The following is a 60948-nucleotide window of genomic DNA, read 5'->3' as shown; positions in this document are numbered from 1 at the left end:
GATTCATTTATCTAGGGGTCCTCTGTGAAAACCTAAACAACTGCAGTTTCAGCCTCCACCCAGAAATCTGCCAAAGCTAAATGACCTCCTTTGGGTGCCCTGACAAACAATAAATCCTGCTCAAGGCATAGCAAGGTTTACAACAAGGTCCAGAGTTTTAAGACAAAGAGAACTTTAGAGATGAGAGAAAGGGAAGAAGAAAGACTCAGGATAAACCTGCAAGATCCACAAATCAATTAAATAAATAATGTTTAAGTGATATTCCTAACCTCACTCTCCTTTTTTCTGAGTTGTCTTGGCATGGCACAAAATAAAGGCTTGCTCTCATTTCCAAGCAGATGCCTTACAGCTTGACTGTTGCTCCCCGCTCAAAACTTCCCCCATATTTACCATATGGCTTCACGTTATGGCCAGGCTGATGAACATATATGTATCACTGTCCACAAATGGGGGGATCCTGCTGCCTCTCCAGCTCATAGCCCCTTGCTTGTGCTCATGCCTGGTGCTGGCTCTGATGCCCCTTACCCCACAAAGTGAGCTGATTCAAAGCACCAAACTGGCAGGAAAATAACTCAGGAAAACTGAAAGAGAATACTGAATGTTTTTTTTCCTGGTTTAACTCCCTGAATCTGCTCGCCATGCTATAAAACGAAGGTCAGAGCTGGCACCAGGAAGGAGAATGGCAAGGCTGGGGATAGAAAGGAAAGCCGGCCTGCTGCTTTTGGTAATAACTAGCCAGTAAGTTGGGCTGGCTTAGCATTAAGATGAAACAGCTCTTAAACATGGTGGTACTTTTATATTAATTTATTGGCTTATCCCCACATAGGCCAGACTTTGAGGGAGCACAACTACTCTACCTGTGACTAACCTAACCCTTCTGTGGAGCACATGTAAGTTAGCTTTGCTTCCATCCTACAAACCCTCCAATACCTTTCCAACTTTTCCCTGAGGTACCTGGAAAGAACAGACTTTCTGCAGCGATCACTGGAAAAGGGTCAGTAAAGTGAATCAGCTTACTGCAGTAAACCAGCTCCTGAAGAGCAGTGTTCGGTGTACTCACGGCCGAGAGCGTGGATCCAGCGCAGTCGCTCAGACACTGCTCCTGCAGCGTGGGCGCTCTCTGCTGAGCTAACCTAGCCTGAGTCAGATTTCCTCTGCTGAAGACCGTTTGCAGTACTGGTGCAGGAAGGGTGAGAGGAAGCAGTCTGCAGAGCGTACCAGGCGTGTGCTCAGAGGCCCTGGTAGCTGACTGCAGCCCTTTCCCACGGCTGCGTGTGACTGAGGTGCCAGCTGTGACACCCAGCGTGTACCTCAAAGCTTGTGACATTTTTCCAACCATACCAGTTGGCTGAATATGTTAGGTCTCCCTTCAAGCCTTGCCTCTTATATTCTCATGCCACAATGGCTTAGGCCTTGCTGCTGCATTATATTCTCTGTAGCGCATTCCCTTGCTGAACAGTGGTCTACATAAGACTATTGCTGTGTTGCGTCTAACCAAAGGGAGAGTTTGGGACTGCTGCCTTAAGACAACAATTCTCCTTGTAGCGAGTCCTCTGCATAAACTCCAGCCAGATTATACAGCATGAAGAGTATCTCATCCAAGACGAGGAACTAGGGACTGCCTGCTGCAAAACCGAAACAAAATGCTCTGCTGAACACAGAGACCTTAAGTTGGCGGCAATGCCTGAGCAGAACCGTGTCGTCTCACAGCAAACCGGCCCTGAGCCCCGCAGCCTTGCACCACAGTCCCAGCCCTGTGGCCTGCTCCCGTAACCCACCCGCCTCATGCTGCCAAAAGGAGCAAGAGAAATTCAGATTCCTCAGATTTTTGGGTGCCCAGTTTAAAATCCTGAGTGTCTAATTTTCAAAAGGGCAGAGGACTTCAGCTCAGACTGATGTCGACTGTGCCTGCTTTCGGCGCGCAGGTAAACTGAGGCAGGGGATCGCAGGAAGGAAGCCATTTGCAGGACAACAAAAGGCTTCATGGCTTCTCCAAAACGCTGGATCCAAATCACGTATTCTTGAGTGCCACCTACTGGTATTTTTTCCTATTGAACGTTTACACCCGACTCGATTGTGACTTTTCGGTGTTTTCTCGGGAAATCTCCGTGCTGCGTAACCCGAGCGGGGTCTCGTTCCCAGCACCTCCCAGCCGCGGCGGGGCAGGAGACGTGGCTAACACTGCTCGCGCGAGGTGAGGCTAATCAAGGATATTTTCCCTAAAAAAAGTATATTCGAGGAAGGCCATTTTCCGCACAGGCGCTGCCCCCAGGCCGGCGGGGAGGGGGCCAGGAACGGCTCTGCCTCCCGCCGCGGCCGGGCCGCGCCGCAGCGCCGCCGGGCGCGGGAAGGGGCCGCCCCGCTCGCCCACCGCTGACGGACGGGAGGGCGGAGCGCGGCGGGCCGCAACATGGCGGCCGCCGCCATGGCGCTGGGTGGCGCGCGGACCTGCAGCCGCCTGGCGCGGGCAGCCGCTGCGCGCGGCGGGCTCCTCCTGCGGCCGCGGCTCGGCGGCGGCGGCGGCGGCGGCAGGGCGGCGGCGGCGGCGGCCGGGAGCCGGCCGGCGCCCGGAGGGGAAGTGCAGTACTGCGCCGAGCTGCTGCGGTGAGTGCGGCGGGGGCGCGGCCCGGCCGCCATCCCGCCCGCTGCGGGAGGCAGAGCCGGCGGGCGCCTCCCACCGGGCCCGGGGCGGTCGTTTTCCCCTCGCAGTACTGGGCGCGCAGGTCCGTTTCCTTGCAGGAGGACGGCGCCGCTTTCGGCCGTTTCGCATGTTTTCCCCTTCTTAATAAAAGGCTGCTGGATTTCCTCCCGCCCGGCTGCTGGGTGTTCCTCATCCCCGCGTCCTGGGAGCTCCCGAGGGCAAAAATAATCCATACATCCACCAAGTGAAGTTACAGGTGGTAATGGGTAGGGTTGCTTTTGGAAAAACCTCCCCTGGTTTATTAAAAAAAAAAAAAAAAAGTAGTGGAAACTGTTAGATAAATGTTTTAACTCCAAGGGTAATTTAACCTGTACAAACAGCAATTTTTTTCTTTTTTTTTGCTTCTTTCACAGCTGCATTCCTCCCGAAATACTGCATGCTTCAGTTTGCTGTCTCTCCTTTTGGAGAGAAAGTTTTTTGAAATGACCATTTAAAAATACTAGGGATTATCAGGCCTTCTTGGCTAGTGGGAAGTAGCCAGGTTTTCCAAGTATCTCTTGGAAAAATAAACAGAAGCAGAGGAAATGCAGCAGTTGGGCAGACAGCTTCAGTAGCTTGTGTGATCTGAACGCAGGATGCAGAGGAGGTCTTCATGTTTCCAAGAGAGTCCGTTTTTGGTCAAAGCTGCAGTGCCCAGGAGGAGCAGGAGCACGGCTCGGGCACCTCCAGGCCCAGGGACGTCCCCTGGCCCCTTCGGGAGCTGTGAGCACCGCGCAGCGCCTGCTGGTTGGTGTCTCTAGTCCATGCGAGTTACGCAGCACAAAGGAAAGGTGAAACAGGTTCTTCGGAAAGACAGTTAGTTTCATCGTGGATACGGTTGTCCCAGGTTGGCGAAAGCAGGGAGAAGGCTTCAGAGCGTGTACAGAAAGAGCAGAGCGCGATAATCTTATTTCTGCAAGCTAACACTTGTGAAAGATAGAAAGGTATTTGTGATAAGAAGTAATGGCTGAAGAGTGAAAACTAATAGGAAAAATGTGAAAATCTTAAATTTACTGTGAAGCGCCAAGCAGCAGACCTCCTCAGATGCACAACTAGTATGCATTTTAGTTTCCAAAACTTCAGATTGTGGCTGTAATTTTCCTGGTTGTTCTGCCTGGCATTCAGCTGTTACTTAGGAGATCAGAGACCATTTGTGCAATTAATATACACAGTTAAAATGGTTTCAGTAACAAATAACTGAAAATGATAGCAGGCTTGCCAGGTACAAAAGCTAAGATGGTTGGGTTTAAACAATTTTTTGTTACTTTTGTTAAAACAGATTTTATAGAAAAAGACTAGTTAGAAAACATACACAAGCATTCAAAATAATAAATGAAGAATGCTTTTGGCATGTTCTTTATCATTTAGTTGGAGCTATGTGGTAGCTCATATATTGCATGAAAAATCATAAAATGTTTAAAAACTCTAAGATGAAGGAGTTAGTATTCAAACAGAAACAAATCACTTCAGGCTGTGCAAGCTTCAGCAGCTCTCCAGCCCTGAATATGGGTATACCACAAAACATAACAAGAACAGAACTGATGTGGGCTTTAATGATGTAGATTTTTGCAACTTCTTGCAGTACACAAGATGTCCTTCCTCTCTCTCTCTTTTTTTTTTTCCTGTTAAATGACTTTCTTAAAGGTAGTTTTAAGCTGTTTCATTAAAAATATATTTCCCTTGTGGTTATGATTTTTATCCTTTTTATACCTTTTATGATGAGAGCAGACTCTGCAAGATGAGCTCATGAATTGAGGATATTATGGGGATTTATAATATGGAAGAATATGGAAGAAATTCCCCTTAAGATTCTTTTAATTTTTCATTATATTGGAAATCCAGTAATTGTTATAACCACATTTTCTTACTTCTGTGGGTAAAGAAAGAGAGGGAGACCACTGAAATATTCGATATCAGACTTAAGTTCTCTTCCCTCCTTTCTTCATTCCCTACCTTAATACATGAAGAGAGTTGGGGCGGAACGTGATCTACGGCAATAAGAATTTTATTTTATAGACTGTGGGTTAACTGAAGGTTCCAGAAAATTAATTTGCTTTTCTACTATTGTGCCCAAGGGGGCACTGTCAGCATAAAATTCATGTTTTTTTATGATTTTTTTTTTAGGTTCCTTTTTGCTACACCTAATCTGTAAGCTTAGGGCAACTGAAAAAATTAATAGAGGGAAGAAAAATCTATTGTGCAGTTAGTTTGCTTCAGTTGTGTGATTTGTTTCCTTTCTGTAGGTAGTTGTGTGTTTTTTTGTTGTATGAACAGTCAAAGTGAGTAACTAGAACCAGGAATGCATGACTGTAAACCTGGGAGCTCTGCCCATGATGGGCAATACTGAATATTATTACACTCCACCTGGAGAAAAAATACTAGGTTTTGCATTGCTAGTACTTTTCTAAAAGTGTCTTAATTGAGGGAGATTTAACGCATCTGCTTTTTGTTATTAATGTGCCTTTCAAAGCCTACTAAAATCCACAAACATCTTTTGCTGTATATGCTTGTGGATTTGCATCAGACTCTAAAAGAGGTTTCACAACAGCTGTGAAAACTCAAAGCTTTTGCTAGTTATCAGCTGCTATGTTTTGTAGGGGTAAGAACCCCTTAAATTTGAATTCCTTTAGGTTCGATGCTAAAAATAGCAACTAACAGTAACCCTTGGTTTGTTTTTGCTATTTTAAGCTTATGTTCAGAAGAAATAGGAGCACATGTAAGAATGGCAAATCTTGTGAAAATGAATAAACGTGGAATTGCTAGTTTTCTTTAATAAAGAATCAGGTTACAGGCCTATCAGAAAATCCACAAAAATGCTGTTCAAAACAAGCAACTTAGCTTTTCATAGATGACCAAGTGTTTTTAATAGAGTTATGTAGGATTTTGCAGTTTATAATCATTCTGTTGTGATTGTTTTTAACTTAATGGCACACCCCAGTGGCCGAACAAAGGTATATCACTCTAGATTGGTGGCAGGTTACCTGCAGCAAAACTGCCGCACTGAAGCGCATTTATGCTTTGGATATAGTTGCCAATACAAAAAAACTTACTGGTTAAGCAGGAGGTCTTCTGCCAAGCTCAGAAGCACAATCTCTTAAAGCAATGTGGTTTTATGTTTAGAAAAGAAGTCTGGAAGTCAGGCAGTCTGGATTCTATTTGCAGTGCTGCCACAGACTTGTTCCATGCCTTTAGCCAAATAACTTGAGATCTGAATTTGAGAGGTGCATATTTTCCCTCTAATGCTCTGAGAGTTCACACTGCATCCCCCACTCTCTAGGAGTTTGCCTTATTTTAAAATAGGCTTAAAAGCTACTATTTTTGTGAAGTTAAAGTTGAGCTGTAACTTACTGCTATTATATCAGGAGTTAAGTGCTAAGCAACAGCATGCCCAGTTTACATTGAGCTGTACATAGAATATGTTTTTTGTTTGTCCTTTTATAGAAAGCGTGACTATGAAGGATTTCTGTGTTCTCTGCTCTTGCCTGCAGAATCCCGAACTTCTGCTTTTGCTTTGAGAGCTTTCAATGTGGAACTGGCTCAGGCAGGTATTAAAATACATTTCCAGAGTTTGCAAATATAAAATAACAATTTCAGGATTATTAATTATTGTAGTAGGTGGGCTTTTGCTGAGATTAACATTTCATAGTAAAAAGGGCAATGAATAAGTAATCCACTACAAACCTCTGCTTTTGAATGGCCCTTGGGATGTAGCCAGCCTCCTACAGTTTACTTTGTTTATGCATATAGTTTTTCTCCTTTATGTTGTGCATTTCAAAAGTAAATGATAAAAAAGAGGCTGTAGTCCTTGACACTGTTATGTGATTGCATCTGTGTCCTGGCTTCAAATGCAAGGGCCGAATCTGAAAAGGGAAGCTAAATCCTATCTGTAGAAGGTCAATCAAAAAGTTAGGTGATATAATCAGTCCCAGGTCTTTGCTGGCAGAAGCTAAGTAATAGAAAAGCTGCCGGGAGGGAAGTCTGTAATTAGAGATGTGAGAGGGGAGTGGCAGCAGTCTCTTCCCTTTGCTAGGTGGGCAGAGACTGCCACTGTAACCGCAAAAATTGGTAACATTCGCCAGAAAAGAGAATCTGAGAGATGTGCTGACCTGGCAAAACTTCTAAGCAGCTCCTGTTGGCTCCCTCCAGCAACCCTCAGTGCTCTCTCCCTCACCACTGTTACCATGACTTCTTATCCTTCTGGAAGGAAAGATGAGGTGAGAGTCACCCAGGCCTTAATTTCCATGGCTTTCAAATAGCGGTTCTGATGAAGATTTCCACACGCCCCGCACTCCTCTTCCCTCCCCATAGCGTATGAATACTTTATGAAGAATAAATGTAAATTCAGAACTGAGGACTTTCTCTATTGAGTTTGGTTATCCTGTGTCTGTCTTTTCAATGTAGATAGACTGAGTGTCTTAAGGAGACTGTAATTTCACTCCAGATATGTCCTTTTCAGATTAAAGACTCCATAACTCAGAAGGGTACAGGTCTGATGCGAGTGCAGTTCTGGAGGAATGCTGTGGAAGATATATACTGTGATAAGCCGCCACATCAGCCTGTTGCTATAGAACTGTGGAAGGTAAAATATGCTTTTGTTGTCCTAAAATTCACCTGGCTAAAATATAGCTATGAAAAAAAAATCATTATTTTGCGTATGCTGTGTTGCATTGTTGACTACATTATTTGGTATAAAACAGATGATGTAAAGGGTGGTGTGTGTGATATTTTTAAGTAACCTAAAAGCAAAAAGCAAAGCTGGAGAAGGAGGATATTTAGGGAGGACCTGCTTGGAGGGTAAGACTTCTGTGAACAAAGTGCTTGTTTTTTTTGTTCTCCTCAGGTGAAGGAAAGACTAAGTTCTGGCAAGCTGTAAGTTGATAGCAAGTGAAATATGCAATTAAATTTTCCTGAGCCTGCTCTAGTCCTGTCTAAGAAGATTAAGCACTGCAAGAAGGATAGGACACTAAGCACGGGGGTCAATCTAGCAAATAGTGTGAGGAAAAGCCCAAGACTTTCATACCTGATTACAGTAGATAGTAGGGGGAATCTTAATAGAGTCTTTCTGCTTGCTGGAGAGTTACTTGGTGACTTTTATATATTACATGTTTTGCACAGAGTATAGATCCTCTTGTGTGTATTGAGTAACAAGGAAGGTACTTGTGACCTTCAGTTTATTTTTTACCAAGATGTCTGTCTGAGTTCAGGCGGGCACTAGAATGTCACAGGTAAAATACGCCTACAGACCTGCACCTCTGCTGGATATGGCTGAGGCTCTCTTGTAAAATTTTTTGTTTCTAGCTAGAGCTCCCATTGACCAGTTCAAGGGATGACTGGAGGTCTGAAGGTGGTATAAATAGATTTCCCCTTGGTGCTGATATAGAATCATGGAATAATATAGGTTGGAAGGGACCTCAGGACCTCCTCTAGTCCAGCTCCTCACTCAGAGCAGGACTAACTTCAGGTCATATCCAGTTGAATTTTGAGTATCTTCAGGGATGGAAATTCCATATGTTGCTAACTTGGCATCTTTGGGTCACAGGCCACAAGTCTTAGAACCTTCAAAAAGAGCACCTACCTTAAGGCCTCAATTCTGTAAGACCAGAATTTGTGTTTAAGCTAAGGATTTCTGAGCTCCTGGACAAGAAAAACTGCAATCTGCCTAGAGCTAAACAGCTGAATACTGTTAACTTAGATCCCATAGGTAGTTCGGTTTATGGACCTGCTGAAAAACAGGCAGTCAAATGTGGAGTCTTCATCTGAGTATTCATCTGCATTGCCCCTGTTAAAATCCCAGAAAAAGGAGGACACCCACTGAAACAGTGGAATAGAACAACGCAGTTCTTGTGGGTTTAGAATATTTAATTTGTTGCCATCTTGGCTTCATATGTACTGTCTGTTGCACCTCTGAGACGAGAATTCTGAATTCTTTCCAAATCCCCTTTGAATGATCTTTGGCACTACTGAAAGTGTGGCCTCTCCCTGACTCTTCCTCCTTCAAATGTGAAATGAAGTACAAGTGAGCATTTGTTCCTGTCTGTCAACACTCATATTTAAATTAAGATTTAAATTGAAAAAAATACCTTTTAACTAAGAGAAAACTTAGGCAAAGCCAAGAAGTAAAATAAAGACCTGTATCTATTAGTCACTTACAGGAGGACTAGAGCTATTCATAGGTGTATCCAACTCAGATAAAGTGTGGCCTTAGCCTCAAGGAAGTGGCCAAGTGCAATTAAAGCTGAATTTAGGGTAAATGTTTTCACACACATGTTAGAATGCAGTATTGGTAGTTTTGCATGTCAGTCTGTCTGTGCCTTTGCTTTTTATATTCTTTTTTCTGTCTCTCTTCCAGCATATGGCAAACTGCCCAGGAACAAGACAGTCTTCTTCCCAAATGTGTTAGTCTCCTTTCCAAGGAGGAAGTTGCTTTAGTGTAGCTTTACTTATTTTTGTTTCCAAAGATATCTTTTCATGCAGTTGTCTGACTGAGTAACTTAGATACAAGTTAGTTTTGGATGTGATTATATATATTCTTTCCACCACTTTTTATTTCATGCTGCTTGTCTGTTTATGTGTGCGGGGCAGAAATATTTACTAGCAGATGAGAAACTTGTAACAAACATCATTCAGATATAAATCACTCAATATTCAGATATAAATTACATGCCCTTCCAACAGATAAGATTGCCAGTCATACTCCTTTGTTTCAAAACAGAGAAGTGATTTTTGGAGTGGAAGAAAGAATTGGTCTATCTGTGTGGTAAGATTTGACCTTACATATGATTGGTCTGATGGAAGACCAATATGAGACAATCCAAAAAGAACTGGTTGTGAAATAAGCTATTGAGAAATAATTCAAAAAATTTCTGGGAGTTCTGATAGCTCGGAACGCTGCAGGGCACTAAAGTGAACAAACAACAGTCTGTCCTGGTGACCTGTGCCCTCAAGATGTGATTTTGTTTCTACATGTCAGCAGATACCCCAAGAATGACCTGTTTGAGGAGTGTAGCTTCACAGATGATCAATAATATCATTGCAATCCTTAAAAAGAAGGATTTGGAAAGAGACGTCTGAATTCATAAATACTGCAGAGCTGTTAATTGAGTTAGGATGCCTTCTGCACAGCATATTGTATGTATACTCTGTTCTCACTGTTGAGTTTGTATGAAAAACAGTTTCAGTTTTCCAGAAGAAATACTGATTTGTCAAGCTAAATATGTTCCAAATACTTTATATATCCCAGAATACTCAAATGTGGATTTCTAGAGTTTTCTGCACTAGTTCATGTGTAAAGTATGTAAATAGCTTGTTATTTTATTATTTCTAGAATTATTAATAGCTCAACTCTCAGTGACGTTAATATGAATTTAAGTGGCAGCTGTACAATACCTGTTCTTACTTACCTGTCCATTTTCAACATGTGAAAAGTGAGGCCTAAACCTCTATTCATTTCCATGGAAGAAGTCAAACTTCAAAATTTTTCAAAAATGACCTCTGTGTTTGAACAAAGGTAGACCAAAATAAATATACAAAATCTGTACTTTAGCAGAGCTCAGTTTAGTGCTTAATTTTTCACCTTCTGTGGGAATTTTTCAAGGACTATGTTTATAAAACAATGCTTAAGATGAGCAAGTGGGAAGCAAAACTGACATCTGTATCTCTAACATTAGACTTTGCCTTTTCACACACTAAGTAGTTACTCGAGCAGAATTTGTTGAATCAACAAGAAGAGCTGTTCTTGCAAAACTTGAAAAAATATTTCCAAATATAATGGATATAAAGAAGTAGAAAGTGAGTTATAAAAGTTAAGACTTTCAGAAGTCTGCTCCATAAATTTTGTTTATAAATATTCAAATGTGCAATTGTAGCCTTGCTGATAGTCTGGTCTGCAAAATTCAAGATGGCTTTGAGAGGGGTGTGTGTGTGTGTAAGAGGATTGAAGATAAGTTGATTGAATGAAGTGGTGCAAGAAGGAAGTCAAATATGAGATGAGTCAAAAAAATAGATGAATATGAGATACTATAGGATACTTTTTTTTTTTGACAAAATCATACATTATATTGGTTTTTAGAATGCTGTTTTTACAGTGTGTATTGCTACAATTTACAGTTATCCTCTTGAAAGTTTACAAGGGGAATCTTTCTTTTTGTTGCTTGGCTCTGGAGGAAACTGTTCTCTTTGGAAAGCAAACATAGTGATTTGTAAATGTTTTGTGGGAAAGTATGACTCCATGATAGAATAAATTGCTTTGAAAATATTTTTGAAGAAATGTGTTTGTTTAAATGGCTTGATGTTCAAGATTTCATTTTTTGTCTGCAACAACTTGTAATAAATATCAAAAAAATTTGAATTGGAAGAAGATTCTCTTTTTCCACTGACATGCCACTTTGATTTAACCCAGTGAATACAATCCTTGTAAGAAAAGAATTATCTAAAATATATTTAAGCCTTCAGAATGCAGTACTGCCATCATTTTCGAAGCAGTAACATGGGTGTTTAATTTTCAGGCTGTCAAGAGACATAATCTAACTAAAATGTGGATCATGAAGATTATCGATGAAAGAGTAAGTACTGGCCATTCAAAATATGGTTTAATTTTTTGTCATATTTGATTTTTTCCCCTTAATTTTATGTGTTTGTGCATAGAACTGAAGGTTAAGTAATTCATCTTTTTCAGTCAGTAGTATTTCTCTTTAAGAATGGTACTGTTATATTTCCTTTCAATGCTTCATTGATGTCCTAATGCATGATTTGTGCTCCTTTTGGCCAAAATAGCAAGTAGAATGCTTTTGTTTATTTTTGCTTTAAAAAGGATGTAGTTTGTCAGTCTGCATCTTCTTTGTTCCCTGATCTAGTAACCAATGTATCTGTGTGCATGTTTTGTCTTGCTGGCCTTTATTCTTGGTGTGAAATGGTTACCTCTGGAGGAGGTAGACTTAGACATCTTTCTGTGTGTATGTGGGGGAAGTTTCATCCTGTGAGATTACATAGAAGGTCTCCATATGCAACTACTTTTCAGTTAATAATTTTGGAAAAATGCATTTTATTAGAAATAGGAATTAAGGTGTGCAACTCATACATACTCTCCTACATAAAAAAAAATACAAAACTCATAGTCTCTTTTTCTGCCATTCCAATCCTGTTCCATTCATTTATATCATTTTATTCTTCCTCATATTTTTCTATTATCATGTCAATTTTGCACCTAAATATCCTTCTGTTGTGATGAGTTGTGGATATAAAATCTCAAAAATGAAATGCCCTGTCTGAACCTTTCTGCCACACTTTGCTGCTGCTCCCTATTGGGCTGTGAAGTTCTTTCTAAGCAGTGCTGTGAACCAGAGCATTGAAATGATGTGAGTTTTAAAATATCTACACTCTTTTGGGGAAAAATGGGAGGAAGAATTTTGCTTCTACAGTTATGCTGCTACGAACTGTGACGCAAGGGCAAGAATGAGCAACCAAGGGGCAGGAACTTCTTAAGCTAGCTTTTCTGCTGCAGCTAGCATCTCATGAAGTTACGTCTTGAGAAAATCGATGGTCAATTACTTGTGTGTCATTGCTATGAAAGACCGTTCAGAGTTTTTTAATCTTAAGACTGATATATTTTAACTGCAAAACCCATTAGGACAGGAAGAATGATGGAAGGTTTTACGTTTTTGGAGATACTTGCCTGCAACTTCAAAATCCATATGTGTATTTGATAAATAGATTTTAGTGCATATTTTGAAAATGTATTCTTGATTATCTAAGTTTCTCCCTGCTTCAGTTGCTAACCAAGTGTTAGAATTGGCAACCCAGTAGTGTAAGAATACCATACAATGTTTTGTTTTGGCTGTATCTTTTTTTTCTGGAGAATTCTGATTATTGCAAAAAGTTGAAATTGATCCAGTAACTGAACTTGGTTGCAGTTGCATGTAGTTGTTTGGTTATGCTAGACATGCTAACTAAGCTTTAATGACTGTTTCTATCTGTGTGTATATTCTCTTTCTATCTTATCTTAATTTTGTTTTATATTAATGATGGTTTAGGCTGATCTGATTATAATAATAAATTTGCACAAATAACAATTATACTTACCTTTTACTAGCAGTTTTTACTGCAGTTCTGTGTTCAAATTGCAGGAGAAAAATTTGGATGATAGAGCATACAGTAACATCCAGGAACTTGAAACATATGCTGAGAACACTCAGAGTGCTCTCTTGTACCTCACCTTGGAGATGCTTGGTAGGTGATTTTCCTTTTTAGATTTTGCTGATGACTTGTTAGTAGTCGTATGATGTTTATTAATGTGAGGGTTTAAAAAAAAACCCTTTTCCACTGAAGTTTAATTTCAGTAGAAGTTGTCTTGGGTAATGTTCAAATACCTTCTGAACATTCGACCAGAAATCTGGAATCTTACTGCAGCTGTGCTAGAAGTACATACTTTGGAAAGTTCATCATTTCCTAGTACTCTGTTCTTTGTCTCTTAATGCTCCGTCTTCTCTTTTCTTGCTCCTATTACACTATATGGTAAATTCAGCTCTTCAGAGTCTCTTCTGAGTGCTCCACTCAGCAGGACACAAAGTACTGTAGCTACTCTGCAGCTATTGTTTTATATTGCAGTGATACTTGTTATCTTGCAACAGCTGGTTTCTCAACCTATGAACTTACCCTTGGTGATGTTGCAAATTTGAATCTGAAACCTCTCCCCTTCCTAAAAGTAGGTTAACTATCAACAGTTCAGTAGTAAGAAAAAAGGCAACAAAGATATGATCTTTGTGGTTTAGAGTTAGTATGCCTGTTGTGTCTGATATAACAGTCATAGATTTGGAAAGAACTGTTCATTTACAGTGAAGAAAAGGGTAACTCTCTTAGGTGTGTGTTGCATCATGGATGTATTCCCTGTGTTAGTTCAGGTGTAGAAGAAGAATGGGAATTATTAAGTAGCATACTAGTAGTATTTAGTTGTGGTATTATTTTCTTCTTGCACAATTCTCAGAGTAGTCTTGTGGAGGCTGGTGTTGAGGGTAAACAATAACAAAAAAACATTGTGAAGAAAGATACATGCTGAGCACATTCTTTTTAGGAAGAAATGAGGAAGGGAACCTGTTATAACATCTGATGTTTGCTTTCCCAGTAGGAATTTGGTAAAATTTTTCAAGAGCCTTTCTGAATGTCTGGTCGTAGAAATGTAGAACTGTAAGAAATAACTACTTGTCTTCCATTCTGAGAAATATCTTCAGTTTTGAGAAAGATCAGTTATGCTTGGGTCATTCCTGATGCAAATCAGATCACTCTTTCTTGAAAATCTGTTATGTGGACTCCAGACTTTCTATGCAGTCTGCTGTCATGTTTATCTTCTCTTAAATATACAAGTTTAATTAAACGTCTAAGCAAAAGTCTCCTTCACTGCATATTAAACATATAACTTCTGTGTTTTCTTCCACAAATACTGAGAAATTAATTGAACACAGCCAGCCTCTTGATGTTCCCCACAGTAGTCTTCTCTAGACTAGACGGATTTAATTTCATCACAGGTCATGTTTGCTAAACCTCTTGTGCTTTTTAGCTTTTTTACACACAAGCTGGAGACAGATTAGCAGTATCTTTCCTAAAAATAGCAGTGCAGCTTCATTCTTATTGATTTCAGGTACTTCTGTAACTTGTCAAGCTTATTTTGACTTCTAACCTTGCCTTCCAAATTGCTGGCACTTTCTCCCAGCTCCTTTCATTTAATAATATTAATATTGTGCTCTCTGATTCATTGTGTAAGTAGTTATCCAGAATCTGGTATTACTCAATATTTTTATTAATCTTTGCAGAACCTTACTTTTGGAATATCTTCCAGAGTGAGTGCGAGTCATTGCTAACTCTTATTCCTTAGGCTTTTTTTCATATTTCTTTTTATGTCTAAAGTATATAGATGTGTATGCTTCCCAGACAATATCTGTAAGTTAAATCTTCTCTTTCATCCGAGCCATAGCCTGCTCTCTGCTGCTGTTGCCAAAATAAGTGCATGTCGTCTGCCTCTACCCACCCTTCCCAAAAGTTTCTGAGACCCGTGCAAGGCTTGGGCCAATCTGTGTAGTGAATCTGGTGTGCTCACTTTCAGGTGTCGATTAGGCTGACGGGTCTGTAATTTCTATGTCCTCATGTCTTCCTGTGTAAAAGGCTGCTGTTAGAGACTTCAGTGAGTTGAAGGGTTCTCCCTTAAACTTTAATTTTATCCGAAGTCAGTCATGTGACAAAACATTATGGCTTTCTGATCAGCCTAAGATAATCGTAGATGGTCATGCCATGAAGAGGCATGTTGCTGCTCTGCCCCACGCGCCTTCATCTTGTTTCAGTTGTAATAGTTGTGGGGCTGTGCAGTGATCAGAGTTAGTTTTCCATTGTGCTGGTGATCTGATCCAGTTTGCCATACTGCTATCTCATTGCCAGTGACAACACAAGGGAGGTGGTAGAAATATGGGAGAAGAGTAGGACTGTTCTGTTTGGCTTCAGTGCACTGCTAAATCAGCTGCAGCTGATCATGAAACCATGCTGTAAGCATTATTGCTTGTCAGGAATCTCACACTTGAATGACTTTTCTAGCAGGAAAAACAGTTCTTGGAATACTGTTATCCTGGGACAAGACATGCCAATGAAAATGAATTTGTACAGTGATGTATTGTGTCTGAATAGGTGCTGCTTCACTGATTGTAAGTACGCCCTTTGCAGAAACTGGAACTAGCTAAAAGTCAAGGCAATTTATGAACATATGCCCTTGTAGAGGTATAGTCTTCGCTGATGCATATCACAGTTGTATTTAACAAAAGCTAAGAATTATATGAAACCATGACAGAACAGCCTGAGAACATGTATTTCTAAACCTATTACTTCTGAAATTTTAGGTGTGAGGGACATCCACGCAGACCATGCAGCCAGTCACATTGGGAAAGCGCAAGGCATAGTCACCTGCTTAAGAGCAACTCCATATCACATTACAAGACGAAAGGTCTTTCTTCCCATGGATATTTGTATGTTGGTAAGAGAAAAGTTGTCTGGATTTGAACAGTATGGTGTTTCTAACTTCTTCTCAGCACTAGATATGAGATCATACTTTATTAGCCCAGAGACAACACTTTTTACTTACTCATATAACTGTTTCTGCTGTTCCCCAGTGATATTGCCATTGTCGCAGTTTTAATGTTTTATATCTCTTGGGAGACGAGATGCGTGACCTTTGTAAAGCTTTAGGGGTTTTCCATTTTTCCTTTTTGTTCTTTGTTTTTACATTAAATCTAGCAGTATTTTATCTTTCAGGAATGTTTCCATTAGTGTGTAGATATACACATAGGGAATAGGGGCTTTCTTTTTCCTTTTTGCCATAAGAAAGCACCACAAGAAATTTTACTTATGAATAAGCTTCTTGGGTTTTTCTTCACTACCTTTCCATAATGTTCTGGCCTCTTCTTTTACATTCGATAGCTGTAAGCATATGTTCACACACTGCTGTAGGAGATGCAATTCTAAATATACTGTATCCTCTTCTACACTGGTCACTGTCAAAAAAAAATACTGTTCTTTGCAAGCCTGGTGGAATTGGGTAGTGCACACCAATCCCGTGGTAATGTCTTACTTCATAAGCTAGCCTGGCTCCTTCGTTAACTGTTGTTGACTTTATTCTGCTGAATCTCACTGCCTGGATTATACTTTTAAAAATCAGGCATCTGTGTAAACTGATCTAAATTGCCAAAATTTTAAAATCTGACTCAGTTAATCCAACTGACTGCAAAGTCTTCCGAGAACCAGTGTGTGCAAGGATAGTCACTACAAACCATTCTTTTGAATTTCCTTCCAACTGACCGACTTAAACAAGGGGGCAAAAACCGCTTGGGCTATTTCAGTCTTGTCAGCAGTTTGCTTGCCAGGGCAAGCATTTGAGTTTTCTTATCTTTTGTAAAGCCAGAATGGAAAGTTGATAGTTGTTGAGGGTTTTTCTTTTTGTTTTGTTTTTCCTTCTGGTGTCTAGCATGGAGTTTCACAAGAGGATTTCATAAGATGCAAGCAAGAGAAAAATGTGAGAGATGTAATTTACGATATTGCCAGCCAGGCACATATTCATCTAGAACATGTGAGATTCCTTCTTCTTTCTTTTCTTTTCTTTTTAAATAAAAGAAATTGATGTTAATCTTTATCGAGAATTGTGATGCTGTGTTGTTAGAAGACTTGTAGCTTCACACTTTATTTCAAATATTTTACCTTTAATTACTTTGAGAGAGTTTAAAATACAAAAAAAGCCACAGAACCTTTAAATATTTTACAGCTACTTCTCTGTGAATATTATATTTATCTGTAGGTATAGGAGACAGTTTACCCATAGCCAGATCCAGTTGCATATGTACAAATACTGCATATGAGCCTTATTATCGAGAGAGAAACTTGGAGCAGACTTGTATGATTGCAAGAATATGCCAGCATGAAATCAAAACCGCAGAGAGTACCTCTGCATGTGGTACTTCACAGCACAGTTGAGTGGCTGCCAAGGAAGCAGAGGATTTTGCCTTTAACTGACAGAAGCATGCGTGGGAAGGGGGATTCCTTCCCCAGCACAACCAACCATGCTCAAAGCTATATTGGGAAAGGGGTTTTTTTTTTGGTTTTTTATTTCTTTTCTGGCACATAGCCAAGTGAATTAGGAAAAACTTTACTTGGAACAGATGATAATTAATCTGGAAGACCTGCATAGTTCTATTCTTTTTCCTTTATGCTGTTATTTTAGCTTTATTTTGCATTGCTTGTTGGTACGTAGTACAGAAGCAGAAGTATATTTCTTCAGCAGTGCTATACCTATCTTCACTTGGAAAATAAAACACACAAAAAGCACTGTAAACAGATGTTGCTGTCAGTATGTCCACAAGTACATGTACACATACTTTAAGTATTGCACCCAATGTTTTTAATAAAAGTAGTTGGAAAAGATACCAGTTCTAAGTAAAGTAATGACAAAATTATCTCTGCATATATGCCATTAATATCTGTATGTATCTGTATCTCAATTACAGTATTATGCATGATCACATAGTATTTTCTGCAGTATAGCTAGATAAGCCCACCTTCATTTTTCTGAAGGTAAAATGAAAACTCCCTGTTTTATTCAGCCAGTGGTTGATTGATTAATATTTTTATTCTTTGCAGAAAATATGTAGCCTCAAGCTTTATTTTTATTTCGAACTACTTATAATTTGCATTAAGTGCATTCCTTTGGTGTTTATGGTGTTTCACCTGATGTCTCTCAGTTTTGTTGTCACATGTCCAAGGAGGAAAATGTTTATCCCCTTTTAGAGCTAGGGAACAGAAACAAAGAGAATGCAAGGTCAAAATTGACCACTCTCTTTCATGTTCAAGCTGAAACCTCTTGTCTTTTGTTTTTTTTCCTTTCTTTTTTTGTCCCCACCCCTCTTCCTGCAATCACAGTGTACAAAACTATTGATTTTTGGTTGCAGTTGTGGTTTAAAAAAATGCCAAGTGCCTGGCCTGAAATGTCTCACATCAGGGGTGGTAGACACAGAAAATGAGTAATCTGTATTTATTGTCTTGCTGTTTAAAATTGCATTGCTTATGTTGCATGCAAAATTTTGGACAGAAGCAGAGAGAGAATTCAGTTCTTCAGGGCTTTTCAGATAATTTGGTCGTGAGACCATGCTTAGCCTTACAGTCCCCTGACTTCCTAAAAGCCAGCCAGCTTCTGAAGAGAAAAGGCAGAATCCTCCTTCGCTCTTTTCCTTCTTACTGCATTCCTAGAGCCCTGCCCATGCTATGTGCTGGGAGGGTGCTATGGAAAATATTAAATGGGTTCAAGTAATTGGACACTATACAGAAAAGCATAAACACAAGGAAACCAGATTATGGTGGCATTAGCATTTTATTCAGCTTGAATGTTGAACTTGGCACTTTTTTTAATGGGTGCTTCTTGGGCTGCCATATCATCTTCTTTTAAAAACAAGAAAAAAAACCCCACTACTCTGAAGAACCATGCTGGCTTCCAACCTCCATCATTACCAGTGAAGAATACTGGGTAGTGGAGGATCCCTGCAGGGGTTCAGGCCACTTGAGCTGGCAGTAACTGGCAATAACAGCAGGGTATTAGCTTCCTTAATAATCAGATGGTCTTTTTAATGCAAGGATACAGATAATTCTCTTTTTTCTGTAATGGATGAAATAGTCATTTTATGGGCAACAAAAGGCTTTGGATATTTCAAGCTTTTAGATGAATGTAATGGGCCTGTGCTGTTGGCTGCATCTGTTACTCTGTCTGAAATCTCCATATTGTTTTGCCTGAGGGCCTGTCCAGCCATTCAACCTCTGTCTAGGTTGGAATTATAGAGTAGGGTTAGCATTAAACCTGCAGAGAGGTTTTAACAGTCTCAGAATTTAACACAAACTACGCATGTTTCAGAGGATGAGGATAACAGCCCTCAGCCCTACTTCATAGTCGGAAGAAACCTAAGTCCGAGGGATATCATTTGAAGCATCTTGTACTAATATGGCACTTAATCTTGGAAGAAAAGTTTCTGAGGTGTGGTCAGCTCTTCCTGCTACTCTGGCTTGTGACCAGCAGAGGGCAAAGTAAGCTAATGAAGATTGCAGTTTTCTTTAGGAATTTTGTATTTTATTAGAATAAAAATATATAACAAAAAGTGCTGTGTCAGTCCTGCAGTGATCCCTTTGAAAGCCTTCCAACCCATTTACTTGTTTTCCTCTTTCTCTGGCTTCCCCTCCTTCTTTAAAAAGATGGTCTTTTAATTTTTTTTTTGCATCTATCTCAATTGTGCTATATTATTCAATTTACTAGGTAAAACAACATGCTTTCTAAATAACATTCATGCAAACCAATTCTGAGTTAAGAAGGTCAAGCAAGATTATTTCCTGTCTTACGTCTCACAGCTAATACTAGTAAGCCAGAGCAGAAGAGAATTTTCCTTTTGTGTATACTTTATTTCATCTCAAAGTTTTAAAATAACCTGCGCTCTGAAAAGATTTAGTATTCCCCCCCCCCCCCCCCCCCCCCCCGGTAAAGTTTCAGCCTGATTTCCTCGGTTGTCTGGAAAGATCCATAGAAAAGAAACAAACTCATGCATACTCATCAGTATTCTTAAAGGCTTTGTTTTCTGTGTTGGGGGTTCCCCGTTTCCCCTTCCCCGTTTCCCCTTCCCCCTGTTTATTAATAAGCATTACAAGAAGCTTTGCTTCAGTTCTCTATTAGATGCAGCTGAATTGTACCTGCATTTAAAGATTTATTTCAGCTGTGGTTTAAACTGTTTATGTGTAGATTTTGAGGATCTGTGGCACTGACACCCTTTCAGAGTTCCATAAATGTAAATGGAAGATGACTGAACTTTTGAGACTCAAATTGGAACAAAAAGATCAGTTCAGGGAAATGCATTTCTGGTATTCCATTATTTCTGTCTCTTGGGTGCAAAGAATTATTTGGTGTTTAAAAAATAAAATCGTTTTTATTAGATCAGATGCAACTTGGAACTCTGCAGAGATAAGAGATGCCAATTTCCATTATTTTATTATTATGTAAGCTGTAAGGTTGCTAAAAGATATAAGAATTTTAGCAGGCCTCTCCCAGTATTACACAGTTTCTGTATAATTATTGTTCCATACAGTGAGGGATGGTGCTGGCCTGTATATAATGAAAAATTATAGTTTCAGTATGTCAAAGTTTAGAGAGAAAAAAGACTGAAACTTGTCATGTATTTTGTTGGCTCTAATCATTTTTTTAATTTTTATATATATATATATATATATATATATATATATAAAAAAAATTGGAAGTGCTAAATTGTCCTAATAGGTATATATTTTTCTCTCCCACCTCACCCCATTTACTTCCAGGCTAGATCTTTAAGTAAGAAAGTTCCTGTGAAGGCGTATCCTGCTTTTTTCTGTACGGTGAGTGTGGTATCTTGCAGTCTGTAAGTGACAAACTCATTTCTGTGCTAACATGTTTGTGAAGAGCAGAGTATCAAATTCAGCAATGTTAAGTAGGGCTTGATGTGTCTAGTTTGTTGGGAGGATGTAATACCTAAAACTTCTGAAAATCATAGTGCTGTTCAGGAGATGTGTATTGGACTGTAGAATCTCAAGAGTTTCTGATTAACACTTTTAATCCTTCTTCTTTAACTATACAACTTCTCCAAAGATGTCTGAGTATTCACAGATCATCTTTCTAGTTGCAGGGGCCCAAAAGCTTGTCTATTTTATCATTTGTCGGTTGGTTTAGTAAAAGATAATGCTTCTTTTCACAAACCTTGCCTTTTCTATATCTTTAGAACATGAAGCCTACACTACTGCTTCTTGCAAGAGGCAAACTGTCAGACTATTTTGCAGTCCATAATTCAGTTTCATATATTACTTTTTGGCGTAATGTTCAATTATTTGTGCACACCATATGGACTAACCATTTTTTTCTTTTCCAGGTTGCTTTAGAGGATTATTTATGCAATATACGGAAAGTGGACTTCAATATATTTCATCCGAGCTTACAGAAGAAGAGTACATTATTACCATTGTATTTGTATATTAGATCTTGGAAAAAAACATATTAGAATATTCTTAATATGAGGTTCAAATTGCTGATTTTTTTTTATTTAATGTCTTAACTTGATAGAATTGTGAAGTATCTAACTTCATGCTTCTCCAAACTGCTGTCCATGGGAAACAGCAGATGTGCATGAACTGTAGCTGTCAGCTTGCTGACAGTAAAGTTTACTCTTGGTGTGTTAGGCTGATATCTCTGCTTCACATGTCTGCCAAGTCATATATCCTCTTCTGAGATTACTTTTCCTGTCTCTCCTGTAATAACAGCAATGTGATAGAAGTTTTCCTGGACAAGTTCTATACCAGTCGATACTTACTCTTGATGGTTTCCACTATCCTGACAAAAATGAACGCTTTGTACCCGCACAAAAGCAGTCACAGTCAATACCCTGCAAATCAGCTAAGCAGTTGTTTAGTGCAAGGTGCAAACTTCTTCCAAGTACTAATGATGTTTCATAGTTGAAAGAATGATTGCATATATTTGGATATAACAAAATTCTGTCAGGAAAAGCTTCAGAAGTCTTCATTATCTAGTGTTTATGTAATACTCCAAAATGGTGAAAGAGATCTGTGGTATAGAAATTATTTAACTGAGTGTTGAGATCAGGCTTTGAAGTGACTCTATGTGATGGGAGGATAGCTTTACAAACAAGGTCGGAGAGAGTCCTTCTATGAGTTTTTATCTCCAACACAGCTGCAACAAATTTCCGCTCTGCTCTTAGCTTGGCATCATCTTTCTTCTGCCCTGAGAGACATCTCATCTCTGTACTCTTGCCCACAACTGTCTTTGCAGTATGGGTTCAGCTGCACCTATGTTGATTTTTCTCCATGTCTCTCAGGATACCCTCCTGTATGGCTTCCCTGAATTTTTTTTCTTCAGTACTTTAAAAAAAATCTATTTCTGAATGTACCAGGTCACTTTAGTCTTCTGTCTCTGCAAAGACATGGCTATTTTTTGGTTGGAAATTACTGGGAGCTTTGTACTTGGCATCCCTTGGGATGAATGAGGTTTGAATGTGAAATATTTCTGATTGTGTTATTTGGTAAAAGAATGCTTCCTAACATCCAACTTGATTCCACTGCACAAATCCAGTAGTTTCCTCTGCCATCATCCTTTTTCTATTAAATAGCTTTTTCTTCCCAGACCTTTTTTAATCAGAGTTAATCTTCTCAGATGCTTGATTGTATGACAGCATCCTGTATTTTATTGTACAGTGCTACATGATGAATTTCCGAGAACAAGATTTGTGGCCTTTTTAATCACTGAATCTCTCAGGACTGAGGAAATCTTAGGAACCCAATATTAAATACTTAATTCAGTGAGTTAGCTTTACATGTTTGAAGTTGGTTTGGCAATACAGATCTTAGTTAATTCTTCAGTTTTCCAGTCACAAGTAAGGCATTTTTCTTTGTGTAGCTCAGGATCTTGGATTCTGTATTATTAGAGGTGTGATAATTGAGGTTGATAAGAAACTAGAAAAATGGGTGCATAATACTGCTGTGTAGGAGTGCACTGGATATTTTCTAGAAGTAAAATCTTGCAGGCTAGATCCATTTCTCAAGGCAGCTGCTATATCTCATCACTGGTGTTCTTGAAACTGGCAGAGAGGTCTGGAGGAAAGAAAATATTTCCTTCCTATACAGGCACCACAGCTCCTCCTGCCAAAGTAAGAGCAAAGGCTTAAGCTCTGTTGCTACTACCAGGCCAGCTGCACTTTCCCTCTGTTTATTTCATGTTCTGGAGAAGGCATTACAATGTCTCTTTCTGCAGTTGTCCCAGCCTTGCTCCTAGCATGCTGAGTCAGGACAATAGAGGCAGCCCTGGCTTTCCTTCTAAAAGGAATGACTCTTGTAAAGTCAACTTTTGGCAGGAGCTTAGTACAGTAAAATGGAGAAGGAAGAAAAGAAGGAAAACCATGCAGTATAACCAGGCCACGGAGTTGCTACAATGATACCTTGCTTCCAGCCCTGGCCACAAGGCCAAAGCTTTGCTGCGGTGTTGAAGTGGAGTAGATCTTGGCAAGGTGCTTACAAAGGAATCAATGGAAGGGCTGATCTTTTCTAAGGTAGAAAAGAAACCATGTGATGTTGTGAAGGGTTAGCAGGGTGAGAGGAACTTACCAGTGAATTAGTAAACAGGATATGGAATAAATAAATTCAGGTTATGACTTTGGCCACAAGAGAGTTTAGAGTGACCTCAGAAAGTAAAGCCGTACTTTGAATTGCAAATGACAGGAGGCTGTTTGAATAAGCAGTGTATGTGGCCTTTGTATCCTCCTTCCACGGTCATGCCTGATCCTGCCCTTAGGAAGCACTGTGAATGGGGCTAGAGAATATGTTTTGCTTAAATACCTTTCAAACAAGGTACGATCTTCGTTTGTCTGCTTTGCGTAGTGTTACCCCTTTTATGGTACTTAGTGCCATATAAAAAACTCAGTTCATCAGTTTTGATAACATAATCCCACATCCTATAAAAATTCATGCGATTTCTGGTTTTGTGTTGGATCTGACAGACTATTTTCTCATATTGGTGCTAACCTACAGGTCATTTTTATCAGAAGATCAACAAGCAAATCTGTTGCTAGCTGTGAATTGCACTTCTGAAAATCATTTCCATTGCCTAGTGAGTCTGCACTGGAAGAAAAATAACAATCTGCTTGCATAAAGTTTGCTTTTGACCGTGATAGTGAATTGGAGAAAAACACCAGGCTATTGTTCTATTCATTGGCTGCAAAAGTTAATCTGTTGTTCATGTAAGAAAGTTCAACTATACAAGACACTGAGCAGCAGGTGCCGAAAAGGTAGCAGTACTAAGCAGTACTAAGTGATACAAATGTCTCAGAATAAAACTTGGGTATTTTTTTCAAGTTATACCTGGAACTTCTGCATTGTTTTCTGTTCAGAAAACAAATATTAATGCATTCTGTGTTCTGAGCTAATCTATCCCTGGCTCTTTGTTCAGAGAGAGAAACACTGGAGAAAACTCATTTAATTAAAGAGGGTCCTATGCCCAGCCTGCCCGTGTGTTTCTGAATTACTTGTCAATATTAGACCCCTACAGCAGGTCTTACTAATATGCACTTGCTAGTCTATGTAAAACCAGACCAGTGCAGCAGTCTAGCAGGTACACTCCTCACTGACATGGTTTGTGTATCTAGTTTTGTATCTTTACAGTTTTGTTTTCTTTAGGTTAGACACAGAATTGTAGCTTCTATCTTTCTCTTTAGGGTATTGTGTTGGAGTCTTCCAGAGTCTCTTTCTAATTGTGTTTTGCTAGCTTAAATCTGGCAGTGAAAGAATCACATTACTTCTATAAGGGATCTCATTTTGTCTCAGTGACAGGCAACTACACGAGCAGCTGTGGGGTCAAAAAGCTGAACAAACTGACAGCAAACCTCACTTGAACAGAGATCTTGCAGTTTAATTAGTTCCCCCCCAAGCCATCTAATAATCTTAGTCAAAACAAGATTAATTTTCAAGGTAAAATGCTAAAATCTCAATCATTCCATTTAAGAAATACCTACTCCCACTTCCCTCAGAACTTAGCATCTAATACTTGTGTCTTATTTTGATCCTCTCAATTGTCATAATGTTCAGTAGTACCATAATATGCTTTCCAACCATAAACATAATTACTATACTATGAAAGGGGAGTGCCATGCAGCTGAGTCTCTTGTTCTTTTACTTGTCTTCATGTTTTTCAAAGGAAGATACAGGAGCATCCATTTAGATAATTATGGGCAATTTATCCCAAAATAGTGAGGATTTTTTTTGTTTATTGATCTGATTCCGGGTTAAGACCTAAACTACAAAAGCTTAGTTACAGAAGGGGAGACAGTGTTATGCCAGCTGTTCTCAGAACCTGTCTTCTATCGAGTTTGTTGATGGCAGCTGTACATTCTCAAAAGTTATACTTGCCTTTCTTCCGTCTCAGAAATCTCCATCATTTTTCGGCTTTCATGAGTCTCATAAGTCTATAGACATCTGCTTTTTTAACCTGCTTTGAATCCACTGGGGTTGAACCTGTCGTAGACAATTTTGACAACTTTCACAGATAGATGAAACAGGACAAAATATACAAGCAATCCATTATACATCGACTGGTGTTTGCCTTTATAGATAGACTATTGATAACCATTCACTGATTCACATTCTTATCTGGAGCAAACTGTTTAGCATCCTACTCCAACAGAAACAAACTACACAACAGGTTTATCTTCTAAGGATGTTTTTCTGTTTGCTATTCTGGGATGGGACTCTCCATGTCTGCATAAAGTCTGAAATGCAGGATAAATCTGCATTTCTGTTTCATGGATAAAGATCTATCAGTCTCTAAAGAAGGATCCTGCTTCTCTTTCTTCCTACTAGAAAGGGGATTTCTGAAACCTTTAATAGCACAGTAGTAAGCGGTTGCATGTTTTGTGCCAGCCTGTGGCAGAGGAAGGCAAATTACAAGTTGTAGCTACTCGTGTATAACCTGCTGTGACATCTAGAAGCGGCTACCCATTACTGCAGTCTAGAAGTGAGGATTACTTTGTCCTGTGCATTTTACTCTGAGAACACTCCCTTCTTACTCAGGCTCTTTGAAGTTTTTTGGGTTTTTTATTAGTCTGAAGACTCCAAAGGAAAAAAAAAAATTATTTCAAGTGCTAGTTCTCAGTCGCTGTCCATCGAGAAAGTTGGAATTTGTCTAAAAACAGAAATCTGGGTTTTTTTGTACATAATGCACAGCTTATTTCATCTTGCAGGTAGGCAGTGTGTGACCAGTCAGGGCATTTTCTTTAATCTACCTCTAATTGATTTGTTCTTTTGTTAAATTAGCTCAGTCGTACTTCACTTCGTCAGCCTGCACATAACTAGCCTGCTTTTTTCTGTAAGCACCTAATGAATCCATCTGCCCACTTGATCTTCATATTCATTGGCAACTTCCTCTAATAGGTCATAAGATTTCTTAAATAGTCACAAATCCATGTCATATGCTTGCTTTTCTCTATTTGAAATATCTTACTAGGAACAAATCAGGACAAGTGGGCATTCAGATCTGTCAGATAAACATCTTGATGATTTTGCTCTGATACTCAGTAGAGAATCACAGAAAGAGGGCTGAAAGGGATGTTGGGAAGTAATCAAAGTCCCAGCCCATCTATAGGCAAAATTCACTATAGCTGTAACATCCAGTTGCACATGTTATGGATATAGGGGGTGACAAGAGAATACTTTTATTTATATTTTTATTGTCAGAGATTTGGAATGTATAATTTTCTATATCTTAGGAAGATGGTAGGAAGGACTTAGAATTAATTGTTGCTTTCAGTTTTGGATTTACAGCTACTCTCTAGGATTATTTTAAAGCAACATAAAGGATGGTTTAAATTATATTGAGTTGTCAGTGAAGTAAGGATGGCAATACATCCAGAGTCATATCATTGTGTTTGCTGCCTACTACTACCTTGGCATCTGATTGTGCCAACAGGAGAGAGGCTGTAATAGAGATGGGAAATTTTGAATGCGAATGAATCTCTAACTGCTTCCTACATCAGAATCACAAGGTGTTCTGGAGAATCCAAGCCATAATGTTGGGGCCAAGGTGGCAAGATTGTTTAGACTTCTCCCCATCCATGCTTAAAACACCAAAACCGAAAAACCTAAAATGCCACTCTTAAAAATTCAGAATGCATGTCCAGTTTTGCCAGAGTGTATCCAGATGCTGTTTCTTGGTATATTATTGCATATAATCAATTAAGGCTGAAGCATAAAAGCTAAAATTTTAGAATTTCACACCTTGTGTACCTACTCCTGGCAGAGCAAAACATTGCAGTCTTGGGCATCCATGCCTATTTAGATTGTCATGCTTCAATAAGCATAAAATTAAATGAGGGTGAAGGAAAAACTGTTTAGATAAAACTGTTGGGCTTCTTCAGTGTCAGAAAGACCACATTCCTTCACCAAAATGCTTGCACGTGACATCCGCGTTTAGAAATCTGGTCTCTGATCTAACCAAAACAGCCCAAGCAAAGGTTGGCTGCTATTTTCACTCTATGCAAATCTACAAGATTCCCAGATTTGTATTCAGGCTCTCCCTGAAATTTCCACTGTAACTAAAAAAAAAAATAAAAGGAACACTCCACGTGAGGGCTGCACCAAAGGTGGAAATGTGAGGGGCCTAGTGACAATGTGTTTTTCGGAAGTGAGAGGTCCGAACTGTAGCTCCAGAAATTGTGAGAGATCTGCCTGCCTGCAAATACTGCTTTTTGTAGTGTGAGTGAAAGACAGAATCAACTAATGTGAAGCGGAGGAGGAATTTAGCCCCATAAATCTAAAATCACATTGCAGGTAACCCAGCTGCCTGATACTAGGGGTCTATATTGCAAACACCTCTATTTAAATATCTTGAGGAGCATAGAGCTGTGTCTGTGGGCAGGTACAGAGCCATCCTGGTTGCAGTAGTCAATGTGTATCTCACTATTTTGTCCTACAGGCTCCAGAAATGTAGTGTCCTTCTACCTAGGCCTCTTGAGAGTCCTTCAGCAAGCCCAGGATGTGCCAGCATGACCAGCCTTTCACAGGCTAGGGCTGTGGCCCTTTGCGGGTGTCTCAAGAACAGAGAGGTCCTGCCCTGACTTCCTACTTAGCCTGTGGCATCCTCAAACCCACAGGAGTGCCCCGTCTGGCGGGAGGTAGCCAACCTCCATCTCCTGGAGATGTAAGTAGGCGACTGTGTGGCTCATCTTTTCCCACTAGAGTTGCTCCGCAATACAGCAAAGGATTCACAATTCATTTGGAAAGAGGTGAGAGGGACCGTGAGGCTACAGCCCTAGTGTTGTATTTGTCCCCTGCACTTGGTCTGGAAGCTCTGGTGTCTGCTTCTGAGACCAGGAATTAGGTGTTTATGTGCCTTTGAGAGATGGATCCAGGCCTCAGTCTCTTGGAGAGCTTTAATGCAAACTGTTCCTGGAGGAATGGAGGTCTGAAACCATTTTCCTGCCAATCCACAGATGCTATTATCATTGCTTAAAAAAAAACCCAAAAGATTCAAATATAGCATAACATCTGTTTGCCTTCTTCTAATGTCAGGCGATCTAAAAGCACCTTAAGATTTGTCCGTTCATATTTTCTTGAGTTATTGCTCATTTCTGTCCCAACTAAACACAAAAAGGTGTTCACCCTCTTAAACCATAGCTCGGAATAGAACAGTTTAAGTATGGAAATCCAAATTTCAGCTTATGGTTTATTCAGAAATATACCCATGGAACTCAATTCCTTCAGTGTTTTCTAGAACACTTTACAAAGCCAGGTTCATGGCAAATTAATAGGATTTGTATTCTTACAAATCCTATTGTCTAAACTTTGAGTAAGATAACATGCTCTGGACTGCAAAAATGCTATGCCTTTCTAACTCTTGGAAAGACAAAAAGTGCAAAACTTAGGGGTTTTTTTAAGGGAAAAACTTCAATAGGTCCTATCTTAGATTAATTTCTAATGAGAGATGGAAGAGCATCTTTTCCTTTTAATAGTGGAAGTTTAGAATTGGGCATTACAGATTATTTAGTGAGAACTGAAGTTAAAAATAACACAAATATTTGCAGGGGCAGTAAGACACACTGATCTGTAGCAAACAAAGAGATTTCTGGTTCGGCTTCTGAGTCCTTTCTTCTCAGGGTGTCAGCTGGCAGTTTGGCTGTGTAGAAATCTGAGGACAAGAATGCCATTTGCAAGAGAAGTGAGCTTTTGCAACTAAAATGGGATAAACCCCAAATGCATGAAAGGATGTTCCATGTCTGTATTAATTTTTGTTATAAACATATTTTTTAGGAAAAGGCCTCATTCTTGCTACCTCTTTGGCAAATTCTTTCATTACCTTTGATATACAATACGTGTGGCTTCCTCATTGTGACAAATTCTCATCAAACTAAAACTCATAACACAGATGATAGAATTTTTTAACTTTCCATTGGCTGATCGGAAATTGCCTTCAAGTTCCAAAGACATTTTGAATACAAAGATAGTGAATAAAACTGGTCAGAAATTCATACTGTGTAAAAACACAATGTCAGAGAAGCATTTACCAGAAAAGAAGTTTGGTGTTAGACTTTATGGCTGTTATTTGTTAATGTATAATACAATTATTGCTGTATCTCATCTGTATGGTACATAGAGCAGAAGGACAGAAAGAAAAAGCATGACATTGCAGTGTATGGGGTTGGAAGGAACCTTTGGAGATCGTCTGGTCTAAACCCCCTGCTGAAGCAGAGTCACCTAGAGCAGGTTGCCCAGGACCACATCTGGTCGGGTTTTCAGTATCTCCAAGGATGGAGACGCCACAAACATTCTGGGCAACCTGTGCCAGGGTTCAACCACCCTCACAGTAAAGAAGAGTTTTCTTGTGTTCAAGTAGAATTTCCTGTGTTTCAGCTTGAGCCCGTTGCCTCTCATCCTGTCACTGGGCACCACTGAGAAGAGTCTGGCTCCATCAGGTGTTTACTCCCCCCCATCAAGTATTTATATATGTGGATCAGATCCTTCCTGAGCCGTCTCTTCTCCAGACTGAACAGTCCCAGTGCTCGCAGCAACTCCTTGTGTGAGAAATGCTCCTGTTCCTTAATCATCTTCATTTGCTGGATGCACTGCAGCGTGTCCATGTCTCTCTTGTATTGGGGAGCCCAGCTTTGGACCCAATACTCCAGATGTGTCTCACCAAGGCTGAGCGGAGGGGAAGGATCACCTCCCTTGACCTGCTGGCAATGATCTTCCTAATGCAGAGCAGGAAGCTGTTGGCCTTCTTTTCCAAAAGGCATATTTTTGGCTCATGGGCAACTTGTCCACCAGGACCACCAGTGCCTTTTCTGCCAAGCTGCTTTCCAGCCAGTCAGCCCCCAACCTGTCCTGGTGTCTGGAGTCATTCCTCCCCAGGTGCAGGACTTTGCACTTCCCTTTTTGAACTTCATGAGGTTCCTCTGTGCCCACTTCTCCAACCTGTTGAGGTCCCTCTGGCATCACAACTCTCTGATATATCAACCATTCCTCCTCATTTTGTATTGTCTGCAAACTTGCAGAGGGTGCGCTCTGCTTCATCATCCAGGTCATTAATGAAGATGTTAGTTTTGGACCCAGTATCAACCCTTGGGGAACCCCACTAGTTGATACCAACCCTCTGAGCCCAGCAATTCAGCCAGTTTTCAGTCCACCTCCCTGTCCAGCTTTCTAGTCCAAACTTCATGTATCCATCTGAATTCAAGTTCATGGCTTGGGGCTGACATTAAGAATGGCATTTAAGCAATCTTAGCTCAGGGAGGGGGGAATCATTCTCAGGTCTTGAATCTGAATCCCCAAGTTTATTTTCTAGTGTAGATATACAGATATTGGCGCTCTCAATATATATCGGAGGAAGTTCTTCACTAAGCAACAGCAGTTTATGTAATTTTAAAGCAACTCCCAAAGCTTTTGCAAAAATGTATTTTAAACATCTAACAGACACAGAAATCCATAGTATAAATATAGGCTTGACAAAGTATTTTACAATGATATAAAATTTCAGACAGTCCTGTTTTACTGGACATGTTGTTTATAATATATGAAATAGATAAGTGTTGTACTTTTCCTTGCACAAAACCACATGCCTATACATATAAATATTGTTATTTTATTTTAAAATGGAAATGTTTAAAATCAGTTACATCTTAGGATATAAGAACAAATTTCCTCTGACTGCCTCTTCTTAATGTTACATGCAAAATCACCGTAATATATCTATTTTGTGAACGTTAAATGCAATTCCATGAAAATGGCATGAGAATCCATATTTGTCATTCAGCTATTTCCACTGCATTGTGGTCAGTTTGTTATTAAGAACATTTTTTTTTTATGTTGAGAGTAAAACTCTAATCTCACCTTGTCCCTGCTGAAGTTAAAGCACACATTGACCTGAATCCTACTCAGAGAATCAAGGTGTTCAAAAATCATTAACAGTAAATCTCCATAGTTCAGATTTGTCCCTAGTTAGCTAGTTATTTGGCTTCAGTGGATTAGCCAAGAAGTAACTGATCAAAGGTTAGCAAACAGGCATAATAACATCTCAGAAGAATACGAACGATAGGGGTGCTGGCTCCTACAGAATGCATAGAAATAGAAGTCAGCAAAAACGTATTAAAATACATTTATATATAATATAAATATAGTAATATGCTTATATATTATACTATATAATATCAGTATAATAATTTATATCTTAATGAATTTTTATGAAATCAAAAGACACTTGATGTTATGGAGGTGAAAAAAAATCAGTTCCTTCATTATCAGTTGGTGACTATTAAACATAGTTTTGATTGCAACCCCTAGCACATGAAGCCCACCCCTCCAAAAAAAAAAAAAAAAACAACCTATTGGAAGCTCAGTTAATGAAATAAATATTTAATTGCTCTATTTTTGTATTTTTTTTCCTAAGCCTCCACCAGTGGTCATTGTTGGAGACAGGGTACTAAGTTAAATGGAGTTCAGACACAACCCATTTAAGTTAAGTTTGAAGAACAGACTGGTGTGTTTTGAGCATTATGGACTTTTTATTTGTTTATTTTTAGTTCTATTTTTTGATTTCATCAAACTGAAGAGAACCCAAAAAGGAGTGAGGAAATGATAGGAGCAGAAAAGAACAGTGCCAGAGTTTGCAGAAAAGTTATAGAAAACTGTCATAGACAGACTATGCAGCTCTCTACCAGAGTTTGAAAAGCTACCACAGTATGATCTGTTTGGAGAGAAAAAAAAAAGCATTAATAAAAAGAAGTTTTTCATGCACACTTGGTTTTCTAGCTGTTACTTCCTTTCCACATAGACTCCTGGCGGCTGTTCTGGGTTTCTTGTTTCAGTGGGAGATTTGCTCTCCTTCAGCGGGGGGGCCTTTCTCCTTAATATGGTTTGTTGACTCTGTATCAGGTATCCACCGAAGGGAATTGGATTTGGTACTTGCATTGGAGATTCAGGTTCATTACCTCTGCTTGCTTGGGTTCTGCAGGAAATTCACTCATTGAGTTGGCACTGCATCTGAGTGACCCCCGCAGCCTGTGTGTCAGTGGCCTTTTTCATCCGTCCCGTCATTTGTCACGCCTCTGCGCAGAACCATTTGAATACGCCCCGCTTCCAGAAGCGACATCTGTGACAACAAGACGCGAGCACAGCTCTTCAGTTCCTGTGATCTGTTAAACCTTTACAGCAGTGCTCAGCTTGGGCTCAGCGCTGAGGGGGCTTGGGAGGAGAAGCAGCCACACGACCTGTGGCAAGAGTGGGAAAAGGAGGGGACACTGCTGTGTCCTCTGCGTGGCGGCTGCATCCCAGCGGAGGGAGTGTCCGGCCGCCGGGCGGGAGGACGCACGTGCAGCCCCCGTCCGCTCCGTGCCTATCGCCCTCTCCCAGGGCGTGCGAGGCTCGGCGAGGCTCGGCAACCCGCAGCTCCCGGGGTCCCCCTTTTCCTCGGGACCGTGTCAGCCGAGACACGAATTCCTCTGAATGTCATGTTGAAAAAATGCCACTGCCAAAAATCTCACAAGTTCACTTTTAACTCTGCACCTTTCTAAAGGCGAACAACTCTACCTTACGAATTCGAAACAAATTCAGAAACTTTATTGCGCTCAGTTTTACCGCTGGGAAGCCCCATTGTCTAACTAGATTTTTCCCCCCAGAAAAGCCAGCCACCGTATTGCCCAATAAATCACCTGAATGTGGGAAACGAAACCCTGCTGTATTTCATGTAAGTGAAACTTTCTTAAAAGACCTTCAGGCCATTTCTCACAGCAGCCTTACACGCCGAAGCAGTATCAGAGCACGCTGCGATGCTTCTGCACAGCACAGCGTAAATGCAGGGATGACTGCGCTGTACTGTCACTTTCCTGCGTATTTCATAGGTTCCCAAACAGCTTAAAAAACCCCGCCCCGCCGCCTGAATTATCCTGATAAAGCCTGTAAGTGTCTCGAAAACTTAGGACAGGCACCAGACCACTTGGGAACCAAAAGACTAGGTTTGAAACAAATTGTTCTGGAAAAATTTGTGCAGACGCTTAAGTGATGACACCGAAGGGGGCAGGGGTGGCTGAGGAAGCAAGGTGCCTGTTTCTGACACCTGCGTGAGCTCTGGTATAAGCTGCACGAACTAGCAGGGTGCTGAGAGTTTTTCCAGGCTGACAGACAGCTATTCAACCCAACACGTGCTAATAACTCCCTTAAAGGAGCTATAAAAAAGTGTATATATATATATATAATATGTGTACATTTAGGAGAACTAGGGCAGTGCTCACGATTTACTCCTAGGAGGGCATGCTTGGAGCCATGGATGTAAAATACCGACCTGGGACGGTGCACAAAGAACAGAAACGCACTTTTCCCAAAGCGGAGGCAATGCTTTAACGACTCGGGAGTCCCTCGCCAGTCGGAGTTGCGACTCAGAGGATGAAAACTCCTGCGGCAGGTCGCGGGCGGCGGCCGGAGGAGCGGCGGGACGAGGGGCGGCGCGGCCGAACCGCGCCGGGGCCGCTGACGGGCCAGAGGCGCCGCTTCGGCCCTTCCCGCCGCGCCTGGCCCCTCCCAAGATGGCGGCGGCCCCGCCCCGCGCGGGCGGTGCCCGGAGCCCGTCCCCCCGCGGCGGCGGCGGCGGCGGCGGGTGTATGACCGCGGCGGCGGGCAGGGGGCGGGAGGTGGCGCGGGGGGGAGCTGGCGGCAGCGGCTGGAGTGGAGGGAGCTGCGAGCGCCGGGCGGCGCGGGGTGAGGAGCGCGGCGCGGCCGCCGGGGCCAGGCGGGGAGCGAGAGGGAAACTTTGCTGGCGGGGCGCGTCCCTGCCGGGGCTCCGGCCGCCCTTCCGCGGCCATGTTGGGAGCCGGGGACTGCCGGGCGGGGGAAGCAGCCGCCCTGCGGCGGCGGCAGGGGGGGAGGCGGCGGCGGGCTCCGCCGGCCCCTGGGCGGTTGTCTCTGCGGCGCCGGCGCGGCGCGGGGGTCCCGGCCGGGCGCGGGAAAGCGGCGGGCGGCGCCCCGGGGCTGCGGCCGCTGGGGGCGGCGGCGGGCGGCGCCGCCCGGGCCGGCTCGGGGGCAGCCCTGCGGCGGCGGGCGCTTGTTTTTGCCGCGAGGTGCCGGCAGCGTTCCCGGCTCTCCGAGGCGAGTTCGTCTTTAAAAGGTGTGTGGGGGGGAACAACAACAGAAAGCCCGACGCGAGCCCCGGCCGCCCCGGGCTGTTACATAAGTGCGCGAAACTCCTCAACCCGTGACTCGCCGGGGGCGGCGGGACCGGGGCCGCCCGGCGGGAGCAGCGCGGCGCCGCCGAGGCCCCGGGGAGGCGCTCTGCGGGCGGGGGTTCGCAGTCAGCGCGCGGCGCCCCTGGAGTAACCGAAATAACGGCCGCGAGGTGCGAGCGGGGCGGCGCGGCGCGGGTGTCCCGGCGGGGTCCCGCTGCTCGTCCTTTTCCAGGCGAGCGGAGCGGCTTCCTCGCCGGTACAGTCTGGTGCTGGGGCTTAAAAAACAAGAGGGAAAAAGTGAAAGTGTGGCGGCGGAAAAGTTGTTACTTTGTTGTTAAACTCATCTCTCGTGGAGAGGAATGCGCCTGATCTGCTCAAAATACGTGGGGCACCTAAGTCGCCTGGAAGTGGCGCAGGAAGAGGCGTCTTGGCCACATGTTTTTCCCTTAGCCTCATTTGAAACGCTGTGCACAGAAATCCCCTATATATATATATATATATATAAAAAAACAGCTAGCGGATAAACTATTCTTCATGACCAAAACAAAACAGCTAATGGGCCTTTTGAGAGTGCACGTTGGCATCCAATTTGTCCTGGATAAAAAAAAAAAAAAAAAAGGCTTTGGCTTAAGCTTTGGCACTACGCGTCGGTGCAAACGTTCATGATGCCCCGGACGGCGCATTATGTTGTTAACCAGATATTCTGAATTCCCTTGCTTGTCCTGCAATTGCGCTGCTGGGAGAGGGGCAGAGGCACCGCCGGTTTCCAGCGCAGTCTGCTTGGCCTGCTGAGTGATTACCCTAGGGACTGAGGCGTTTTTCACAAACAGTACGTTTCAGGCTGTAACGTGCCCGACAGCTTGTGTTGAGACAAGTTTAATACAGCAGGCAAAGTGAGTCTGAAAGCAAACCCCCAAAACTGGAATGAAATTCAGAACTGAGATTACTAATTCCTTTTGCTTTCCCAAAATAAAGAGAAAACTTAAATACTTGGCTTTCACATTCTAAGAATAGTGTATTTTGAATTATTTTCAGGAGTGGTCATCTGAAAGAAGCAAAGTATTTAAAGATTGCAGTGTAATCAGTGTTGAGCTCCTACAGATGATTTGTTTTGCTTGCACTCACCAGCATGAGAAAGGGATCAAGTCTTTAGCAATGAATGCAAATGTTTTTGCTTTTGAACTATGCAATCTAAACACTGTTGACTAATCAAGTGAGAAATGAGAATCCTTATGTAGTTAAATGGCATGTATCAACTTGTTAAATAATACTTTCCTGGGTGTTTTATGGCAGTGTTGCTTATTTTTGAAACGTCATCCTAGCCAAGTGTCCAAAATGCAGTGAAAGTGAGACCTTGTAAGTGTTGCTCCCAGATTCCTCCTTCTGAATGCAAAGAGGCCGTGTGGCTTTCGGAGCAATTGAGAGGTCTGTTCTGTGCGGAAGGCTGCGCAGAGGAAGTCCCTTCAGTGCCAAGTGAAAACTAGCGAGGAGAAATTTGGAACTGGGAAGTGGGATCAGTTTCCTCCTTCCTATCATTTAGAATTAATCAAACTAGTATCTCTGCATCTAGAAACAAGTTTTCACTAAAAGCAAGGATGAAATTGTTCTTTAAGCAAGGGCCACGTTCTGTTTCCCTTAAACTGTGGACTGAGATTTAAGTTAGCATTACATACTTCCCTGGACTAACAGGAGACCTTCCACTAACCTCCTGCTTCCCTGGACTAACAGGAGACCTTCCCTTAACTTCCTGGAGCCCATTAGCTTACAAAAAATTATCATCGGCAAACTGGTTACTGTGCTCGAATGGTGTCATGGCTCTCTGGTTTCCCCTTTGCGGCTGCAGGAAGGCTGCTTCTCGCTCGGTCAGAGCAGCAGAGGTGGCACGGAGCAGTAGCTCTGACTGAGCGGCGATACCGCCAAGTTTGGTGAGTCTGATTTACCCTGCTGGGGAGAGCTGAGCAAGCGTGGTCCAGGCAAGGTGCTGCCTGCAGGGTGGGCGGTGAACAGTTTCTGTTACGCTTGAAGTATTTTTGGTGATTTGTCGTCCCCGAAGGGGACTAGACAAGGTAAAACGAAAGCTTAGGGTCAAGATGCAGCATGTTGTTGAGGCAGAGTCTGAAGATGTAGTTTTCTGAAAAATTACTGGTAACTAAATGTTAGAAGTATTGGCCAAGCAAACAAACAGCATGCAAGTTTTTGTTTTTAAAGGCCATTTGTTAGTGGGTGACATCAAATAAGGAACTCTAGCATTAATTACAGAGAAGTTGATTAGATGTTGGTAGGTAAGAAAGCTGGTTAACTTAACTTTTTTTTTTTTTGGTGTTAACTTGATTCTGTACTGCTTTAAGTTCTAAAGGTATGCTTTTGACTTATTCCAAGCTCTGTTAATATTCAAGATTATTTTCCAATCTAACTCATGTGATTTTTTTTATGGTTGATGATGTCTGTATACATATGTTTTACGAAAAGCAAAAGTTCTGTGAAAGTATATAGATTAATTCAGTAATTTGATGGAAATGTAATTTGGGGATTGCTCTGAAAGAGAATAAATAGGGTGCAAAAATATGGAATTGGAATTCAAAATATTGAATTTGGAATAGAACCACATGTTTAATTTTTTTTGTCCCTGTACAGCAAATACAAAACTTTATACTATAGAATACCTTTTGTTTTCATGGTGTAGTGCAGGACTTATTTTTGTAGTTGAGATGGCAAGAAAAGTTACCCTGTAGACAGGTGTGGTAGAACATGTTTATCATACTAAAGTTTATTTTAATGTTGCCATAAATTATAAGATGTGATGACGGCTGTGTTAGCAAGTAGAGTCCTGCAAATTCTTATCCATATGAGTAGTGCTGTTGAAATAAATGGATCTGCTTGCTTGAGAAGTTGCTTGGCGGAGAGTTGTAGGACAAAGATTCTCTTTTTGTGAAGAGAAACACTACTGTGCTAAAGAGTGCTTGGAAGGAATAGTTCTTCATGTTTTTCAGCCTGACATTTTAGTAATGCATAGTTGAGAATGCACCGGTGTATTTATTTTTGTTTTCTAAAACAAAGTGCTGCTGGCTTGGATTTAATAGTACATTTTTGTTACCTACCAGTGGATGATAAAAATAAGTTAATCTGAGGTTTTTAAAAATTATTTTGGAGATAATGGCTTCCTCCTCTTCTTCTTGCATCATGATGTTTTACAGTAAAACAGTCCTTAGCACATCATGTATGTAATAGAGCAGAATTTTGGCATTTTGTATAGATGCAAAAGAAGAAAAACCTGAAACTTTAAGTGTTTCAAATTTTGCTTGTTCGTCCTCGTTACACGCTGGTGTGCGAGCAGTTAGTTGCTGCATTGAGATGCAATACATTGGGAAATTTTACTTGTTCAAGCAGATGTTCGTATACAGAGGGAGTTGCTTGCTAGCAGTGTCTGATTTTTTCCTATCAGTAGCTTTACCTTTCACTGGACACCTCTTGTACCTCAAATCCGGAGGTTACCTAACCTTTTTGCTTCCAAGTACTTGATATGCCTTCTGCAAAATGAAGAGTTACAGTATGTTCTTTGGCATGTGCTTTTCTGCAACGTATGCATACTTTGTTACTGCAAATTAATATTAAGGAGTGTACTGTGCGCAGCATCTTTGAACTTGCCAGATAGCATCTTCCTCAGCACAGTGAATGGTGCAGCTCTTAACTGCAGTGCAAACATTTGTGCAGTTTCCAAAGTTCTTCTAGCGCCTGTTATCTTTGGGGCAGTAATAATGGGCCTAAATCTTACAGAAGAGCAAAGGAAAATGTCCTGTTGGATGACAGCCATGTGGACTGGGAGACCCTATGGTTTTCCGGACACTGTTTATTGCACTCGGAGGACTGGATTGTGCTGAGTGCTCTAATGCCTATGCTCCAAGTGCTTTCCGTACGACTTTAAAATACATCAAACAGATTTGACAAGCAGTAGAAAGGAAAAAGGACTGGTGAGTGCATTTCTCAAGAAGGGCACATGCAGTAAGCTGTTGTGATTACAGGCTGCTTTCAGGAACCTCCTCCTTTTTTTTTTTTTTTTCTTTTTTTTTTTTCTCCTTCCCGCTTCTTTAAATTTCTGCAGAGTTAGCTGTCAATAGTTGACAGTATAAAACTTTTGAGACTGATTTTCAGTGTACTTCTGTTCTGAAAGCTGTACGTGGAAGCGATTCCTAACTTCTGATCTAGATTAGGAGCATGGTGAATGAACTGCCCTTTTAACGCACAGGTTATAACCGACCAAAGCTGGCTGCCTTGAAGACTCTGACAAACTTTTAAAGCATCATTGGTAAAGTTTGGTCAAGAAAGCAGTGCAATGTGAGTCATATAATTTATGATATTGCTGAGAGGGTGACTGTGGCATATCAATGATTGCAACACTTTAATGTCATTGGACTTTCTGAAGTGAAGGGATGCATGTCAAAGTGTGGCGAGTTTGATTTGAAACACGCGGCTTTGCTTGAACTACCTGCAAACTCCTTGTTTGCGCTGATGGTGCTGTCTGTGGGATGGGTGGCTGCAGCCCGATGACGGCCCTCCTGTGCACGCAGTTCCTGTGGCTAGAGCCACTTTTGCAACCAATTTTAGCGACTCTTTTCTGTTGGTTTAATTAAAGTGGTAATAAGAAGGTTCCCTGTGGCTACTTATGCTTACCCGTAGTCTGTCCTTGGTGAACTAGTGATAGAAATGATGGTTGTTTGTGGGAGGGGTTTTTTGTAGTCCTTTTCACATGCAGCAATGTAGCTGTTAATACTATTTGATTAAAATATTTTAAGAAACCAAGTATGTCTGAATGTTCTGATTTCCCTCCGATAATACTGAAAATATGCTGCAGGCGTGCTGCGTGAGCTAACCTTGTAAGGTGATGGCCAGCTATGTGGCCTTCTGAAAGTATTTCCACAGTATCATACTAGAATTGTCACCCAAAGTGGAGATTTCTTAACTTGTTGTTGTGTTGCTCTTAAGTAAATTAAGGTGCTTCCACCGGGTCAGAGAAGGAAGCTGAGTGTTGCTCCTGGGCTTATGTCTCATTTGGCTTTGTGGAAATGCTTGGAAGTACTGATGTGGTTAAAAGAAACCTCTGTATCATACAAACTTGCTTTCTAAATAGGATATTTGAATTTTTAAAGGACGTGCATGTGAAAATAGTGAATACTGATTAAAAAAACGAAATGGAGATGATGTGATGCTGGTGCTGTGCTTATGAATTGTGGGACTCCAAGGTAAGAGTTGCTGTGTTGTAAAATGTGTCTGGTTAAAAGTCCTTCCATGTTGCAGTTATTGGTGAGAGGTTCATGACTCTTACCTAGCTTTGACGTTTTAACTAATTTAACTCTTTTTGTAGCTTGGTAATGCTATAATCAATTATTTGTAGCCTTGTTCTTACTGGGCTGTTAATCAAATTCAGGAACTTCTCTGATAATGTTGATAAAAGTAAACTTTGTTTTCTGTTTTACGTTGGCCGTTTTACGTACCTGTACGTAATAAAGAGACATGGTTCAGTGAACTAAGTCAGGTGTCGGTGTGAGATGTGTGTGCTCATGAGGAAAGGAAAAGCAAAATTCTGTTGACTTGAGAAGACTCACTTGAATGTAGATGTTTGGTAGCTCAAGTGCTAAAACACGCATGTGCTCTGAAAGCTTCAGAGGTGCCCTTTCTAGTGGCTAGGTGAAGAGGTGCACCTCGGTGATCCTGTTGTGAATGTTGTGTGCTTGCGGGTCCTGGTGCTGGACTTGCTTCACAGAGCATGCTGTCAAGTAGTGTTTGTCTTGGCCACCGAAGGCCGAGGCCTCTCGCTCACATGGATTGCAAGAGTTTAACTAGCGTTTAGCTAGTTGGGGTCAGAAGTATGTGATAAAATCTTCAAGACTCTTATACTGCGTGTGACGTGCGAAGTGCGGAGATGTCCACATGTGTGTCTCTAAATACAGTCATTAACACATACCAGTTGCTGCTACGTAACTGATCTGATTTCGCTTACAAAATGGATTTGGCAACATTTCTTGTAGAACTGCTGTGTCTAGATCTGTGGGTTTTTTTTAACTGATGATTCTGTATTTTTTTTCCCCTGAGAGTATTTAAGTAAGTCCATTTATTTCAAGATTTAAAAGGTGTGTGGAGGCTCTGGATTCGCCTCGTTGCGCTGTGTTAGCGAAACATAAGGCATGTTCTAGCTTGCACTGAAATTGGCTGGATCCTTTCGATTGATTTTTCACGGCCCTTGCCCCAAGTCTGTTTAATGCCAAGGAGGGTGGTGTTGGTGTGTGTGTCCAGCCCCACCGTTTGGGGTAGGGATCGAGGTGCTGCAGGTCTGGGCTGCCAGCGGTGCCGGCACCCCACGCGTGGGACTTGCGTTCCTAGCTTACGAGGCCTGCGCAGTATCTCCGGCTCCCTTTCCGCTGTCTCGGACTCTTCAGGCACGTTCCTGATGCGTTGGTCTGTTGTCTGCTGTTCCTCCTCATCCCTCTTAGCTCCCTGCAACCCTGAGCCGCTTCGGTGGCATGTGGTATGGAAGGAGCTAGAAGTGGGTCTTAAACTCTGTGGAAACTGTTTTTGAAGCAGTATTCTGGTATATGTTCCAGCTGCTTTGGTTAAGATAAAAGATGCAGTTTGCAAGCATCAGGCTCTAAGCTAACCCCTACTAATGCTCTTCAATACATGAAAATGGAAAGTTAAAATTAGAGTGTTTTTCCAGGACAGCAAAGATTTAATCTGAATATTGCATTTCTTCCTCTCCCGGTTTGTTCAATTCATTAATTTAAAAGGGAATATGTATGTAATATGTATGTAGGTATGCAGCTGTTTTATTTCCAAGCTTCTTACACCAATTGCAGTATTTTGGCAGCTGCAAGTACTTGATATATTTTTAATTTTCTGAATCTTGCTTTCTGACCTCTGACAGATCAATCTGCTGGCAGTGGATTAGGCTTGCTCGGTCACCTGTATTTATAGAACTCTTATTATTATTCCAGCCGTTACCTGGCTTCCCGGTGCATGCGCTGGTTACCTTCTGGTTACGTCTTGAAAGACGTTAAGAACTTCGCCGTGTAGCTGGCAGAGGCTTGGCTGGCCAGGCCGGCTTTCGCAAGGCCTCTTCCGAGCCTTGTCAGACTGTGGCGTTGCTGGGGGAAGGGTTCGCTTGCAGTGGTGGGGCAAGGCCAGGAGGTGCTCCTGGGTAAAAGGCAGGCAAAACATAGCAGCAGCAAGTTTAGGAAGTTGCTGCCTGTGCTGCTCTATCCCTTGGCTACCAGCTGCAAGCCCAGAGAAATAGGTATTTCTTTGCAGCAGCAGGCCTGCATCTTTTGTCCCCTAGCACAATACCAATATTGGCTTCTGGGGCGTATTGCAAAGAGCAGTCTGACAGTAGGGATAACAGCTGGTTTCATTTAAAAAAATAAATAAATAAATAAATAAAATTGCTCCTGGGCTTCAGCAGCAGGGTCTCTTCCCCCTTGTCTGAAAATTCAGATACTTTTTCAAATGCCTTTTGGTGGTGGTGGGGGGGAGGGGTGCAGGATACAACCATTTCTGCTTGCTCTTAGGCATGGATGGAGTCTCTTCTGTACCCTGTTTTCTGCCGCAATAAGTTGGCGTGACCAGCCTTTTAGCACAATTTGCTTTCATTTGTGTGTGTGCTGCGCGCTCTGTCCCTCACCGCCTGCGCGCTGGGGCTGCACGGGCCTGGGTGCTGCTTCCCAGTGCAGCCCCGGGCCCGGTGGGCTGCCTTGCTCTACCCAGCTATCTTGGGTGGCCCCTGATTGACTGCGCAGACAACTCTTTGGTCCTCTCTGTAGTAACCTTATTGGTTTCCTAGAGAAGCAGTGCTGAAGTGCTCTGATTTTGGTGACTGAAACACACTGATAAATAGTCTTGGGAGTTGTGCTGACACAGCTGCTGTGACTGAGTGGGAGGAAGTATGGGGAGCAGCTGGCAAGCTTTAATGCATTTGTTGGGCCTCCTCAGTTCTGGATTTCCCTCCCCTTTTTCAGTGGGTCTGTGTTTCTTGCTCAGAGCAGGGGGCCCGTTTTTTGGGGCAGGGGCTGTAGCAGCCCTTCCCGAGGCCTCCTCCCGGGTGTGAGCTGCTCCTTTGCCTCCTACGGGATTATTTCACCTCACAGCTCACTTGGGATGTGGGAGCAGGTGAGGTTGAACGGGTGTCCCCTTTCCTGCTGAGGTTTGCCACATGAAGTACTGAATCGCAGGAGAAGCTGGTGTCCAGGATCCGGTCTTAGAGCATGGAAATCAGTGGGTAGCTGTGCCCGCGAGCAGCAGTTCAGGGGTGTGCAAGCAAGCTCTTGTTTTTCACTTAGGATCACTTATATGCTATGAGCAGTTCTTGCTCAACCAGTGAATTAAAATAGCAGACCTTCTTTGTAAGCTGTAAGTTAGTGCACTAAAATTAACCGTAACTTACCGAAAGAACTGGTGAGTGGTAAGAAGTTAGGTAATTTAGCTAGGGATTGCTATGCCCTGCGCAGTCAAGAGGAGTTTTGTAGTAAGACTAGACTTGTGACAGTCATTTGCAGGAGTGCTTGGAAAATACAGACCTGTGTGGGTGATCATGGCAATTACAGGATCACATCCAACCAGACAAATGGAGGATTTTGTCTTTAATGCTGTATTTGGGTATCACTGAACACTAAGCTGAGAAATACTGGAATATTAAGAGGATTTGTGAAAAGTGTTAGATAATACTAAGAATTCTAAAATATTAGAAAGCCAGGTATTCCCAAGATATACAGGAGGCAGTAATATGCTTGACATTAACATATTTCCCGAGTGGTTTCTGCAAGTTTGCGGCCCACCGGAGAACCACTGCCAGCAGGCTGAGACGAATCAAAGGTTAGGCATGCTGGTTTGTACTGGATGTACCTGTAACGGAGCTGGCCGCTCTGCGGTTCCTGGCAGCGCGGTGGTTCGGCAGGCTTGTGCAATGCAGGAAGTGATGTGCTCAGAGTGGAAAAATTACATTCACGTAGAAAACACTGCAGCGAGAATAACAGAAGTGAGAGGTGGATGAGAGCCACGGTATCGCCTATTCCATTTTCCTGCTAGCGTTATACTGATCGATGCTTGTACTAGGTTTTCTCTGTAGCGTTTGGATTAAAATGCTATAAGCACTGAGGCTTTCATTACTTCCCTAGAGTAATCCAAAGCTGCTGTGGTATTGCCACCTTTTCCGGTGTTACAATCTCTTGTGGCTTTGTTAGAGACTGTGCGCTATTCCTTCTTCTTTGCACCATTTCTTCACGCGTTTGTTAACTTTTGGCATTCACACCCTCCAAATATTGGTACACTTGTTGATAAATACTGATAAGCCTCCTTATCTGAAGTATCCACTAAACTTGTGTTTGGTGTGGTAAGAGAGACTTTGATTTTTCTCTCCTATTCCTCATAAATTGGTCAAGCCAGTAGATTCTTAACACTCTGCTGCGCTGCCTGCCAGCTTGCCTTGCTCTAACGAGGGGCATGCAGGATCGATTGCTTTTTCCAGAAACCTGTTCCCTAAGTTCTTAAATAATTAAAAGAAAATGAGATGACAGTTGTCATGAAGGGAGATTGCAGGAAATGGAGTGAGCCATACATAAAAAGTTTGCTGAAACCAAGTGTCTGCCCAGCTACCAGTGCCCTTCTGATCACCGCAGCCCTTGCTCGTTATTGTACCGCATTAATGGAAAGTGATCCTGGATAAAGAATATGCCTCTGAAGCTGAGAGGGGTCTTACTGCCTCCTTTCCTGCTCTCATCCCCTCCTTGATTTAATCTTTTTTAATCTGTCGTTCCTTCTTGTTGTTGCAGTGTTGTAATGTAGCTTTTCTTATTCTTGGTAGCCCGGTGGTATTGGAAAAAAGTGAATATATGCTGTATTCTTACCAGCTTGTCCCACTTGTGAGAGCAGGACAGTTTGTTAAATACAACAGTTCCTGGCATGTTTTTCCTGAACAAAACTAGAGGATGGCTTCTTAGGAGGCTATATTTCTCTTTAAGCAGCAGTCATTGTCGTATGTTTTAAATAGCATCCAGTACAGCTAGCTCCAGCATAGTACGGGCTTTTACTTGCTACCGTCGTGTAAGTTTTTAGCAGTGATAAAGATCTTCAGAAAGTAGTTCCTGTCATATTCATGTATTTTCTGCTTCTCTGAACATAGTATTTTCTTGGTACAATTTGTTTTAATTTTGTTGGACTTTCTGTATTGTTGTAGCAGTCTTTTGTCCTGTTTTACAAAAAACAAGTGCAGAATCTTTGAAAAAATGTACTTAAACTGCAGTGAATTATTATAGATATATTGAAATAACTGTAAAATATAGAATGAAATATTAATGAGCTTGTACATGGCTTAATGGGTACTTAAAACTTCATTCTCCTCAGTATTTTATTCCATGTACTGAATTATAGAAATAAAGTTTAATCCTAGCCCTGGTATTTTTATATCACCTATAACAGAGCTCTATTACCTGTATGGTTCTTGACAGATGTGGCTGATTTGTGCATGAGCAGTTGGATGCTGGTTATGGCTAGTAAGATCTATGTGGAGAGCCAACATTATTTTATCAGCGGAGCACGACACAGTGAAACACTTGGGGGACTAGTAAGGCCAAAGAAAGACTTACAATTTATGCTGTTTTTTCAGACCTGTATCAAGAATTGTAGAATATTTGCTGTGAATGTGTTTAGTTCCACAATTTTCCCCCATAAAAATGTTTTCAAAGCGTTAGACTTTGATGGAATTTCTTCAAAACCATGTTGCACATCAGAAATTTACCTTGTGTTTTACTCGGCTGCGGTGCAAAAAGAGTTCTGGTGTTCTTGAGGACAATACATGTAATATTAATAGAGATTACACTGCTGTATCAAAATGCCTTCAGAGCTGAAAGCTTGTTCACAAAAGGTAGGGGAATTCTCCCTTCAGGTTAAGCTTTCAATCAGAGGTCGTATGAGGGTTTTAGGTGATTTAATTCTTTGTGTTCATGTATATTTGACCTTAAGTAAGATTAGCATGTCTTTCTTGCGTAGACAAGACAAACATAAGAGGAAAGCTGAGTGAGAGTGACATGATATTCCAGTATCTAATTTGCAACTTATTACTAAAAATCATGTTACTTATTAACATGTGTTAGATGATTTATTCTGCCTGATGAACTGTCTTAAGAAAGGGTAATTTTTCTTTCCTGTGGATCAAGTCAAAAAAGAGGAGTCATCTTACAGATCAGTTGTTTAATGCATATTAGATATCTGGTTTACTAATAGTCCTCGTCTTTCTTAGGTTTCTGATTTGCTTATCTCCAGATTGTAAAAGCTTTGCTGAATTTCTGTAACTTTCATGTCTGGTTAACTTGTGTTGCTGTTTCTACCTTTTTAAATTCCATTCCTTTTGTATTCCTCCATTTATGAGTCTTCCTATTTTTATTCTCTGTATTTACTTCACTGCAACAATATCTAGCGTACAGCCTAGCTTGCTCTGATCCCATTTCTTCCATTCAAATGGTGTGATCAGATACTGCTGGTTAGTAAACGTATCATTATTGGACTTGTTGAATCTGTATTGGAAATACCTAATATATGTTGGTGGGAAGATTTTAGGACTAAATGGACCTTAGTGTTGATTAGTTTTGAGTTCTTTTACATTTTTCAGTAGGTTAAATAATTTCTTTTTCCTTTAAGGCTATTGCCCTAGTTTTGAGTGTATATATAATAATGAAGGAGCTGTCAGCCTTCTGAGGCCGTAACTCTGAGAGGTCTAGACTACCTTGTGTGTATTAATGTAATGCTGCCTCTGGATTTCAGTGCATTTAAACTTAATCAGTAATTGCTAATTGTAAATATGATAGATGAACTGGCAATTATGGTGAGGCCGGTAGCGTTATCCTCCTTTAAAGCAGCGTTGAAGAAAAAATAATTTAATTAAAAGAATAATAATTAAGAAATCAGAGCCTTATTAACAGGGACTGTGTAAGTATCATTTTCTGTTGCTTTTTGGAGGGACGCTGGATAAGGATTGTTCTTGCCCAGGTCAGAAGATAACGGAGCACTGTTGGTCCTGCTGTAAGGCTGCAGAGGCTTTGGCTGCTCGGGTTGCCTCCCTCTCCTGCATCCTGCTTATGCGTGTTTTGCAGGGAGTCATGATGCTGGTACGTGCTGAGCAAGGATAAGGTTGCATGCAGCTCAGCACAAAACATTTCCTATGTCTTTAAGACATAATATCTTTTCTCGCCTTATTTCTCCCCTCTAATCACTGCCCTACACTATCTGTGGTTCTGCTGTGTGGTGATCATGTTAGCTGCAAAGGTGGCGGTAGAAAACTTTCTGATAGCGTTGTTACCTGTAGCCATACATGTCAGCCAGGACTTTTTAAAAAACTTTTTATTTTTAGTTGACTCATCTGTCTTCAACTACAACCACTCCTTAGTTTAGTCTAGCCTCTAACAGTAGTAGAGCTAGCATGTAAAATGTACAGATCTTATTTAGCGAAGGAGAATGTACAAGTATTGAGTTTTGGGGGATCACCAGTGTACAGTGGCAAAGAGAAACAGTTACGTAGAAGGCGACTCGTCAGTGCGCAGTGACTGACAGCACTACCTGCTGTTGCAGTAGTCTGCAGAGTCCTGTGTTTACTGAAGTTCTTAGCTTTCTGACTACGCATTTTACTTACCTTAGGTAAAAGGATAACTTGTTAGTGCATCAAAAGTGTAAGTAACATCTGCATTTGATCATTTTTAAGATAATTCTTATCACTAATATGATACAAATGTAAAATGGGAGTAAAGTAGAGGGGCGAAAAGATCTTGGTTTATTGCTATTTCTGCAGAAGCTTTTTGTGAGTAAAAATAGGAATAATTTGGTGGAAAGGCAGTTTTGCATACAGTAGTGGAGTTGGGGCTTTTTGTGTGGTGAAATAAATTGTCGCTTTTAAGTTGCATATTATGCTGCAGTAAGGAAAGCCTTTGCCAGCATCTTCATCTAGAAGTGGGCTTAGCGAGAGTATCTGTGTGTGAGAATGAAGACAAACTGAAAGTATTTCTATTACAGCATTTTGAGAACTGAGGTTTATTTATTGAGAAAAGCTGATACACCAAGAAGCTGGAGGCTGGAGCTATTCAGTTAATGCTCTTAAGTCAATTTTGCTGTTTTCAATGTGTCTTATGAATTCAGTTCATGCTTGAAGTTGCTTGTGAATAGTATTTGCTTCACTGAGAAAAAAGCATCCAAAAAGGTGTGCTTTCTTAAGGTATGTGCAGGGAGAGTTTTGACTTATGCAAAATTTGTAGCCTGTTATTTTGTGCGATAGATCTATAAGCTTCAGTAAAGCTCATCCTAAAAGTGTATTTTAAATTTCTAGGAGATACTGTCGGCCTTCTGTGTTGTAGGAGTGACTTAGAGTTTTTTTTAAAGAACAACACTACTACAGCTGTTAAAGACCCCAAAACCTAGGAATCCTATGTGGATTAAGAATTTCCTCACACTATGCCAAAAACCAGGTCAAGCTTCAGAATAATGTTCAGACTCCTTAACTGTTGTGGTTGTCAGCGGTGGGTCTACACATGTGAGCTGTTGGGCCACCGGTCCTGGGCTGGTCTTGCTTGGGCCGCTTCGTGCAGCGGTGGCATCACGCCTCTCCCCTGGCTTGTGGTGCAGCTAGGTTTGGCTGTGTTTAGCCCATTTTTTTGTAGAAGGTGACCAGGTTATTTCTGTGCTGTTGTGTTGACTAACAGCATGTACTACATTGCAAGCCATATGCAGAAAATGAATCTGATGGACAAGCTGAACCCTTCTTATGGGCTTGGTGACTCCTGGGTGTTTGCACACAGAAAGCGTGAAACTAGAGTCAAGCGTTATATGAGTATGAACAGCTAGGTTTGAGGTTTTTGACTGTACAGCATCCATAAACTGAGACTGCGTCTAAAACACTCCCCTTTCCCCTTCAGTGGAACTGTCTGACCTGTCCAACCTGCCCTTTTTGAAGCCCATGGCTATTTTAATTCTCACTTGCTTTGGGGAGGATTTGGGGTATGTTTCTAGTAGTTTGCTATAACTTGGGAATTGCAGCATCTCAAGATATGATCCAACGCAGCACCTTGAGGATAGTAATCCAGTATCCGCTTCTCACAGTGACCAGTGCTAGGACCTTCAGCAGAAAGTATAACAATGTCAGCAAATAGTTGGCAGAGAGGATATTGTATAAAAATGTCAGCAAATAGTTGGCAGAGAGGAGGATGTTGCCACCCAGTTCTGGGACATGCTCTGGTATCTTTTACAATATATCTGAATACATTTTAGGAAAAGACTGTTGTGACTTTAAAAGGCTGATTACAGATACCCATGCATAGCTTTGGGGCCGTGACATCTTGGGATCAGAGTTCCCTTGTGTTATGCTGCTTGTCAAAAATGTAAAAGAAGTCCAGGCATTTATTTATTTGTTTAATATCTCTTCCTTTTATGGGTTCATAGGAAGAAGAGGTGTACCTTTTGTTTTGTTCTGTTCTTGTGACCTTGAGATGTCTCCCCTTTTGTATTCCTAATTTTTCCAAATTTCGTTATTCTGGTCTTTATAATCATGAGACTCTTTCTCCTGGAAGTTTCTCAGTGTCATTACCCATTTCTGAACTTCCCTTCTCTCTCAAAAAAAGGTCACCAAAAGTGGGTGAGCATTAGTGTGCAGAGGATTTCAGATGAAATCTTGATTTTAAATTCTCTAAGAACTGAAAATACTGAGGAAAATGCCAGTGCTTATTTTAAAAGAAAATCTAAGCTTAGTTTGGAAAAAAGACAATTCGTGTCATGTCAGAAGATGGAAATGATTCATCAACAGTCTAATGGCTCTCATTACCTTAATTGAGGCTGGTAATAATTTGTTGAACATTATAGACTAAAGCTTAAATCCAGAAGAGATGTGATCATCTTGTCTTCCTTCCTGATGGTCCTTAACTTGCCCCAAATTCTTGCCCGAGTCCAGTCAGTGGCTGTTTTAACAAGCTGAAAGCAGTCTTCGGTGCAAGCTCTAGTCTCATGTATCTTGGTTTTAAATCATGATGATTACTAAATGATCCTGGCTAGAATTACTTTCTCTAAGGTTATCCTAGAAAGCATTTAACTAAAACCTGTTGCCTTTTTTCTCCTACCATCCCGCCCCCCCCCCCCCCCCCCAAGTGACTTGTATTTTGAAAACTCTTTCTGGTGACCTTGAGCCGGGTTTGCTGTTTGTCGGCAGGGAGTGCAGGGAGCGCAGAGCCGGGGCTGTAGAGCAGGGAGTCATTCTTACGGACCAGCGCAACTTCTTCAGACCAAGAGTTTGCCTCAGTGAAGCCCATCAGCATATTGCCTTTTTCTGTGGACCAGCAAAATCTCCTAACCAGCTGTAATTCACAGATAATTCATATAAAAATGCAAGATTAGAAGTAATGCATATCGATTTGTATCCTCAGAAAAGTGTATTCCTCTGTTCTCTATTCTTTGCACTCTCCTGACTGTATTCCTTCCCTATGTTGCAGGGAACATGGGGGATGTGCAGTTAACCCTTATAAAATCCTGTTCTTCAGCAGTCAGTCATCCGAATTCGATCTTGCAGCCTAGGACAATGGCACATAAGCTGGAAGACTTCTTGGTGTGTACGCTGATTTACGCTCCCTCTCTAATACTTTCTCCTTGGTAGCTGGAATGGTAATAGTTGGGGCAGCCAAGAACATTTCTGCTAGCTGGTATGTTAGTAGGAGTTGAAGATGATCTCTTTAAAAAAAAAATCTTCTAAACTAAAAAACTCTAATTAAAAAGCTCTTTCAGAATTCTTCCCAAATGCCAGTGCTTTGCCTTCTGGATAAAGGCCATGTGATAGGAGATACCTGGATGGTATAGAATCAACTCCCTCCCTCAAGCCTCTGTGGCTAGAGCTTATTGCTGAATAAAGCAGGTGAAGGCAGGTAGCCTAACTCCCCCATGCACAGTGCTTGTGGAAGGCTTGCAAGAAATGAAATGTCTGTTGAAAGGTATATTTGGATATGCCCGAATAATCATTTCACTTTTTAAAAAATGAAACATACTGATTTAATCATCAGTCTCTTGCCATTCTCAAATTTTTTTTAACTAATATTTACTGTTATACTTCTGTTTTACTTGTATACACCAATGTACTTTCTGTGCGGGGAACTGTCTCACCAACTCCCTGACTATCCCTCTATCACCCTCCCCTCCCAATCCTAGCTCTAAAACACGTGATTTTGCTCTAATCCTGATGATCGGCCCTCTGATCTAATTTACCATGTAGTCCTTGTAATGGCACAAGGGAGCAGGAGAGGAGTCAGATGGCATAAATGAGCACAGCCACAGAGAGAGGCAAACTTAAAAGATGCAATTTGGCTTTGTCTAGTGCTGCAGAAGGATTCAAGGAGCGTCGTGTCCACTGATAGGCATCTCTTATAAAGGAATTTATGGACAGAGCTTCAAAAGCCTAGAGAAGAGTAACAGGAATAACCAGTTCAGAAACATATGGCTGGTAAAGGAGGTTGAAATAACTCACTTTTTTCTTTCACCCAGACTCATAGTTCTCTCTTCTCTCTTTAGAAATAGCAGGGATAAGCATTCTGGTACTCAGAAGGTTTTATGAAGAAGATAAAGGCAGTTATCCTCATTGAAGAACAACAAGAAAGAAGTGTAATTTGCAGAAAAGATGACTTATTGTTATGAAAATACTTTTTAATTGTTCAGTGCCCCCTCCACCCCCCAACTTGATCAGGTAACGGGGGAGGTGAGCTGCTGGTTTAGTTTAGGCTGTTACCTGGTGTGTGCACCCTGCGTAGGTGTACGTGCCTCTGCCTCGATGCAGCACAGTTAGATGTCATGAGAACTGTCTTATCGGTTGGTTTCTGTGTTTCATCTTGACCTTCTGCGGATCAAAATAACGTCAGCTTTGGTGGCTTTATAGCTCTACTGTCAATATATAAAACTGGTTATCACATTACTTAAATATCGTAACTAATGCTATGAGGCATGTGATGAAAATCCAGAGCAAGTACTGGATGATATCCTTTATTAATAGATTCTTCCGCCTTCAGTATCAAACTTTGTTGAAACAAGATGATGTAGTGTGCATAGCTTAAAAAAAAAAAAAAGAAAAAGGTCAGTTTAGTTATATCTGAGTAAGCCCACTTGTGAAACTGTTTTAGTGGACTCATTTAAATTATTTTTCACAGAACTAATTTAAGTCTTAAAGCAGTAACCTATAACAATAACCTGCTTTTTTTAAAAATGACACTTAACCTTGGTAATGTGGATTTGTGTAATCTGAGCAAGTATAACGTACTTGGGTAAGGCCTGATGAGGAGAATTCTCTGCAACTAGACTTCTATGCAGAAGTTTCATCCATATTTTATAAGGAAGTATCTGAGGTGTAATGTATAAGAAGTTGTGTTTTTTTTTTTTTTTTTTTTTTAAGTCAGGGTTTTGCTAGAGTTTGGGGAGTTTTCAAACAGAATCAAGGTCTTGTTTCAGCCCAGTTTCATCTTCATTGTAGACTGATCCTGTACTGCAGGCAGGCAAAGTATATTTAAAAGAGGAGACAGGTGAATGGAGAGGACTCTACAAAGTAGGATTGTGTTGGGAAATGTGGGTTGTAGGTACTGAAATTCTTGCTTATATGTTCTCCTTCAAGCCTATTTAAAGAAGTGGAGTCCACTAATAGGTATCACAAACAGCAACTCTCCAGTAGGTAAAAAGGAATGAGTAGGAGAGCTGTCTCCTGGAAGCCTAGAGAAAGGTCTCTGGCTTTGACCCATTCTGAGGTGGCACATCTTGTTTGCCCTTGGCTCAAAGCCACGAGGCTGTCATTAATTGAGCACACAGTTTCAGAAGTCCCGGTCGTACTTGTGAGGATATTGTTAGCAGATCTGGAGCTGCCTGGCATGAGTTTCCTTTTACTGTCTCCTACCCAGAAAGCTCTGAATAAGAGATATGCTAAAGAGCTGTTTGCAGAAGTATGAACTGCTATAGCAACTCCTTATTTTCAGTTCACCTTTGGATAACTTGCTCTTATTTGCTACTTGGGAAGGAACAAGGGGTGGTTTTGATCCAAAATTGAAATGGAAATAGTCTGTTGCTTATCAGCACTGTTTGAAATACAGGGGCTTTCTGTCTGAACTTCCGACCAGTGCAAGTTGCTTAGACGTTTTCAGGAGCAGATGAGAGCTGTGTGACTGGACCTCTGGGGTGGTCTGTCAGTGCACATTGCATAGTCACGATGGATGTAGATGAGGTTCAGGTCATGTGAGGAGAGAGGCAGTGGCAAGCAGACGGTGGGCCCCCAGCCTGCCACTTGCTCCCTCTTCCTGTCTAAAGAGTCTGCCATGAAAGCGAGTGGTGGGGAGTGCAGGCTGTGGGCTGGGTAAAATGCTTCTAGTAGGTGGATTTGTGGGTTTTGCACATGATTTAAGGTTTATATTCTGGAAAAAGAGCAATACTGAGCTTACTGAGGATGATGCCTTCCTGTGTGAACGTCAATTATATCACTTGTGTTTGTCCTGTCAGTATTGGCTGAGCAGCTTGGAGACCCAAGTTAAGTTAATGTTTCTGTCAGTGTTAAAATTTAGAATGATGGGTGACGCTTTTTCATTATCCAGAGAGTGGGTGCAGACAGACATGAGCACTAAACCAGCATGCACGAACCTTAGTAGAGGGAGAAGCCTCCTAGTTTGTTGCCAGAAGCTCTGCAGAGCAGTACTGTAAGTGCCGTCTGTGGGATAAAGATAGCTTTCAGCTGGGAGCTGGATGGAACATTCTTGTTTCTAAAAAAGACTAATCAGCTGCTAAAAATTCTTAGGTGTTAATACTTATTTAAATCTAGCCCAAGTTAGTGTCTCTGAGCCAGCAAGTTCCGTTAGATATTTTAAGAGATGCGGGGTTAGTACTTTCCTTGTAGAAAGCTGTCGTTGAATCAGTCCTGTTCTAATGACAAACTTTTCTTTCTAATTTTAGGATACCTGTGAAAGATGGTGGATCGCTTGGCAAACAGTGAAGCAAATACAAGACGAATAAGTATAGTGGAAAACTGCTTTGGAGCAGCTGGTCAACCTTTGACTATTCCTGGTCGCGTTCTGATCGGAGAAGGAGTATTAACAAAGCTTTGTAGGAAGAAACCCAAAGCAAGGCAGTTTTTTCTGTTCAATGACATTCTTGTTTATGGTAACATTGTCATCCAGAAGAAGAAATACAATAAACAGCACATAATTCCATTGGAAAATGTCACTATTGATTCCATCCAAGATGAGGGAGACTTACGGAACGGGTGGCTTATCAAGACACCAACAAAGTCTTTTGCAGTTTATGCTGCCACTGCTACAGAGAAGTCTGAGTGGATGAACCACATAAATAAGTGTGTTTCTGATTTGCTTTCCAAAAGTGGGAAGACTCCTAGTAATGAACATGCAGCTGTCTGGGTACCAGACTCGGAAGCCACTGTGTGCATGCGCTGTCAGAAAGCAAAATTTACGCCTGTCAACCGTCGTCACCACTGTCGCAAGTGTGGCTTTGTCGTGTGTGGGCCTTGCTCTGAAAAGAGATTTCTTCTGCCAAGCCAGTCTTCCAAGCCTGTGCGAATTTGTGACTTCTGCTATGATCTTCTATCTACTGGGGAGATGACTGCTTGTCAGTCTGCTAGATCAGACTCCTACAGCCAGTCACCTAAATCCCCTTTAAATGATGTCTCTGATGATGATGATGAAGACAGTAGCGATTAAGGACCAAAATATTTTTTCCCCGTGTTTTGCAATTGGTGTTTCAAACCACATGGAGCTGCTTTTAGGGGAAGCCTATAGTCAGGTTCCTCAAAAAAAAAAAAAAAAAAAAAAATCTGTTCTAGCCATAAAATATGCCTGCATATCTTCAGCTATGATGTGCCTCAATCTACAAATTCTCTAGACTGTAGATTTTTCACTCCTCTGCAGGGATAGACTGTTGCCAATGTTATCAGATAATTTTCTAGCTTCTTATACTTGAGTTATGTCTAGGTTACACTTTTGTGGAAGATTGGAAAATATATTGTACTTTCTTAATTTAACAACCCATACTTCCTTAAGTTTTGTTATGTTGTTATGTGGGTTTTCAGGATATGGGGAGGAAAAATGTAAACATGTGAAACGGTCATAAATATTTTTGTGAACCCCATAAAACTATTTGTTTTTTCTGACCATGCTACATAGTTATAAATTGAAATGTGACCTAATGACAAACTTAAATGTCACAAAACTTGGGAATTATCTTGTTCTGCTGTTATTTATGACTTCCTATACCAAGCAGTGCCTTGCAACAGTTGTGCTGATTCAGGAAGAAACAAACCTATTATTATATATGTAATCTGTATTTGCCTGATGCTGGTATCTGAGAGATTGTTGGTGCTATTGAAAATAACTGCTGTGTTCAAAATGGGATTTTGAAAAAATCGTATCTGTATACCCGCAGTGGGTGACTAAGACTTAAATCACGTGTCCTCATCTGTACAGGCAGACCCAAAGACTCTGCAAATTCCCACAGGCTTCAATGGGGCTTTCTTTGCTGGAGTTGCATTGCAACCCCTGAACCAGGGTTGGGATCTTAAGATGAGAAGTTTGGTGTGACTTTCGTAGGGATATATACATCTTCTTTACAAAGTAGTTTATAAGTTTCAAATAGTAATTTGGCAAATGCATGCTGAAACTTCAGTAGGGTGGCATAGCATTTTGCTGTGATAGCTTATGTTTTTGGAATTACTTCCCAAATGCAACACTAACTTGTTTTTTAAAACATTAATGAGAGAGTGTTTTTGTCAGGAGCTTATGTTGGCTTGTTTAAAAATAACCTCAAGTTTTGAACAAACATCTTGCAAATATTCTTATAGAATTGGCTTTCCTTTCTACGCAGCTGACCTCAGGATAAATGTGAGATGCAAGTTATTTTATTCTAAGTGTATACCCAGGACCAAGAAAGATGTATCTAAGAACTATAAAATAGTCAGTGCAGAAAAAGTCTAGTAGAGTATTCATTTTACTTTTAATAAGTTGTTGAATACAAAAGTGTCATGTTTCCTATATAGATGTTAAAAGTTAGACTTGTAAAGACTTGTTAAACCCTCAAATGCTATGTTTCTATATTTTATAATGGTAGTAGTCAATTTTGAAGCAGAAAAACCTCTTTGAAATAATTGTATGGAAGTATAGTAGCAACTGACTTTATTAAAAAAAATTGTTAAACTTTTGTAGACCTTTAAGTGACAATTTCTGCACTGTTTGCCTTGGTTGGCAATAATTCGGTTAAATATTTATTGAATAAACAATCAATGCTGCATATTGCACTAGTCTCCCATTTTGTACACTGTCAGTCATGTTTTTTTTTTAACAAAAGAAAAAAACAAAACAAAAAAAGGCAAAGCACTTCAAAGTTATAGCCTTCAGAGAGTTCTCCAGTAGCTGAAGATGCACCTAGCATCTTTAGGGAGGCACTCTACATTAATAGGCCGCAATATATTGCTTCAGGTGAAAATTGCATTCATATGATTGGGCAAGAAATTCCAAAATATAATTTCTTTTAAAAAGGACTAAAGAGTGTTTGATCTGCTTTGAAACAAGCATAAAAAAGGGAAAACACTTTGTGATAGAGACTAGGGACCAGGAAGACTTTAAGATTTTCAGATAAGCAATAAACAGTTGTATATACTCAAAGACTAGGTAAAGTAAGTAGTTGTATATACTCATTCCTTGAAAGACAGGGAAATGATGAGCTGCAGAGGATGGGAAATAGGCTATTCTGAGAAGTCATTTTCAATTAATAGTGCTCACATATTGTGCCTCTGTTTCTCCAAAGCAGGTTTTATATTTCAGGAATGGAGACTAAGCTCGTTAGCTTCAGCTTTTCTACAGAGTGGGAGCATGGACTTTCCATGTGCACATGTCCTAATGACTAACAGCAACGTACTTCCTGATACAATTGTTTCCTCTTTCTTAAGCTGTCAAATATTAACTTGTCTTGTTAAAGATTCCATCTTTTTGTGTACTTTTCCCAGTGTTTCTGTATGTTGTGCTTGCTTTTGGGCACTTTTTGGGGGGGATGGGAAAAAAGTTGGAGAGAGTTAGAGCACATCCTCTGTTTCTGCGGTATGTTCTTGTACCTACTTCAAATATCTGTTGTTACCTGTGAATGAAACTTGCACTGTGCCGCACTGATCCCTGAAGCTGTAACCAAACCAACGTTTGTATGTGCATGGGGGGAACGTTTCATCCGAAAATGATGTATGTGGTCCAAGCTTGTTGAGAAAGTATTAAAAAACTGTGTTTTCCGGTAATATTCATATCCCTCGGTGGTGTTTGCTGAAACTTCACAAAATGGACTGAACATCAGCTTCTCTTGTGTACTTTCAGATTCTTGAAAGGGCTGAGTTCATACTTTGTAATCTTATTTTGTCAAATTATTTTTCTTTACAAATATATGGTGTAGCTTCAAGCCTATATGTGTTTAATTTTCTTTAACTGTGGGCCTTTAAGGGTGACGGAAAACTGGGGGGGTGGTTTGTTTTTTGTTTTTATTTTATTTTGACAAGGATTTTAACAGCAAATGTATTAAATTTTGGGAAGGGCTAATAAACTGGGAGTAAATAATCATGAAGGATGAGACCTGAGACTGAATTTGAAATAAATGTAGTTAGGGATTTAGAAGCAACTTATGCAGCTGAATCGAAGAACAGTTTAAAACAAGATGGAAAACAAGCGTTTTGCAGAGTTTGGCTCTTTGTTGGACCAAGGTAGCAGAAGTCCAGCCCCTGAAGGAGAGGCTGAAGGACTCAAAACTCTTTAATGCAGGTGTCAGAGCGGCCCAGCCCCTGAGCCAGCGTTCCTGCCTCAGTGAGCGATGGAGACTGGCTCCGCTTGGAGCAGAAGTTGGAAATGACACTTCGATATCAAACTGGAGAGCAATTTTATACTTTTCTTGGAGCTCTGTACTCTTAAGCTCTTAACTAGTAATTATGGCCAGCCTCTCTGCATATTTTATGCAAACTTTTTCTAGTTCATTGTGGTAGACTTATCTGCTCTTTTTGATTAGATTTTGCAAATCAAATGGAAAGAGGAGGAAGTGGTGTCTGCAGTCTTTCTTTTGCAAGGCTCTCAGTCAACTTCTGCTTTGCAGAACAGACTGTATTGACAAAATACATATTTATTTGCTTTAGTTGAGTTCAGATTTTGCACTCTCTAGCACCTTTCATGGGAGCCTGTATTTCACAGTGCTGGAAATGTAAAAGGAAAAGCCTATCTTCTCAAGGTTTTAGATGAAGCCTATTAAACTGCCGTAAGGTTGTTAACTTAAAGTTAATTGGACTGCTTTTCCTTCAGATTTCATGCAGATAAACTTCCCTTAGCTAATGAGTAATCTGCAAGAGTCAAGCACTTCTGTTACTTGGTTCAAAAATGGGCAAATGGATTTACTGAAAGTTGAGTTTGCAACTGAGGTTTTTAAGGTCTCTTATCTAACAGGCAGATTATAAAAATGACAAGCAAAAGCATTCTGTTTGGGAGGGTATTTGTTTCCCCCTGGTCGATAAACTTTAGCTAATCTCTTAATGCAAATGAAATAGTGATTATCATAGTTATTGGTTAATGTTTAAGTAGAAGCAGATTATGGATTGCATTATTGTGATTTTGCATTTACTTGAAATTGCTATAGACCGCCAGAATACTTGGTTCTGGTAGCAGCAGATACAGCTGAAAAGGAGCAGAAATCTTGTAATGTCAGAGTGAAGATTTCTGCAGCAGCAAATTATTGTAGTAAACTTTAAAAATTAACTGTTTGTTGCACCTCATTTGATGAAATCTGAGCTGCTTGTTTGTGCCTGCAGCGTGTGCGTAGCTGATGTGCCCTCCCGCATGAGACTTGGAGGGAAGACGGCGCTCTTGGCGCGAAGCAGCTCTGCTTGGCTTCCTTGTTACACGTGAGTTTGGAAGTGGCTGGAAAATGCCACGTGGGGATGAGTGGATTTGCTATGCGTTTATAGTCCACCTTGTCATACTGTATGTGCGTGAACGCGTTCTTAAGGTCGGTCAGGATTAAGAAACCTGAATCTTAGTCTTTGGGCTGGAGATGTGTTGTTTTCTAAATTACTTCCTAGTTGTCCAATAAATACTACCTGCCCCCAGAATAAAAAAAACACTTCATCTGCACTTGGACATGTTGAGGATAGGAACAAAGAACAATGTAAATTGATTGAATTGACGGTGAAATAAGCTGCTGAAGAGTAGGAGGCATTTCGGGGTTACTGGGTGCATCTAAATGTATTGTTTAGTCTGCATAAGTAGAATAATTTTTCCATTGTGATAGTTTTGTAAATAGTGCTGTTACTTGTATCTAGTATCTTAAGAAACTCTGTCTCAAGTTACTTTCTTGCAGCATAAGAAGTTACCAGATAGCAGCAGCAAAACCAGGCCTGTGGTACAAATAGGACCTGATTTCCACCCCCACCCCTCCCAAACCCCATCCAAGGTCATTCTTATTTACACAGAAGATAACTGGATTAAATGGTAAGAACGTATCTGAAAGAGACTGTCTTTAAGCAGTCTCTTACACCAGAGGATGCCCTCAACCTAGCTAGGTAGAGTTCAACCAGACAGCAAGAGCCCACTTTATTCAAGTGCCTTGAGGCATAACGCTAATGAGTTTGAAAGCTTAAAGTTTAAGTAGTCAGATCTTCAAGAGTGTCTGACCTTAGGTAGCCTTTTTTCTGATGAAAAGTGAGTAGATGTGGTTGGCTTTATTACAGGTGTGAGTGACTTGCAAGTAGTTTCATTTCAGCTGCTGGCTAGACTTAGTTTTTTCTCTCCAAAAACTGCCTGTGTGCAGATTTAAGCTTAGCATGTCCTGCACTGTAATGAAAACTGTTTTTTTGCCAGCTGCTTTTTGTAGAAGTTGGTAGTGCTGTTGAGCACTTCTAACCTGTGAGGTTGTAATGGGTTTGGAGAATATTAAAAATCTCTGGGAAGACTGTGCAGCCAGGAAGGAAGGGGATCTGTTTCTTCTGCTTTTAAGGTCAGTTGGTTCTGTGAGGCTTGTTTGCCCCCATCCAGGTCTGTGCGGTCTCTCCAGAGCTACCGCTCCAAAGTGAGCTGGGGGAGCTGTTTCCTCTTCTATAGGTAGAGCTGTTTCCTTCCACATCCACCTGGCCTGCTTTGTACCTGCCTGATCAGGATATTGCTCTGGAAGGTGAGTCAAATAGCCGAGGATGGAGCCTACCTCTCCTGTCTGAGGTAGGTGATGCAAATGCTGTTCTGGCGTTACAACAGACGATGGGATCTCTGGGATGTGCAGATGTGTGCCAGGCATAGGGAAGACGACAGAGCAAACTGCTGCGCTGTTAAAGTGGTAAATCAACACTGGTAAATCAACATTGTCTGAAAGGAAGGACCTGGGCTTTCAGTCTATTGTGAGCTTGCAAAATGCTATGTAGCTGCTTGCCAAACGTAGAAGGAAAGACAACAAAGTTCAGTAACCTGCTCTGAGGCTTTTCTTCTGAAGCTGAAGGTGTTTTTCTTGTTTTTGTTTTTTGTTTACTTATGAGCATACTCATTGTGTGCACCTGGCCTGACCCTTGTTATATATAACTTGGCATTTTGAGTAGAGGGATCTTAAATGTTAGGAGGAAATACCAGCTTGGCTTTCAAACAAAGCAAAAAGCTCTGCAGTTCTTTAACAGTGTGAAACAGTAGTGCTTGAGAAAGGAGGAATGTCAGAAAAAGCTGACTTTTGAATGAAATTCTTCCTTTGGCTTCTAATGTTGGATATAGCTCCTCTTGTACGAGCTCTCTGGAAGCAGGGAAAAGTGTGCCCTCTCGCAGAGTACTTGCTTCCTCAGGTTTGTGGTGTGCATAATGAAAAGAGCTATTGAAAGTTCATTACCTCCCTTAATGGAAACTAAATGTGGCAAGCCCAACAAGAGTGAACCCGACCTTTCTTGTGGGTGAATAAAAACATTTTACTAGTTGCATGAAATACTTGACATGATTCTAACAAGTGCAATTAGCCTTGCTCACGCCTAACCCCATGGCCACTTCCATGTGGTGGAAGCTGGTGGGTTCAGCCTTTCACAGTCCTGACAGTAAATAAGTACAACAGCAAAATGGCCATAGTCACCTTTTCTTCAGAGAGATAGGAGCAATGTAGGAGGCAATAAAAGTTAGTGTAGGTGGTCAACACACAAAAATTAATGCTCCTCATCATGTGAAAAGTGCAGTGTGTGATCTTCAGTGGTCATGGCTGGAGTCTGTGTAATTCTTGAGACAGGTGACTTCAAGCAATGTGGTGCTCCTTATAGCACTGCCAGCGATGCAGCTCTGGTGCTCTAAACACATGAAGGAATCGTGCTTATTCTGACATGCCATGCACCTCTCTGACGAGAACTTGGGGTGCCCTTTGGCAAAAGTTTGTTTTATATGTAAAGCAAGGGTTGGAAACACCTTTTTTTAAGGGTCAGGACTTGGT

At 41.1% G+C, this 60948-nt stretch overlaps 2 protein-coding genes and 1 long non-coding RNA gene across 11 annotated transcripts; 2 read left to right on the top strand and 1 right to left on the bottom strand.

Annotated features, from left to right (window-relative positions):
- Window positions 1-2082: 2082 nt before the first annotated feature.
- On the top strand, window positions 2083-32041 carry NDUFAF6 (NADH:ubiquinone oxidoreductase complex assembly factor 6). Of its 6 annotated transcripts, XR_010388028.1 has the most exons (10): window positions 2359-2604; window positions 6122-6221; window positions 7137-7259; window positions 11185-11241; window positions 12802-12904; window positions 15553-15686; window positions 16674-16775; window positions 19101-19270; window positions 20546-20602; window positions 21130-21282. XR_010388028.1 is itself a non-coding variant. In XM_026099782.2 (9 exons), exons 3-9 carry the CDS (start codon window positions 7173-7175, stop codon window positions 21256-21258), a joined length of 669 nt encoding a protein of 222 aa, XP_025955567.1. In that variant the 5' UTR covers window positions 2083-2194; window positions 6122-6221; window positions 7137-7172; the 3' UTR covers window positions 21259-32041. The 6 variants fall into 6 exon arrangements, 5 of the variants coding, with proteins under 5 accessions (XP_025955567.1, XP_064363776.1, XP_064363775.1 ...); XM_026099782.2 differs by lacking the exons at window positions 2359-2604; window positions 19101-19270 and adding an exon at window positions 2083-2194 and having other exon boundaries at window positions 21130-32041; XM_064507705.1 differs by lacking the exon at window positions 19101-19270 and having other exon boundaries at window positions 21130-32041.
- LOC112983017 (uncharacterized) lies at window positions 31788-33831 on the bottom strand. The gene is made up of 2 exons (XR_003259125.2): window positions 33585-33831; window positions 31788-32396 (listed from the first exon to the last, which is right to left on the bottom strand). It is a non-coding gene; the product is annotated as an uncharacterized LOC112983017 (long non-coding RNA).
- A 1-nt stretch (window position 33832) lies between these two features.
- PLEKHF2 (pleckstrin homology and FYVE domain containing 2) lies at window positions 33833-56933 on the top strand. Of its 4 annotated transcripts, XM_064507710.1 has the most exons (3): window positions 33833-33997; window positions 49962-50074; window positions 53434-56933. In XM_064507710.1, exon 3 carries the CDS (start codon window positions 53448-53450, stop codon window positions 54192-54194), a length of 747 nt encoding a protein of 248 aa, XP_064363780.1. In that variant the 5' UTR covers window positions 33833-33997; window positions 49962-50074; window positions 53434-53447; the 3' UTR covers window positions 54195-56933. The 4 variants fall into 4 exon arrangements, with proteins under 4 accessions (XP_064363780.1, XP_064363779.1, XP_064363782.1 ...); XM_064507709.1 differs by lacking the exon at window positions 49962-50074; XM_064507712.1 differs by lacking the exon at window positions 49962-50074 and having other exon boundaries at window positions 33860-33898.
- The last annotated feature ends 4015 nt before the right edge of the window (window positions 56934-60948 follow it).

The sequence above is a fragment of the Dromaius novaehollandiae genome, chromosome 2, assembly GCF_036370855.1.
Source record: "Dromaius novaehollandiae isolate bDroNov1 chromosome 2, bDroNov1.hap1, whole genome shotgun sequence".
NCBI classification, from domain to species: domain Eukaryota; kingdom Metazoa; phylum Chordata; class Aves; order Casuariiformes; family Dromaiidae; genus Dromaius; species Dromaius novaehollandiae.
Note: the sequence above shows the minus strand (reverse complement) of the source record. Positions and strands in the feature narration are given on the sequence as shown.

Coding starts and splice junctions, on each gene's coding strand:
- NDUFAF6 (XM_064507705.1), top strand. CDS start 2,411: ATGGCGGCCGCCGCCATGGCGCTGGGTGGCGCGCGGACCTGCAGCCGC. Junction 6,222..7,136: donor TCAATGTGGAACTGGCTCAG/GCAGGTATTAAA, acceptor TGTCCTTTTCAG/ATTAAAGACTCCATAACTCA. Junction 7,260..11,184: donor TTGCTATAGAACTGTGGAAG/GTAAAATATGCT, acceptor TTTAATTTTCAG/GCTGTCAAGAGACATAATCT.
- PLEKHF2 (XM_064507709.1), top strand. CDS start 53,448: ATGGTGGATCGCTTGGCAAACAGTGAAGCAAATACAAGACGAATAAGT.